At 42.1% G+C, this 62,535-nt stretch overlaps 1 protein-coding gene across 1 annotated transcript; it reads right to left on the bottom strand.

Moving 5' to 3' along the window:
* Window positions 1–8,525: 8,525 nt before the first annotated feature.
* On the bottom strand, window positions 8,526–59,725 carry htr7c (5-hydroxytryptamine (serotonin) receptor 7c). Its single transcript, XM_068311200.1, has 2 exons — window positions 59,259–59,725; window positions 8,526–9,966 (listed from the first exon to the last, which is right to left on the bottom strand). Exons 1-2 carry the CDS (start codon window positions 59,723–59,725, stop codon window positions 9,228–9,230), a joined length of 1,206 nt encoding a protein of 401 aa, XP_068167301.1. The 3' UTR covers window positions 8,526–9,227.
* Between the last annotated feature and the right edge of the window lie 2,810 nt (window positions 59,726–62,535).

Here is a 62,535-nt window from a genome sequence, read left to right on the forward strand (position 1 = left end):
TACAGGTATATCATCAGGACAGACTGCCTTTCCACTCTTCATCCTCTTCAATGCCCTCCTCACTTCATCCTGACTAATCTTTGCTACATCCTGGTCCACAACAGTCACCTCTTCTAGTCTTTGTTCCCTCTCATTTTCCACGTTCATCAACTCTTCAAAGTACTCTTTCCATCTTCCCATCACACTACTGGCACCTGTCAATAGACTTCCATCCCTATCCTTAATCACCCTAACCTGCTGCACGTCCTTCCCATCTCTATCTCTCTGTCTTGCCAACCGGTATAGATCAGTCTCTCCCTCCTTACTGTCCAACCTAGCATACAAGTCATCATAAGCTTCTTGTTTGGCCTTTGCTACCTCTACCTTCACCTTACGCTGCATCTCCCTGTACTCCTGTCTACTCTCCTCAGTCCTCTCAGTGTCCCACTTCCTCTTGGCTAACCTCTTTCTCTGTATACACTCCTGTACCTCCTCATTCCACCACCAAGTCTCCTTATCTACTTTCCTTCCAGATGACACACCAAGTACTCTCCTACCTGTCCCCTGATCACATTAGCTGTAGTTGTCCAGTCATCTGGAAGCACCTCCTGACCACCCAGAGCCTGTCTTAACTCCTTCCTAAAAGTCATGCAACACTCTTCCTTTTTCAGCTTCCACCATTTTGTCTTCTGCTCTGCCTTTGCCCTCTTCATCTTCCTCACCACCAGAGTCATCCTACACACCACCATCCTATGCTGTTTGGCTACACTCTCACCTACCACTACTTTACAGTCACTGATCTCTTTCAGGTTACACCGTCTACACAAGATGTAGTCTACCTGTGTGCTCCTACCGCCACTCTTATAGGTCACTCTATGTTCCTGCCTCTTCTGGAAGAAAGTATTCACTACAGCCATTTCCATCCTTTTTGCAAAGTCAACTATCATCTGTCCTTCTGCGTTCCTCTCCTGGATACCAAACCTGCCCATCACCTCCTCATCACCTCTGTTTCCTGCACCAACATGTCCATTGAAGTCTGCTCCAATGACAACTCTCTCACTTCTAGGCATGCTCTGCATCACTTCATCAGGGTCTGACCAGAATTTCTCCTTCTCCTCCAGCTCACATCCTACCTGTGGAGCATACCCGCTAACAACATTGAACATCACACCTTCTATTTCTAGCTTCAGACTCATCACTCTATCTGACACTCTTTTTACCTCCAGGACATTCCTAACAAACTCCTCCTTCAAGATAACTCCTACTCCATTTCTCTTCCCATCTACACCATGATAGAACAACTTGAACCCTGCTCCTAAACTTCTAGCCTTGCTACCTTTCCACCTGGTCTCCTGGACACACAGTATGTCTACCTTCCTTCTCTGCATCATGTCAACCAACTCTCTACCTTTTCCTGTCATAGTTCCAACATTCAACGTCCCTACTCTCAGTCCTATACTCTTGGTGTTCCTCTTCTCTTTCTTCGTGCGAACGCACTTTCCTCCTCTCCTTCTTCGACCAACAGTAATCCAATTTCCACCGGCGCCCTGTAGGTCAACAGCGCCGATGGCGGTCGTTGTTAACCCGGGCCTCGACCAATCCGGTATGGAAGTCATAGGTTTGATTCGCATCTTTGATTTGGCAAAAGTTTTACGCCGGATGCCCTTCCTGACGCAACCCTCTGTATTTATCCAGGCTTGGGACCGGCACAATAAGACACTGGCTTGTGTCCTCTTGCGGCTACATTTGATTGGGAGGGCTATAGTCCTGAGGAATGCTCCTGGATCCCGTCCTGGTTCGTCATGGACCCCTCCCCCATCCAGGATTTTCATGCCGCCCACCCTGACGCTCCTCGGCCTTCAGGGACCAGCCCTTGAGGGGGGTACTGTCATGATCCTGTTTGTTTAGTGTATTATTTGCTTCCTCATGTTTCATGTCTCTCCCTGTTTTATTTTGTCATCACTCACCCCTGTCTCTGTTCCAGGTGCCTGTATAACCTGCCCCCTCCCTGTCTGCGTGCACCTGATCCCTGATTGTGTTTCCCGCACCTGTCTCCTATCACCCCCATCAGTCCTGCATATATTCCCCCTTTGTGTTCGTTGTAGTTCATAGCTTTCGTCCCAGCCTTTGTCATAGTCATAGCTTATTGTGTCAGTGTCTTGCACTTGAGTCCTGCCTTCTTGAGCCACGTTCATGACAGATAGGCTCCAGCAACCCCGCGACCCACAACAGCGGAAGTATTGCAGGTATTGCAGATGAATGAATGAATATTGTGCCCATTCTTCTGAATGTAACACAACTAAAATTTATGCTATGACTGACACAAACAGTCATAGCCAAACTGACTGTGATTTGGCAAGTTTTAAAACAAATTTTTTCAGGTCTCTGCCTACTGTATACATAGTGGTCCTCCCTAACCCTACCAACTCCTGTAATCTGGAAAACAAACGGGCCCTGTATCAACTGTAATGTCTAGAAAAATGTCCAGGACTCTAAAAATCTCCCAATTATTTCTTCCCCTTCGTGACGTAGCAACAGGAGTGATTGACAGGAGTGACTGATATATCCCAAGCCCGTCTGTGAGAACCCCCCACCCCCCCCACACAGACACACACACAACATTTAAAGGTGTGTACAACCCCGAGATGAAGTTCATGTTCAGGCTAAGCAGTGTGTGGCAACGTTCTGGCTGAGAGCTATTCAAGTTCCTCACAAGCTCTTGAAGTCAGCTCGCATTTGGCTACCTAGTTACTTATGAGTATGAGTAACTATATTGATACATACCTTATTGATCCCTAAGGAGAAATTGCTTTTGGTTATAGTTGTACTGCTCCAGAAAAAAAACATGGACAACGTCAGAATTAGCAGAATATATGAATGAATAGATTAAAAAATCCCATAATAAATAGAGAATAGATGAGAGAATAAAATGTATTCACAGGCATGTACTTTTTTTTATTTCCCTAGCTTCCACCTGCCCTCTTCCTCACTGAGATGTAGGATTAGGGGACGGAGGTAATATAGGGACAGCGCCCATCAGCCATCAATTCAATGTAGTTCACAAGAACAAAACAAGCCTTCCACGTTTTGTGTTACCACTCTGATACCATCCTCGCCATTAAAAACAGTCTGGAAGCCCCCAATGAAAACTCATTTACTGGTATGGTAACCATGTTTCACTGAAGCACATCAAACTGCGTCCTGTTAGCCTCCATCTTGTTAGCTAGCCATCACTGTGATGATTGTTGGGACACACAGCTTTTATACTCTAATGTCTATACTCATTTGTTGTCTCCTCCACTGTTTTTTTTCCCATTTGCAAACGCTGTGTTTTTCTCCACAAATCCTCCTTGATGTTTACCAATCGGTCTCACTTCGACTAGCTGATCTCAGTGTCTTTTTTCAATAGAAGAAATAAAGGAGCTGTGTGAAATCAACTAAAAAGAGTATAATATGGGACCTTTAATTCACTTTTATCTTAAAGACATGGTTGTAGCCATTGTTCAAGAATTACAGTAATTAACAAATTACATAAAACATTAACACAAATGTCAAACAGGACAAAGGGAAGAGGTTAGAGATCGGTGTTATTCTGTACTGCTAGCTTAAAGATGTGTGTGGAGCAGCTACAAATTTAGAATGTGTGGCCTCTTCATCTTCCATGAGAATCATTGTAGCGGCGAACAGCTGTCTCGTCAGCTGATGCGCGTGCGCGTAACCATGGCGGTATTGCAGCGCTTACGATCAACCAAACCTTAGCTGTAAATACTGTATTTTCATTATAGTGTACCCGGCAGAGCACGTCTGCACCCGTGTTCACCTAGGTAGTCTCGGATAAAGTTAGTGTGTAATTCAGGAGAGTTCGGCAATTCATTTTGCACATTTAAAGTAGTTTACGTGTAGGTGTGTATGATTGCAGCGATGAGTGCTCCCGGCTCATCAGCTGGGGTGTGAGCATGTTGATTGCTCACCTGTGTCAAATCAAGCAGAGAGAAGAGACGCCACTACGGAGCAGAAAAGTTAAGTTTCCCCACAGAGCGCGAAAAACGTACTAACAAAGAGCTGAACGGACCGCCAGTAAGAATACTTTATAGTAATTTTATAGTGGATATGGGATTTAAATGTGTGTCTAAACCTGGTGGGAAATTGTGTGTTGATTAGTTATTAATTTATATGTTGGTTTAGTAAAATGCTTAATTCATTGGTTTTATAGGTTAAAAGAAAAAACAAAAATGTATTTTATCTATTTTGATGAATTTACATTGAAATTACTTACATCTGTTTTAACTTAAAGGGAAAAAAATAAATCTATTTTCATGCACTTGGTTAATGGTTAATGTGAAAGGGTTTGATAATTGATCAATATTAATTTGTCAGTCATTTCTGTCAGTCAGTCATTTTCTAACCCGCTTAATCCGCTAATGTGAGGCAGCAGCGCTAACCACTGCGCCACCGTGCCGCAATATTAATTTGTATTTACTATAATTATTGATTATGGGTCTGATAATTTTTTGATTTCTTAGAACCTGTTTTTCATAATGATAATATTTTGATGTTTAAGGTTTTTCACCTACTACTACTTTTGAAGACTATTGGAGAAAAAGGTTGAAAAAGAAGCAACGACCTGGTCTTTGAGTGAATTCCAGCCTTTTGATGTTCGGCGTTGGTACACCCCTTCAAGTGTGGGGTTAGCAAAGAAAGCAAAACACTTGACAGTGAATAACCGCATCCAGCTGTTGGAAAAGCCCCAATCGAACCCAACTGAAATTCCTGCGTCCTAGTTCACCCGACGCCCCCTCCAAGTCCAGCTCCCAGCGGCCTCCAAGTCCACTGCCCCAAAAGTTCTCAGTAAAACCCAATAAGTCCCTGCAGCAGATGAAGAGGGAGAGAACAACTGCCAAACAGCGGTTTACCCAAAAGGCAAACTTACTGTTGAAGTCATGCAAGAAAATGTCGGAAGAAGAGCTGGTGGAAGCTTTCAGCAAGGTCAAACTTGAAGCCAAGAAGGTACTGGAGGCAAATGAGGAGGTGGAAACCTTGACTGCGGAGGCGGAGTTTGAGCCTACTGCTAAAGAGGACTTGAATGCAGATGCGAGGAAAACAGCAGAGGACTGCGAACAGAAGCTTGAGGAAGTGGAGGATACTGTCCAGAAGGTTCTATGGCAAAACTTTGGCTGCCCTGAACTCTCCCTTGCAGTGGAGACAGCTGAAAAAGAGTGCAAGTGGTTGGTAGCAAGCGGACCTAGCCTGAAGCTGGAAGTATACAAACTCATGCTCAGCAACCTTTATGGGCTGGTGAAGATGGCAAAAGAAACCCTGCGCCAATGGACTCGGTGGGTCCCAGAAGGAGAGCGGCCTGACTTCCGGCAGCACGTCAGGTGTATGGAGAGTTCTCTGCAAGAGTTAATTCCAGATAAGGCTAACCTACTGCAGGTGAAGCTGGAAAACAAGGAGCCCTCTAAGGAGACGCCAAACCAGACACCTACTGTCAAACTGAAACCAACGGCACTCCCTCAGTTCGATGGTAACAAGCGGAACTTCTACCTCTGGAGGAAAGAGTGGGAAGCACTACAAAAGCAAGGAGAACCAACCGGCTTCAAGGACGTCAGGAAAATCCAGCTGTTAGGCAGCCTAGAGGATAAAGTAGTGAGGGACCGTCGCCTGTCAACATATGGGACGGCAGTTGAAATCTTTCGTGTGCTGGAAAATCGATTTGGAAACAAAACAGCAATTGCCCCTGGAAATAATTGAGGAGCTGCAGGCACTGGCACCAGTAAGAAGTCACCAACCAAGGAAGATTGTCGACTTGATACAGACTGTGGAAAAGGCCCAGTATGACCTCAGTGAACTGGGAAACACCGGCGCCCTTAAAAATCCACTCGTTACCAAGTCCCTGGAGAGTAAACTGCCAGAAGGCTTAAAGAAGGAGTGGCTGGTCCGTGTGTCAGAAGAAGAGGAAACCTCATCACCTGAGGGCAGGTTTGATATGCTCCTCAAGTTTCTGAGAAGGCAGGAAAAGATTTATGAGCAACTGGACCAGCTCAGGGACGATGACCCCAGCAGGAGGGAGACAAGAGTCCCACTAAAACACGCCCGAACAAAAACCACCAACTCCTCAAACCCTAAAGTATCCTGTGTTGTCTGTGGAGAAAGGGGCCGCAGAAAGAGACTCAATTACTGCAAGAAGTTCAAAGCTCTCAAAGTAGCGGAGAAGAAGGAGGCAGTTAAAAAAATTGCTGCTTGTGGGAGGTGCCTGGAAGTCCATGACGTTGATGTAGAGTGCAAGACCACCTTTGGTTAATGGTTAATTTGAAAGGGTTTGATAATTGATCAATATTAATTTGTATTTATTATAATTATTGATTATGGGTCTGATAATTTTTTGATTTCTTAGAACCTGAATTCCAGCCTTTTGATGTTCGGCGTTGGTACACCCCTTCAAGTGTGGGGTTAGCAAAGAAAGCAAAACACTTGACAATCAGATTACATATGAGGAATGAGTCAGCTTGCTCAGCTTGTCCCATTTTCCACTACTGGGACAGGCTGAGCAAGCTAACTCAAGCATTTCTACTAAACTCTACCCCGTAATTTTCTGCCTGTTTTCCATCCATCTCTTTAGGGTAAGTGGAATGTCCCACAAAATTGTTGTAGTGTAGTCTCGAACTCAACACACACCTCTCAACCACCTCTCATGATCCTCTCATCAGCTGTTTCACACCACCTCTTCAACTCAAAAAGTAGTTTGGTTTCAAGGTTGCAGCTCTTAATTTCAGCTGTACATGTCAAACATTGATCAGTCAGTGGTCTGTAACATTTCACCTCATTTAGTGCTTACTGGTTCAAAAACAGTTAAACCGGGTATTTTCCCCCTAATGTAGAGTGGAATCGAGTCATTTTAAGTCGCGTTAGGTCAAATTGTGTTCAGACAAGTTTAGACCCAGGACCAGCTGGAGGAATTATATCTCAACACTGGCCTGGGAATGCCTTGGGATCCCCCAGTCAGAGCTGGTGGATGTGGCTGGGGATAGGGAAGTTTGGGGCTCCCTGTTGAAGCTGCTGCCCCCGCGACCCGACTACGGATAAGCGGTGGAAGATGGATGGATGACAAGTTCTCTCGCACAGTGAAAGTGGAAATAAAACATGTAGTTCTCTCTTGGCTAATATATCATTCACCAATTTGTGAGGAAATCTACTTAGTAGCTTTTGCAGAATCCTGCTTACAAACAAATCAATGAACAACCAAATAATAGGAATGAAAACAAGTGCTTTGGAAAAGTGTAATAATATACATTGAGAAGATATGCACATTATCACTCTACTATTTACTTCAAACACCAGCTGTATCCCATATTGTTTCGAACATTTGAACACCGTAACTTTTGACCACAAGACACGACACACATGTCAGAGTCAATTGCTCCTGCATGTCTGCAGGACAGTTCATCTTCTGAAGGCAAGCAGAGAGCTGTCACCTGGACTCTGAATAAAAGATGTAGCTCCAAGCAGAGGAAAAATAAAAGTGTCCTTTTTAGGTCCATTCCCAAAAAATGTCTCCAGATTTCTTACAGTAGTTTTATGAACTTCGAGCTAATTCTGAAGAATGGGTTGAATCTATCAAATGCTTCTTGTAACCCTATAGGTTTGTGTTTTTTCCCCCTGATACATCTATTGCTCTAGTCATCAAGTATAAAGAATTTTGTATAAGCTGCGCACATCTGGCTTTTCATGAGAATATGTTCTACAGGGCTGGAAATCAAAGTCTGTCTGCATTTTTCCCATAGTTGGAAAGACAAAGAAAAACAATCAATCCTGTCTCAAGCTCAAGAGGTCCACCACTGAGACAGTTATGTGTGCATGAATATTGAACGCCACTGTGACATTTTACTCAAGTGCATCTTTATTTACAAAGTGATGAAATGCTTTGCCATTCTCCGAGCTTTCTTACGGTAATAACAAAGATATTAGACAGAGCAACCACAGAGCAATTGCAGACAGACTGATCTTGAACAATATAAACTAACAGCTACTTACGAAATGATACAAGACAGCAATACATCTGTTCTGATCAATGTACAGTATTTTCAAAAGTCGAGGTAGAGAAAGTACACACTGCTCAAATGATTACTGATTTGACATGGGACACTGCTCAACAAATAGTTCTAACTGGAGTCTAATCATAAGGGAGGTGATGATGTCCTGGTCAATAAGGGAGATAGCGACAGTGTACGCAACTCATGGAGCAAAAGTCTCAAGAACATGTGGATTCTTATGTGATTGCAGAGTTCGACAGGTTTAGATACTGTAGAAAACCAAGGCCAGAAGCCAAATGTGGAACACAACCAATTGAAACAAAGCAACAATTGGGACAGAAGTCCACGGCATTATGTATTCTGATTAATCTGAGTTCATTCTGAATTCAAGTGTGCTTTAAATGGTAAAAAATTCTGCCAAACGGTTATTCACGATAATTTATTATTTGTATGTATACAGTTGTATGTAAGACAAACGTGGTTCATGCAGACATGATTTCTATTTCATTTCTTTCTATAGCTACAAACACTGAGAATTAATGAATGAAAAATGCATTTTAACTCAATTTTCCACCCACCTCCGTTCTCTTGGCAACACCACAATTTGTAAACATGTCTAAATTATTTTTGGTGCTTCTGTTAAATTTAGTGAGAGACCCAATTTTGGCACAAAGTACAATGCACATTTAAGTGTTGTACCTACTCTTTGAAAATAGGGGATGTGTTCAAGTGCTTGTAAAAGTATACGCTGTTCAGAAAAACACTGCAAAAAAAAGAAAATATTTTTCCTAAACAGTCAGTTATTATACATAAATCTGTTTTCTGTTACTCACAAAAGCCCGAGGACAACTGATTGTGTTTATGTGTCATTTTCATTGTGATTGTATTATCCTGCCATAAATCCAGAGTTGACATGGAATATTTTCTCATATGCAAAAAACAAATCATCAACTTAAGTGTCAACTTGTTTTACCCAATAAATGTGCTCTATGGTTTTATTTCCAAAAATAGAATGAGTCACACAGGGATACACTGACGTGTTTGTGCTGCCTCTCTGCCTCTGCAAACAGGCTATTGATCCAACAACATTGATTCCTATTCTGTCAGTTTTGGTCTTATCTACAGGCCCGCTGTGTACAGATCACCCTTTAAGCACCAAGTGTACGAGCTCAAGGCCACCACAAACCACTTTTAGAAAGTCAATACAAACTACATGCTTCAAACCTTCAGAGCCTCATGCACGCCCACGGCAGACAGTCTGCGGTTGATGTTGCGATAACGACAGCGCATGAGGTCGCGATATGTGGATCTCAGGTCTCGGTTGAAGAAGGCGTAGATGAACGGGTTCATTAGAGAGTTAGCGTAGCCTAGCCAGAGCAGCGTGCGCTCTAGCCATATGGGCACACAGCTACACTCCACACCACAGATGAAGGGTCTGGCCGTAGAAAGGATAAAGAATGGTAGCCAGCAAACAGCGAAGACCCCAACAATCACCCCCAGTGTTGTTGCTGCTTTCTGCTCCCTCTTGAAGATGGAGATATTTTTGCGTTCCCGGTTCAGCAGGCGGGACAAGGAGGCACACTCCTCTGCTACACCCGATGGCTTTAGGCCCTGCATTCGCAGTGCTTCATTAGCCACTGTTTCAAGCCTTTCCCGGCGAGAAATGTCGGTGAAGCGGTGCTTGGCGCCGCTCTTCCGAGCTGCCCTGAATATTTTGTAGTACATGACCAGCATGACCAGCATTGGGATGTAGAAGGCTACAGCTGTAGAATAGATGGTGTAGCCAAAGTCTTGGCTGATGAGGCACACGCCGGCTGCGTGGACATTTTTGGCCCAGCCGCAGAAGGGTGGCAGGGTGATGGAAGCTGACACCAGCCAAACTCCCAGTATCATCTTTGCCATCAGCTGACCATTCTGCCGTGCAGGGTAGGTGAGTGGTCGTGTGATCCCCAGATATCTGAAAGGAAGGGACAAAAAACAAGCAGAGGTTGTAACTTCCAAGCAGCATTTGACCTGGGATTAGAGACAATTAAAGATACAGTGGTACCTCTACTTACGAATGTCTCTACTTACGAAATTTCTCAGCAAGAAAATATTACCTCTAGTTACGAAAGAAATTTTGAGTTACGAAAGGTAAAAATACAGTATGGGCTGATACTCGCAGCTCCCACAGGTTCCTGAATGCAACATTCTCATAGCTGCTCTGCCATTGGCTATTATCTAGTATTTTCCTGGCATCCCATTGGCTAAGAGGGACCTCTGTGTGGAGCTAGATCGGTGTTTATGCAGAGTCCTCGTCATTCAGCCCTCGACCCATGACATGTTCTGATAGTTTTATGTAAATATATTAACTTATTGAGTATCCGCTATGGACCCCAAGAAAGTGACGGAGAAAAGAGGAAAAGAAAAGACGAAGGAAAGACTTTTTTTATCCTTACAAACAAAGCAAAAGATAATAGAAAAGCATGAAAAGGGACACGTTTGGTTGATCTCGCCAAAGAATATGGCCATAATGCATCTACAATCGCCACGTTATTAAAACAATTGGAAGTTTAAGGGGTTTAAGGCATCGTGTGGGTGGTTGGAGAAGTTCAAAAGGAGGACTGGAATTCACTCTGTTGTTCGGCATCGTTAGGCTAGAGCACATGAACCAAAGAGGGCAAAAAACAATGAGGACAGCAGTTAAAAAATAATGACCATCAATTTTAATCTTTATTCTTTGTTTTTTAAATTATGCACAACTCTCATTTATTGTATAATTGTCTAATTATAATGTGTATTTGTCAAATGTTTTGATGCATTTTTATGCTTTATAAAACATTTATGTCTGAATTTTTGGGGGCTTGGAACGGATTAGGGCATTTTCATGGAAAACGTGTCTCTACTTATGTAATTTTCTACTTACGTAATTTCTTCTGGAACCAATTGATTTCGTAAGTAGAGGTACAACTGTACCTTCATATTTTAGACTTTGAAATACTGTGTAACACCAGGGACAGTAATTCAGTTGTCTCTTTAGTACCTGTAATGCATTTATTGAGATTAAAATGTAGTGTATTTTAATCAAATACATGTAGATGCATTTAAAAGACAAGCATTTTAATGAAAGGTCATAAGATTGTTGGGCCTTCAGCTGCTTTCCTTTGTTTTTTGTAGGAGCTTAGTAGGCAGAAAAAATCTATCAATTAAATAAGCTGCCTGTTGATTTTTCAGCTGTAGGTGTTAGAAAAAATAAAGATAATGTGAGGTAAGAAATGGAAAGATTTTTACAAAACGGAAAACAGACCTCACTTTCAAAAGAAGATAAATCTCATGGAACATCTAACATGTACTGGCTTTTTCTTTTTTTATGTTAATCTAGATATATAGCTTCAGGGAACATTGTCCAATTCACCTTACCATCCTAGCAATGCTATCAGCATTATGGAAATCAAATTCAACTCTAACGGCCTGTGTGAGATTTGTCACTTTATCAACAGCTTTAAAAACTCTGTTTATATAAGTAAGATCAGATTTGAAGGTGTGAATTCAGTCTTTAACCTCATGTTAATCACATGGCTCACTATATGTAATGTAAGTTTGTGACTTAGAAATTCCAGATTATTTTCAACATGACTAAAATATATTCCACTGCTTTTCAAAAAATAAGTGGCAAATAGGGCATCAATAAAATATCTTTTGGAAAAGCAACGTATAACTAATCCAAGTGTTCGATATCCTACCAGCTAATTGTCTAAAAAATGTCTTGCAGCATCTGCACATTGTTAAAAATGGACATCATACAGTCAAGAGGTATTGATCCAGATCAGAATCACTTGAAAGGATAATAAGGTTTCAACCACAACTGGAACGTCTGAGTTATGGCCCACACATTAGCTTCTTCAAAGTCATTGTGTGTGTAATTCAGTCAGTCAGTCATCTTCAGATTACCACCGCTATATCCGCCGCAGCGGGTCACAGGGAGCCAGAGCCCATCTCGGCGGCATAGGGCGTGAGGCGGGGAACACTCTGGGCATGACGCCAGTGCACCGTGGAGCCACACACAAAGACACACAACCATGCTCACACACACTCATTCCTATGGGCATTTTGGAACAGCCAATCAACCTGCAGCGCATGCTTTTGGAGGTGGGAGGAAGCCGGAGAACCCAGAGAGAACCCACGCAGACACGGGGAGAGCATGCAAACTCCACACAGAGCGGGACTCGAACCCGGGTCCGCCGTGTTGTGAGGCGGCAAGGCTAACCACTGCACCACCGTGCCTCCGTGTGTAATTCAATGGGTACATAATGCAACATAACTTATATACATGCACCTGATATCAGTACTTGTCACCAGTGCCATGACACCAAGGTAAACATCTCTCAATTTTCTGAGAGCTGTCATTACTTTCTTGCCAGTGGCAGTTCAGGTGGCATCCTACTGGCATGGACGACTGTAAGGTACTAGAACAAAATACAAATACACCTCAATTAACACTGTAACACCACATTGCTTTGTTGTTATCGTCTAAATTAATTTTTTAGTATTGCCCACAGGTAAATTGGACTAATTACTCATGAAATAATCAAAAGAAACTACATATCAGAAGATATGCTGTGATACTCTGTGGATAATCTGTGGTTCCTATTTATATTCTTCAACACAGTGCTACAGTGTGCCACTTAAATACCCGTTGGCTCAGGTTACTTGGGCTCAGTGAATATTGTGTAACACCTGCTGTTTATTCAACTATTAATCCTGCCAACCACTACTCTGCTGCGCAAACAACCTTCCCCTAAAAAAAGATACTTGAGCTTTACAAGGGGGATGGCACACCTCCTGCTGAGTGATGTCAAACAGCATAAGATAAATCCAGAGATGAGTAAACTCCCTGCTATGGGAATTCCCAGGAATACATAATGGGAACCAAGTAATGCAACACTGTTCTCTGAATGCATTATACACTAATGAGGAAGGTGGCTATAATTCTTTTTTTTTGAGTGGGTATTGGTGTGTCTGTAGGGGGTGGAGGGTAGTTCTCTGTAAAACTATGACTCATCTTTGGCCCTTTTAGAGGGGTGAGCTGTTTCAGATAGTACAAAATCCTTTTACCGACCTTGTGTATACACACAAATCAAGTTAGATAAGATAACATGTATTTTAATACCTCACTTCTTGCTCGTGTTTTAGCAGGAGAAACAATGCAAACATCTGTGGGACCTCTGCTTTGTTTTATCTATTGTGTTTGAATATAAATTCAGGAACCTTTAGGTTTAGGTGGTGTAGGTGGAATTAAGAATAATCAGACATCAATCATGACAGTAACAAATTTGGTACACGCAAATATGCACAATATATACACAGTGCAATATTGATATTAATGTTGCACATTATCTAAAAATTACTCTGTTTTCATAACTATGTACTCTACTAACTCTCAAATAAATGCACCAGACCTTTAAGGTACTGGAGGGAGTTTAACAAAATTTGGTCATGAATATTGCATCACAGTTTCCTACTGTCTTGCCACTCCGTCCCACTGATGTCTGTGTAGGTTCTCAGTCATCCAGGTCGAGGTGAATCAAGAAGAGCAAAAAAGAATCAACCGAACTTGCTTTAGAGTGGACGTTTCGCCTCTCACCTCTCCGAGGCTTCTTCAGTTCTGTCACTTCAGAGAACAGAGAATAGAAAAAGCCTCTTTGATGAGAGGTGGATTGTCAACCAACATTGAACCGACCTAAAGGACTTTTAGTTGATTCTTGCTTGCTCTTCATGATTCTCCCACTGATTCTATTCAGCTTTCATTTCTGGACTGTGAATATTTGCGACACAACAGCTCAATGTCTTGTCATCGAAATCTCCAATCAAAAGTTCTCCTCATTGGATATCATCCAGACATAAAGCCTAAATTCTTCATTGCCACCACATTTGAAGACTTCAATTTGTTGGACAGATTTTTGATTATCTATTTTCTGTAAGGGTAAGAGCAGAAAATTCCCTTCCTTCTGTTTACAACAACTTTAGTCTTGTTCTTTCTTATTAGTCTCACTCATTAACCCCATTGTTGAAATACCCCATTAAGTAGTTAGCTTGGTACTCAGCTCAATTAATTACAGTGAGCCCATTTACCATTTAATCAGTAGCACTAATAGCAGGTGCAGATATCAGCAACCACTTTTTGATTACTCAGACGTCCAAGACCACATCCATAATGTCATTTTGACTCATATTGATTCTAATGAAAGATATTGATAATTAATTACTCACTAATATCAATTATTTCGATACTCTGCAATTATAAGTGACAATATCATATGTAGACAAATGCATCTCAAGTATAACTAGGCAGCTCTTATGATTGATTACTGTTCAAATAAAGCAGTATTGTATCTCAGCCCACAAAGACTTGGCTTGGGGACAGGAAGGTGGCCACTATAAGAGCACCATGGACCAAAAAGAGTTTGAACTGGCACCTGGAGAGGTGTCATGTCACCTCCTGAGCACTGCTGAGGTGCCCTTGAGCAAGCACCGAACCCCACGAGCTGCTTTGCTTCACTCCACTTTTCTAATTGCATGTTGTTCAGGCCCTGTGTGTGTGTGTGTGTGTGTGTGTGTGTGTGTGTGTGTGTGTGTGTGTGTGTGTGTGTGTGTGTGTGTGTGTGTGTGCACGTGACAGTCTATTTGTGTGAAATATATCAAGTGTAAACAAAAAATTTCCTCATGTAAGGAATTCATTTCCCCATTGGCAACCTGTAACTCAAAATATTATGTAATATTTTCTATGTACAACTGCAATGAAGGCTCTACAACTTGATTTGTTCAAATCATCAAGTTCATAAATTCAGTGGCATGTTTATTTGAGATTGACAACTGTGTCATGAATGTAATTCTACAGTAGATATGCAGTACAGATATCTGAATTCCTGTTGGTGTTCAATCACAACTACCAAGAAATTAACATTATACTTTTCAAAGCTGTTTTAAGGCAATCCACAATGGACTTCAAGAAAGGTCTTGAAGACGTTTCATCTCTCATCCAAGAGACTTCTTCAGTTCTGAAAGTGGCTGGTCTTGTCCCAGCTTATTAACCCTGAGGGGTGCTATTCACATTCCAACTACCGTTGTTGAAACCCTTCTGGCTCCTCAACGATTGTTGATGGGTGTCTCAAAGGGGGGTTGTTGAAATGCGAATTTTACTTTTGTATACTAATGAGGGTCATTAGTATGAGACACATCACCTGGGTTAATCTGCTGAGACAATCTTTTTGGGAGTTTCAAAAGGAACATGATTGTAAATGGGTGAGGGGCGATGTTGCAGCCCACCCCCCCGTTCAGAGATAGCTTCTCCACTTTGACATGGATGGCTTCTTTCACTCCTCTCTCAAACCATCTGTCTTCCCTGTCCAAGACCTGAACATTGGTATCCTGAAATGAGTGTCACTCTCCCCTGAGGTGAAGGAAGACTGCTGAGTCCTGTCCTCATGAGTTGGCTCTTCTGTGTTGAGCCATGCGCCTGTGTAGTGGTTGTTTGGTTTCCCCTGTGTAGACATCTGAGCATTCAATTGCATTTAACTACATACACCAGATTGTTCTTCTGATTGTGTGGCGTGGGGTCTTTTGGGTGGACCAGTCTTTATCGGAGGGTGTTAAAATAAACAGGAACCTTATTTTTATTGAAGATCCTCCTCAGCATTTCAGACACTCCAGACACATATGGGATCTCTATACCATTTGCTTGCTCTCCTCTTTCATCCTCACTGGGTTGTTCTCCTTTCTGTATCTTGTGTGAGCTTTCACAAAGGTCCAGTCAGGATATCCACAGGTTTTCAGTGTCTCTTTCAGGTGTTGGTATTCTTTTAGCTGGTCTTGGGTACTATTTGGTAGCTTATCATCCCTGTTTTGCAGGGTCCTGATGACGCCAAGCTTGTGCTCCAGTGGCCGGTGAGAGTCAAAAAGGAGGAACTGGTCCATGTGTGTTGGTTTCCTATATACCCCAGCATACAGACTTCTGTCTTCTATCTTTTATGCAGACCTCGCAATCCAAAATGGGCAAAGTGTTGTGCTTTACATCCTCTCTGGTGAACTCAATGTTGCTGTCCACCGAGTTGATGTGTTCAATGAAAGGTTGCACCTCGTGGATTTTGATCTTGACCAATGTGTCGTCCACATACCGGAACCAGTGGCTTGGTGTTGATCCATTGAACGAGAGTTGGAAACATCCTGTTGTGAGCATTGGACACCAGGAACCAAAACCAGCAGGACGTCCATTTCGGTGCCGATGCCATCCTAACTTCCATTGTGTCTGTAATCTGGTGGAGAGACTTTTCAAAATCTTCCGTATAGAATGAGATCTCAGTAAGGATTTAGCTGTCTTCATTGGAGGAGCATTAATGATCTCAACAGAGTCTGCAGCAGAAACACAACTGGACGGTCTGATGATGTTTGCTTGTTTTGGCCATAGATTGGTTGTTGATTGAGTACATGAGCAAGGCTTCGAAGGAAACTTAATAAACGTGCAAAGCAAAGCTTTGATTTCATCCTTTTTAGTTGAATTTTGCCCATATTTTTGACGACAGTATAATGGCATTTAGAAAAGTTTTCACCCCCTGCTGTTTGCAAAGAGACAAACGTCGCAAACATATGAGTTTCCATATTGGCCGAAGCAGTCATTGTGTAAATGACCATACTTTTTGTACACCCCACAGTAATTGGCTATAGCTAAATAGTACTTCTCTTTTTGTAATGCAACCCTTTCCTCTCTTTCAGTCGGAGTTTCACTCAGAATGTGTTGCCGTTTTCTGTCTCATTCCTACTTATTGGACTCTCTGCTCAAAAATATGAAAATTGTTGGAACAGTTATGACACTGTAAAATAATGTTAACTGGGAAGTCCATGTATAGTTATTTCTTTTCTTAACATTGAAGATGCCTCAAGCCATATTGTCCATGATTCCTTCTGGCAGATGCACTGTGATTGGTTGGGTGCTGTGATTGGTTGGGCGCTTAATTGACAGGTAGTGGGTGGAGTTGGTGACAGCGTGACAGAGTTAGACTTTCAAGTGAGCTTATTCAAATATATAGGTAGGGATATAATAATAATAATAATAATAATAATAATAATTCAACTTTATTGATCCCCAGAGGGGAAATTCTTTTTACACTCTTTAGAACATGCATTTCTTGTTAGTTTTACAGCACATCACACACAGTGTTGTGAACAAGGCCCCTGAAACACACAGCACACTAGGGGCCTGTAACCATGCAGTTAGTCCAGAGAGGAAGAGTGACGGGTCGCACTCGGAGGTCGCGTCCCAATAAGCAGCTTGTGGTGGGGACGGCGCCTTGCTCAAGGGCGCCTCGGCAGTGGTTCGGAGGTGAGCTGACACCTCCCATTGTCAGCTCACACTACAAGGGATGTCATGGGGGGAGCGGGAATCGATCCACCGATGGCCGGGCGATCCGTCTTCAAGACATCTGCTCTACTGCTGAGCCACTGCCGCCCCGGATGTACTGTATAGGCGGCACAGTGGCGCAATGGGTAGCAGGGCTCAAAATTACTTTTTTTCTTGTTAGCACTGGTGCTCCCAAATTTAGAATTTAGTAGCACCAGCAAAGACTTTAGGAGCACCTACCCAAAAGCAAGGCAGTGACGGAGCGATAGAAACTGCTCCGTCCATCCCCGTTCCACGGGCCTCTCTCCCTCGCCCAGGAGAGCAGCCGCAGCTGCGCTATCATTGTTTCCTGACAGATCTATGGTCCTGTTCAGACTGTTTCGGGCACATTCTCCGGCAGGTCCACACTCACTTGTCCGTATCAAACAAACTGTCGCGGTAGTGCGAGGGTGCACACTACGCGTTAATACGTATTTTCCCCACATCCACACAAAACTGTATGAGAGACGCTCACCTGAGGATGCTGCGTTGGTCTGCCTCCAGGTCAGGAGCCAAACCAAGGCACTACCTGGGTGTGGCTTAAATAGGGCATCGTGGTGTGCTGTCAGGCTAGCCCGGTACCTGGACTGAACCATTTTGGTTATGGTTGGATTGTTCTGTATTTTAAAACATCACTAAAAGATGTTTTATGTTGCCCCAAACTCCACCATGCCTTTAGTAAACATTCGTTTGCATTTTTCTCGGTCATTTTGCCCTCAGCTCGGACTTCAGGGGATAATCCTGCATAAAATATCTGTGCTTTGTTTCATAGTGGCGCTTCATGTCATTCATTCATTCATTCATTCATTTCCCACCGCTTCATCCGCCATAGCAGGTCACGGGGAGCTGGAGCCTAACTCAGCTGACATACGGCGTGAGGCGGGGGACACTCCGGGCACGATGCCAGTGCACCGCGAAACCACACAAAGACAGACAACCAGGCACACACACACTCACTCCTACGGGCAATTTGGGACCGGCCAATCAACCTGAAGCGCATGCTTTTGGAGGTGGGAGGAAGCCGGAGAACCCAGGGAGAACCCACGCAGACACGGGGAGAGCATGCAAACTCCGCACAGACCGGGACTCGAACCCGGACCCGTCGTGTTATGAGGTGACAGCGCTGACAGAGGAATAAACATAAATTTCATCCACTCATTGTTAACCAGCGGTTTTCCTCGTTACCCTCCCTTCGTTTGGAGCTATGCTGTCTCCCTTCTTTTGTGCTCCGCTGTAGCGGTAAACTCACAGCGGTAGTGGCAGCGAGCTGTCTCACTTCCTGGTGCACTGACAGCACAGGGTAGAAAAACGATCTGATTGGCTGAACTGAGTGGCGCTATTAACCAGAGGAGTAGTGCTCGCCGTCCGTAGCCGTGAACTGCAAGTAAAAATGCGCCAAGAAAATCTACTCTTGTGAATTTATCATGGAGTGGTCAGGGATCCGGACAGAACCATCACACGGTCCAGATCCGGACCGCAGTCCGCCATTTGGTGACACCTGCTCTATGGAGAGAGAGAAACAACGAGAGAAAATAGGAAAAAAAGGCGCACCAGATTTTTTTCCCTAGTGCTCCCAAATATATTTAATAGTCGCACTGATAAAAATTTGGGCGCATATGCAACCAAAATGGTCGCAATTTCGAGTGATTGGTTGATTGACAGTTAGTGGGTCGAGTTGGTGACAGTGTTACAGCATGAGACTTTTCAAGTGAGTTTATTCAAATATATAGGTGGTGAGATATTAATAGTCATACTATCAGAGCTTCTAGGCTTCTGCAGCTGCCCTTAGGGATCATGCAGCCACAGGCAGACACTGTGCTTGAGTTAATGGAGAACGCCATTACTTGCTCTAGGCTACCAGTTAAGTCACTATGAAGTGAACTACTTCCTGAGTTGAAACACTGTAATCTTCTCTGGTGAGCCACAGTCAGTCATCTCCAGGAGCACTTTCAAAGCTTTTATATCTGAAAGAGGATACATAGTGAAATGTTTACCAAGCTGTAGGCATATGAGTGGTAAATGCAGAGAAGATTCTTCTAAAAAAAACTTGCCAGACAGAATGGAAGTCTGTCAATTTTTTCTTGAAACCTTCAAATAGAAATCTTCACTCAATCATCTCACTGAGGCATCCAAAATTCTTATGCCATTGCACTTGAGGGCAGTCTAAAATAAGCCGGTGGATAAGTGAACACTTGGCCATTTTAGAGAGACTTTCATTGTTACAGGGTGAGTAAACAAGCACGGAGATGCTGAAGTCCCTTGAAATCACATCATTTTTGCCAAAGAACTGTCTCGTTCAAAATAGAGCATCTTGCCTGTTTTTTATATAAGAGTTAGCTGTCTGTATTTTACTGCTTTCATGCTTAATTTGCTTAACATGAAGTGAATGAACGTGATGAAAAAGGACTTCCTTTCTTAATTCTGCGCTCAGTGTTTTTTTTGGGGTTTCTTTATTTGCCTGCTGTTCCTGATAAAAGTTCTTTAATAATAACAAAAATTGAAAGTAGATTATTTGATATAATATGAACGAGACAGAAGATGACCAAATCTACGAGAGCTGGGATTTTTCTGACAGACAGTCCTAGAGAATGTTTCATCTCTCCTATTCTATTTGAGGAACCTCCATGTGACAGAAATTGTGCTACTTATCACACAGAACATAGTGCACAACATGAGTGGAGCAATAATTGCCTCCACAACAAGGAAGCAAAGAGGAATCTCATTTGTTTTATTTTTACACAGACATCAACCTCTTTATAATACAAAGGAACTTGCACCTGTTAATTTCAGGCTCTGATTCATTCCTGGGCAGTTAGGATGAATGAGTAAAATAGTAGCAGTATTTTTCTCTTCACTTTCTTTACACAATTACATAATCAAACTGAGTCATTGAACAGGTGTTTCTTCCCTTACATTTGCTGTAACCTCATCAGCCATCATCTGTGATCAGGAGTAATGTGGGTGACTGTTGGGATGTATTTTAAACTACATGTAGGAAAATATGCTTCAGAATTACAATTTAAAGGTCCCATATTATGCTTTTTTAATTCATGTCATTCAGCTGCCAGATGTCCACCTACACTGAAATGTCTGGCCCCAAAGTGATCCATGGTGCTCAATATCTTTGATTGAATATTGATACATTTTTTTCTGCTGTCAAAGGTCTGTTTTAATCTCCATCCCCTCCCCCCTCTGAGCCTTCCCTATCTCCACCCCCATCCCCCCTCTGAGCTGCCTTGATCAACACTGCGCTCCCCCTCACGTTCACATGCGTTTGTGTATTTGCACCACTCGAACATGCCTGCATTACAGATCGACCGATCAATCGCCATAGTCTGGAACTTTTTTAACTTTCAGTAACTTCGCTGCTATGTATTTTGCTCTAATTCTTCTTGTGTTTTCCAATCTTGTGTTTTGTGATATAACGGTTGATTTTTCAGCGCTAAGCGTGGACCTGCTTCCTCATGCTCCCCAGTCTTTGCTGAACAGACTTGTGGCACATTGTGTAAACATGATCAGACTGGCCGGTGAGATAATTAAAGCTGTTTTTTCTGAAAATTGTCATGGACAATGAGAGTTTGTGGAAAACAAGGGAGCTAAGGTAACGCAAACTAATGAAACATGGGACTTTACCAGTAAGACCAAGTTTTTCTCTTGTATTCTCACGTGCATGTGTGTATGTGTGTGTGAGAATACACGCAGCTCTCCAGTCACTTAGAAGAACTAAAGCTGCTTTCATTCACCAAAAAACAGACAAATATTCTGAATTAGTATTTAATGTGCAACTGGTTATGTGTTCACTGTGATGCAGGGGATAGCCTCGGGCAGACACACACACACACACACACACACACACACACACACACACACACACACACACACACACACACACACACACACACCTGACTGCTAACTAGTTAGCCTAATGCTAGCTGAATTCAACAGTTTGTGAGGAACTTTCAGTGTGTAGCTCTGATCCAGGTCGCTATCACACACTGATACCGTAGCATAATCACGAACTACACATGCACACGTGCGCGCGCACACACACACACACACACACACACACACACACACACACACACATACACTCACACACATGACTTAAGTGTACCTATCTAGTTAGCTAAATGCTAACTGAGTTCAACAGTTTGTGAGGAACTTTCAGTGTGTAGCTCTGAGGTTCGACATTAACGCACAATGCCACCATAGCCTGAACAAACTCCCCCCCTCGGGCATGGCCACGCCCTTGGGCATGTTAACCAATCAATATCGTCAATTCCTCTGTCCAGTCACAGGGCACCTCTTGTGACCTAATTTCCTAATTTATTTCACAAAGGGCCATTCTAAGCCCATAATCTGATCGTTTTGTTTCGGTTCGGTCCATGAATTCCTAACACTCCAAATATCTATCGATGCAGGAAGCGTTTGTTAATCAGATTCTAGGAGTTGGTCGGGTTAGGAAGGACTACAATGTATATATACAGACCTGAAAAAGTGTGATTTTCATAAGCGGACCCCTTTAACTGACATGTTGTCATTCAAAACATAAATCTTCTAAAAATAAGTCATCCATAAAAAAATAAAACCTCAACTATTAGCTTAAATTATGATGTTCGGGTTAGTCACTCAACCCACTCCATTTTCCACTCTGCTCATTCTAATTTATTTTGTTGGTTGGACAGGTACGGTTGACAGTGAAACCTCTCACTCCTTTAAAGCATAAAACTTCAGTTTGTCTAAATTAGGAAACCAAACCTTTTCCCACAATTATATTTCCACACATGTTTACTCATGGGGACAACTTCTAATTTATTACTGTTATTTGGTCATTTTTAATTACATTGGTAGCTGGGAAACAGGAACTTATGAGGGAAACTAATTGTAGTACTAACTCAACTTCTACATGGATTTTGCACTTCCATATTCATATTATACTGTTGGCATAATGGAAAAATAGTTAATATATTTATCTCTGTCTATCTATCTATCTATCTATCTATCTATACACACACACACGCACGCACACACGCACGCACGCACGCACGCACGCACGCACACACACACACACACACACAAAATTCATTTTACAAAATACAATGTGAACTTTTAAAAAAAAAATCCATTCTACTTTTTATATTCATTTTACAGAATACATTGTGAACCTTTCAGCATGTTAGTTTTTCAATCAAACCACTATCATGCCCAAGAGCAACCCTCCAGAACTAAGCATGGCTGGAGGCTGTTCGTCTAGGGCAGGCATCACCAAATGGCGGACCACGTTCCAGATCCGAGTGATGGTTCTCTCCGGACCCTTGACCTCTCCATGATAAATTCACAAGAGTAGATTTTCGTGGAGCATTTTTTCTGACAGTCACAGCCATAGACGGTGGGCACTGCTACTCGAGTTAATACAGTAATAGCTCCACTCAGTTCAGTCAATCAGAATGTTTGTTTACCCTGCGCTGCCAGCGAACCTGGAAGTGAGACAGCTCACTGCCGCTACCACTGTGAGCTGACCGTAACTGACAGGGCTTTGAACCAGAATTTTTTGCCAGTGGGTTTGTTCTGAACAGAAACAGTTTTATAACTGTTTTACAGTCCACCCATGAACTGACGTTCCTGAGCCAATTGGAACAAAAAAATAAAGTTCCCAAACTGGTTAATGACGTTTATTGTAAATATAAATAGGTAGGTTGCTTTAGGACTTTTAAATTGGCAATTAAATCAATTAGTTTACATACTATAGATACGTCCCTACAGTAAACAGAACAACAGGACTGATCCAGTTACGGAACAGAGGATGGAGAATCAGAAGACGAAAGAGAATTTACGGCAGTTTATGATGCCACAAAGTTTGCGTATGTCAGAGTGCCAGAGCTCAACGGGGAGCGAACATGTGAACTTCTGAACGAAGCATTTTGTGATCAGTCAAGAACATAAAGAAAACACCAATAAATGTCTGGAGTGTCGGGGGAAGTCCACCGATGTAGATTAAATGCTACAAAGCGCTGGCAGTACGGGGGATACATTGCACTGAAAATAACTGGCAGCCAATGAGTTAATGTCTAAATCAAACATGTTTTCAGATTGACAGACTGCAGTGTTTACCTGTTATGAATATAATCTAGATTAGGAGACTGCTTTTTTCTTGACTGCTGGTGATATGCCTCAACTTCTCTCCGCTGTCCTCACGCATTGAGTGAATGACAGGAAGGGAAATATGAGGTCAGGTATTTTTTTAGAGAACAAAAAAAACCCCGCTATTGACTGGTTATAATTATTTTCTGTTCCCATTCTGTTCTGGAACATTAAAAAATATAAAGTTTTTGTTTTCGTTTTCATTCCTGGCAAAATACCAAAAGTTTCTGCTTTTTGTTTTTGTTCCATGAACCGGTTCAAAGCCCTGGTTACAGCAGAGCACAGAGGAAGAGAGACAGTAGGACGTCAGGAAAACCACTGGTTAACAATAAGTGAATTGATAAATTTATGTTCATTCTTCCATCAGGCAGTTCAAAACCATTGTGCCTCATATGCTCAGAACATGTGGCATTAATTAAACGCGGTAATGTGAAACACGCTACAAAACAAAGCACACAGCTTTTGACCAGTCTCTGAAGTCCGAGCTGAAGTCCAGTATGAGATATCTAGTCATCACGCATACATTTACAGCCCCGTAAACGATAGCTTTAGTGAACGAATGTTCCAAGAAGGTGACACAGACATTGAAGTGGACACATGCAGGATCTTTATAGCTTCACCTCATTGATCTGTAAGGAAATGCTGCATTAAGAGAGTATTGGGATCTATCATGAGGCCTTGAAGAGGTAGGAGTGTGTTAGCACCTCTGCGCATCTTTTCACTTTTTTTGCTTTTTCATATATATGTACACTCTTTTGTGTCCCATAAGTTAACCACAGTTATGTTTTGGGAGTTTGTGAGAGTGTGGCGTCTTTACGTGTATATTCACTGCCTTTTTTTTTCTTTTTTATATACGTGCGTCTTCACTTCAGTTACATCGCAGTTGCGTTTGGTAGTTTGTAGGGCTTTTGCAGAGATTAGGAGGCACCATGGTAGCCCTGAGATGGGCAACCGCAGAGGAAAAAGCCAAATGGCACTGAGTCCATTCCAACCAAGATTTAAATTACTGGCAGGCCAGTCACACACAGTACCCATTTCTTTAATTAAGAAAGCTCTGTTTGCATTTTTCCCTTGAAAGAGTCCCATTCATCCAGTTTTTGCCAGGGAGCTGGAGCCTATCCCAGCTGTCATACGGTATGAAGCGGGGGACACTCCGGGCACGACGCCAGTGTGCCGCGGAGCCACACACAAAGACAGACAACCATGCACACACTCCTACGGGCAATTTTGGGATCGGCCAATCAACCTGAAGCGCATGCTTTTGGAGGTGGGAGGAGGCCGGCGAACCTGGAGAGAGCCCACGCAGACACGGGGAGAGCATGCAAACTCCGCACAGACAGGGACTCGAATAGGCGCCATAGGCAAAGTAAATTCCAGAGTGGCTACAAGGTTTTTAGCCTGTGTAGCCACAGTGGCGTTCTTATTTTTCGGGAAAAAAAGGTGAAAACTTACAACTTTTTTGGACTTGCGAAAATCCCTGAGTGATATCAGAAGAAAACAAACTTTTTCTCGGCGTGCTGCGCTACTGTCTTGGACACAGAATGTGGCTTTTTGTGGCGTACTCAATTCTTTTACACTGAGCCACGGTGGCTTGGTCATACTACCTCCTAGTGCAAGCCCAGTGGTGTGTCTACTACAAGCATAGATTTGGTATTCAATTCTGGATTAAATGTTTAATCTTGGTTTAATTGCAAAATACTGCTTGAGATTAATGCCTATAGAAACATGACTGAGTGATTGCAGTAGACACTTTAATACTTGTGAAGGACTTCTAACAGAATTTATAATGAAGAAGAAGTATACTTTATTGATCCCCACAAGGGGAAATTACATGGTCACTCAGGCTAGTTGACAGTATACAAGGCCCCTGAAGACAGCACACAAGGGGGCCTGTAAGCAAGCAGTTAATACATTCACATCAAACTACACACACATTGGGAGGCAGAGTGACGGGCAGCGGCTTTGGAACTTTCCCCAAATTGAGCAGCTTGTAGGGGGGACGGCGCCTTGCTGGGAGGAGTGGCTGGGAGGTGAGCTGACACCTCCCACCATCAGCTCACACTCCTGGTGACATCATGGCGGGAGCGGGATTCGATCCACCGATGGCTGGGGCGATCTGTCTACGAGACATCTGCTCTACCGCTGAGCAACTGCCGCCCCTAATGAGATGCCTAATGAGGGGTCTAAAGTGCTTTGCTTGACTCTAACCAACTGTGACCTCCATGAATACTTTTGGTTTTCTATTCCTCAACACAAAGCTTTTCTCATATCATGCTTGACAGCTTGTTTTTATTTAACTTGCAGTTGTAATCTTTTTAAATGGTGAGTTATTTACAGGACCATTGAAAGAAATACATTTTGATGACATACTTCCCTGACTTTAATCGCAGTCTTTATGATGTCCATATTTGGATAATTTATGGCCCTTGCTACACAGGACACCACCTGTTCCTGTTAGTTGTAGAGGTTAATTAACCTCAATAGAGGTTAATTTTTTTGAATAAATTAAAAGATATTGTGTTACCTGAATATTATTAAGGGGTATAGAACACATTTCTGAAATGAATTTGCTAGATTTATTTTTTTATTTTAAAATTAAGTCACAGAGACTATCACAGGCCTCATTCAAAGATCTGTACACTCCAGCAAGAAGAAGTACACCAAGAAAAGCAACAAATGATTCCTCATCAGTGTCTTTCTAGATCTCACCATGGAAGTTTTTTCCCCTCCAGGTTTGTGATGGGAATGATGACTCTTTTTATTGACATTATCATAAATAGCTCAAAACATGTTTTTATGTCAATGACTCTGCTCACAGTAAACCTTGTAATTTTCAGCAGCTGCCCTGTCATGTGCATGTTGACGTACTAAACTCAAAAAGATCCAACCATTTTTTGACTTGAAACCTGACAACAGGAGCAGCCTCAGCACCAGTGACCTTTTCATCAGACTCAGATGCGTCTGTGTCTCCTGGCTGGTACTCTTCTTCCTCACTCCATCCAAGAAAGTAATCTGGAGCTTCCCTCACCGTAAATCTTCTATTCATTTTGCATGCTGCAAATTGGAAATGTCCCTCTGCAAGTCAAATGAGTGAAGTGACCTGACATGTCTCGACATGTTAATCTTTGTTTGTTGTTGTGTTTTTGCAGCAGTACTGCACAAATGAGCATCCCCTGAAGCTCACATGTTTGGGGGAGGAAGTGGCTGTCCGTGTGTTGGCTGACAGTGCACTTATGATTTCAATTTTGGCTCTAATTATTGCTTTATTACCTTTTTTTTTATATAACCGGGTCGAAATCGATCGTAACACTACAAATAACATCTTTCCAACCACAGCATTTTACAATGTTGTGAATATCTTTGTTGAATTTTGTTGAAATCAAGGTTCCTGACAAAGCCAAAAAGCCTTGATGTAATAAATGATTCTTTTATGCATTTAAAAGAATCATTTTAAGACGGGTCGGTGGTGACCCTAACACAAAAGGAAGGTTTTAATGATAGCTGAAATAGTCATACATTGTTTATCCTGGGAGGCAATGTAGTGCACTGCATTCACCAAATGTAAAAATAATATGATCTCTCATACAGTGGAAGAAGCGAGTACTGATGAATGAATGATCTCATAATCATAAGGGGAAAAAATGTCAAAGTTATGAGAAAAGTGATGGATTTCTTTTCTTTCCTCAGTTGATAGGGATTTCTGGTTCAGGACCTTTTGGTTTCAAAATTGAACACAGCTCATAAAGTACAACCATCTTTTTTTTTATTTTTTTTTACTGCTTATCTTTTGGAGAGTTGCAGGGTGGAAGGAAACAGTGTATATCAGCTGAAAAGAGGTGAAGGGGCAGATTGCCAATTTGACACACAACGATTAAAAGACGGTTCACTCACATCCACACAACTCGCAAGTCATCAATACATTCAGTCAGTCATCTTCAGATTACCACCGCTATATCCGCCGCAGCGAGTCACGGGGAGCCGGAGCCTATCTCGGTGGTATAGGGCGTGAGGCGGGGAACACTCCAGGCATGACGCCAGTGCACCACGGAGCCACACACAAAGACACACAACCATGCACACACACACTCATTCCTACGGGCAATTTGGAACGGCCAAACAACCTGAAGCGCATGCTTTTGGAGGTGGGAGGAAGCCGAAGAAGTCAGAGAATCAATACATACAGCAATACATAATATTTTTTTTATTATCGGAGAAAGCCAAAGCACCTGCAACAGTGGTTCTTAACCTTGTTGGAGGTATCGAACCCTGCCGGTTTCATATGCTCACTCACCAAACCTTTCTTTGGTAAAAAATAAAATTTAAAAAAATTTAAATTTAAGACATAAGTATATGTTTTACTGGTATATTTAATGATTGTGCATTAATGTCACCTTTTTCAAAGAACAAAACCAAGACAGTGCATGACCTCACATGAAATGACCTACCTGCAAATCTATGTGACTTCTGCTGTTGTTATTGGCAGACCAGTTCAGATATGCGTGGCTTCACCTTGGCAAGTGCTACTCTTATGTCATTTTCACAGCAAAGTCTGTTTCTTTTGTTTTCCATGCAGCTTAAGGAAGTGTTCCTTTATTTTTGCCAGTGTGAGACTACAGTTGCTCAACTTGACATTGCAAATCATGCAGAACACTGACTCCCATCACGTTGCACATATTCGTCCGACCACTTTTTTTTGCTCAACATAGTTACTGTGAATTAAAATATTAAGAAAGCGATCAGATGATGTACCATCATGACAGGCATAAATCAACTACTGAGTGCGCAAAATCCCATGACGCACAGGTAGGCTAATCGATGTAGCATGATCACCTGCAACCAAGCGATGGCTAAGGGGGGCGTGTCATCACGAATTGACACGATGTGTCAAACGTACAGTGATTCGTGTATGTTCGGCAAAAACACCCGACACATCATGTCAGCTGTTTTGTCTTGACCCCCGTCTCCGCCCGAACCCCTGAGACCGACTCATTGAGCCCCTGGGGTTCGATCGAACCCAGGTTAGGAACCACTGACGTACAAGGGAGTAGTAAAAAGCCCAGAAAATATAAAGGCCCGAGGTCTGATTGTAAACTAAAAAAAAAATGAAATAATTGGTGCACAATGGTTCTAGGTCTTTCAATCATCCATAGTCATACACTCATATCTAAATTTTGCACTGTTCCACAATTGGGGCAGCAGTGGCTCAGTGGTAGAGCAGGCCGCTCCCGCCCAAAAAAAACACCTGGAGGTGAGCTGACAGTGGGAAGTTTCAGCTCACCTCCGGAGCTCTGCCGAGGCACCCTTGAGCAAGGCTCCATCCACTCTCACAAGCTGCTCATTTTGGTGGTCCACAAAGGGGCTACCCGCCACTCTACCTCCCATTACATACTTACAGGCCCCCTTGTGTGTGGTTGTGTGTATTACAGGGACCTGTAAAAAATAATAGGCATGTATGTGATTGACTAACAAAAACTAGAGTGTGAGTTCTTAATTTCCCTTTGGGGATTATAACAGTGTATAAAAATAAAAATTTTAAAATTGCACATGAATTGGAGATTTAAATATATAGGTGTTATTCATATTTCTTACCCATATCCCATTGTAGTTTCCTGCCATAGCACAATAACCCACCTTCATTTTTAGCCTAACATTTTGCCAAATCAAACATGCAAATCAAACCTATGACTTCCATACCAGATCGGTCGAGGCCCGGGTTAAAAACGACCGCAATCGGCGCTGTTGACCTACAGGGCACCGGTGGAAATTGGACTACTGTTGGTCGAAGAAGGAGAGGAGGAAAGTGTGCCTGTAAGAACAGAGAGAAGAGGAACGCCAAGAGTATAGGACTGAGAGTAGGGATGTTGAATGTTGGGTCTATGACAGAGAAAGGTAGAGAGTTGCTTGACATGATGCAGAGGAGGAAGTTACACATACTGTGTGTCCAGGAGACCAGGTGGAAAGGTAGCAAGACTCAAAGTTTAGGAGCAGGGTTCAAGTTGTTATATCATGGTGTAGATAGGAAGACAAATGGAGTAGGAGTTATCTTGAAGGAGGAGTTTGTTAGGAATGTCCTGGAAGTAAAAGAGTGTCAGATAGAGTCATGAGTCTGAAGCTAGAAATCGAAGGTGTGATGTTCAATGTTGTTAGTGGGTATGCCCCACAGGCAGGATGTGAGCTGCAGGAGAAGGAAAAATTGTGGGTGGACTTAATAAGGAGATAAGGAGACTTGGTGGTGGAATGAGGAGGTACAGGAGCGTATACAGAGCGTATACAGAGAAAGAGGTTAACTAAGAAGAAGTGGGAAACTGAGAGGACTGAGGAGAGTAGACAGGAGTACAGGGAGATGCAGCGTAAGGTGAAAGTAGAGGTAGCAAAGGCAAAACAAGGGGCTTATGATGACTTGTGTGCTAGGTTGGACAGTAAGGAGGGAGAGACTGATCTATACAGGTTAGAAAGATAGAGAGACAGAGATAGGAAGGACATGCAGCAGGTTAGGGTGATTAAGGATATGGATGGACGTGTACTGACATGTGCCAGTTGTGTGATGGGAAGATGGAAAGAGTACTTTGAAAAGTTGATGAATGAGGAACATGAAAGAAAACAAAGACTAGAAGAGGTGGCTTTTGTGGACCAGGAAGTAGCAAAGATTAGTCACGATGAGGTGAGGAGGGCATTGGAAGTTGAAGAGTGGCAAGGCAGTCGGTCCTGATGATATACCTGTGGAGGTATGGAAGTGTCTAGGAGAGGTGGCAGCAGAGTTTCTGACTGGGTTGTTCAACAGGATCTTAGATAGCGGGAACATGCCTGAGGAATGCAGAAGAATTGTACTGGTGCCCATTTTTAAGAACAAGGGAGATGTGCAGAGTTGTGGCAACTACAAAGGAAAAAAGCTGATGAGCCATACGATGAAGTTATGGGAGAGAGTAGTTGAAGCTAGACTAAGGACAGAAGTGAACATTTGTTAGCAGGAGTATGGTTTCATGCCAAAAAAGAGTACTACAGATGCAATATTTGTTTTGAAGATGTTGATAGAGAAGTCCACAAGGAGCTGTATTGTGTTTTTGTAGATCTGGAGAAAGCTTATGACAGGGTACCCAGAGAGTAACTGTGGTATTGTATGAGAAAGTTCGAGTGGCAGAGAAGTATGTTAGAGTGGTGCAGGACATGTATGAGGACTGTAAGACAGTGGTGAGGTGTGCTGTAGGTGTGACAGAGGAGTTCAAGGTGGAGGTGGGACTGCATCAGGGATCAGCTCTGAGCCCCTTTTTGTTCGCTGTGGTGATGGACAGGCTGACAGACAAGGTTAGAAAGGAATATCCATGAACTATGATGTTTGCAGATGACATTGTGATCTGCAGTGAGAGCAGGGAACAGGTGGAGGAGAAGCTAGAGAGGTGGAGGTTTGTCCTGGAAAGGAGAGGAATGAAGGTTAGCTGCAGTAAAACAGAGTACATGTGTGTGAATGAGAGGGATCCAAGTGAAAGAGTGAAGTTACAGGGAGAAGAGATCAAGAAGATGGAGGATTTTAATTTTAAGTACTTAGGGTCAACAGTCCAGACCAATGGAGAGTGTGGAAAAGAGGTGAAGAAGCATGTACAGGCAGGATGGTACAGGTGGAGAACAGTGTCAGGTGTGATGTGTGATTGAAGCATTTCAGCTAAAATGAAAGGAAAGGTGTACAGAGCTGGAGGTAGCAGAGATGAAGATGATGAGGTTCTCTTTGGGAGTGACCAGGAAGGATAGGATCAGGAATGAGTACATCAGAGAGACAGCACATGTTAGAGGTTTTGGGGATAAAGTCAGAGAGGCCAGACTGAGATGGTTTGGACATGTCCAGGGGAGAGATAGTGAATATATTGGTAGAAGGATGCTGAGTTTTGAACTGCCAGGCAGGAGGCCTAGAGGAAGACCAAAGAGGAGGTTTATGGATGTAGTGAAAGAGGACATGAAGGTAGTTGATGTGAGAGAAGAGGATGCAGAAGACAAGGTTAGATGGAGGCAACTGATTTGCTGTGGCGACCCCTGAAGGGAAAAGTCGAAAGGAAAAGATGTTTTTTTTATTTTTGCGAAAACACTTTAATCACATTCAAACATTTTACAATTTTACATTAGATGAAAGAACTAAAGTGCTTCAAAAACACTAAAAACCAATAAATGAAAGGAAATACAATTAAAAAATTAATGCATTATATCAGGAAGTTTGCAAAAGTGAGTTGATCATCAACTAAAGTGCATAAGACATTTTTGTGACACCAGATGGTCCTAAAGTTATTTAGGTCTTTTGTCATTTTATAGAAACCAAATTATGGTTTTAAGCGACATCTGATGTTACAGCAAAAAACAGTAGCTGCTTCTTGAACAGTATTGCTTTCAATTCTCCTCTTCCTGGTCACATAAATTGTGAGTTTTGCCTCTCCAGAGATAAAATTTAAAAGCTGCCACTTTCTTTGATTCGATTTATTGTGCCCAGCACCGTAGATAGTTTCCTGATACTAAAATTTTCACTGAACAGATTAAAAACATTCGTTAGAAGAGTGAAGAGCACTGCAAGTCTCCCACACTCACTAAAACATGAAAGACTATCTCTTGAAGGGGACAGAAGGGACACTGGCTGGACACAGCAGGGTTAAAAACAGAGATAAAAGCATTGGAACCGATGGCACCATGTAAAATTCTCCACTGGAGGTCGGCTGTTTTTTTCTTGAGGGGAGGTTTGTATAGAAGTCTCCACTGTGGATCAGGTCCATTTCCCGTCATCCTGTTGGCCCAGGTAGTGGGTGCTCTGTCACACAGGCCTTTCTTGTTGCTTACTTTTACACATTGTCTGTACAGTATTTTTTTGTTGGACGTGTGCAGGCTGACTTCTTGTTCATCTCCGAGGAGAGGACCCTCCAGTTCTCCAAACAGGGGACTGATGTGGACCTCAGGGAAAGGATCTTTGCTGTCCGGCACAGTCCCTGTACCATAGTCCAGGAGGAGGCTTCTCTCCTTCCTGCCAACACTGGCCCGTTGTTGTCCAACAGCTGCTGGAGGGTCATGGTCCTGGTTCTGCAAAGCGCTGCTCCACTGCAGACATCCAACCTGGCTCCATGCACTAGTGGTTCCTTCAGTAACCAGAACAGAGAGTCAGAGTTTTTTCCTGGGCTGCTTTTAAATAGGGCCCATGACTTAAAAACACCATGATAAAACGGAGGCAAACCATTTAATTTTAGAAACTTAGAGTCCATTAAAAACAGTGCAGCATCCAGGTCCAAGTTACTCACACGTTTGAATATGCAGCTGGCCACCTCTCTCCACGTCAGATCTGCTGGTCCGATCAGAAACCACTGGATGAACTGTAATCTGAACGTGGCTGTTCTACTAGCCAGGTGGATGAGGCCCTGTCCCCCCTCCTCTCTTGATAAAAACAACACTCCTTGAGGCACCCAATGCAGCCCATGCCAGAAAAAGTTAACAAGTTTGGTCTGGATTTGGACTAGAAACCCTGATGGAGGGTCCATACAGGCCAAGCGGTGCCACAGCTGCGAGGCCACCAGGTTGTTTATCACTAAAACTCGACCTCTGTATGACATTCTAGGGAGCAACCATTTCCATTTTTTAAGTTTCCCTTCTATTTTGTCAATGACGCCCTCCCAGTTCTTCCTGGTTGTTGTCTCATTTCCCAGGTACACACCGAGATATTTGAGACCATCAGTCTTGCAGCAGTTAAAACATTAAATGAGTTTGTCAAACCCACCAAAACATCAACATCCCTTTGGTTTTTGATAAGAACAACAACATCATCAGTATAGGCAGATAAAAGAATGCTCTCTCTAACACCAGGTAAAATCAATTTTTTTACTTTTACAGTGGAGGGGTTCCATAGAGAGTGCATAGAGCATCCCAGACAGCCAAGCCCTGCCGGATGCCCCGGTGCACCCTGAAGGGGGCACACAAACTGCCGTTAAACTTCAGTATTCTCTCAATGTCACTGTACATCACCTGGATGTTGGAAATAAACTCGGTGCTGAAACCAAACCCATAGTTTTCCAGAGGAAGCTGTGCACAACACGGTCAAATGCCTTTTCCTGATCCAATGAAACGAGACCAGCATTTATACCCAATGATCTGGAAACCTCCAAAACATCTCAAATTAGGTAGACATCGTCTGCCATGGACCTGCCGGGCACACAGTAGGTTTTATCCCGGTGGATGTCCTGCTCCACAGCTTCCCTCAGCCTGGTAGCCAAAGCCTTGGACATAATCTTGTAATCCGTGCAGAGCAGTGACACAGGGCGCCAGTTCTTGATGTCCTGCAGATTGCCTTTTTTAGGCAGGAGGGCAACGACCGCCCTCCGGCAGGACAGTGGCAAAGAGCCTGAGGCAGGACTATCGTTAAACACTTCTAGCATATCACGTGCTAGAATGTCCCAGAAGGATTTATAAAATTCGACCGTCAGACCATCGATGCCCGGAGATCGTCATCCCTGCATGTTCTGCAGGCCAGTGTGGAGTTCCTCTAACTCCAGTGGCCGGTCGAGTTGTGAATTTGTCTCCGTGGAGACTTGAGGTAGCTCTGCACAGAACTCCTCTAACAGTGGCTGGTTTTCTCGGTATTCACTGTTATACAAAAATACAAAGATCTTGCTGCTGGTACTCTTTAAAATGTGATTCTCCCTATACCACTCCTTCATTCACGCTGTTCTGATGTGCACCTTCCGCATATCCATCAACTATCAGTCTTCATCTTAATCAGGCTCAGCAGTGTCATCAGCCACCACCACAATATCTGCTCTCCACTGGGGGAGTTTGTCACTGCTCTTCAGGGCAGTTGTCTATAAATCACCATCTCCCTGGAAAGTTTTAACACCCAACACTTTCTAAAAGACTAATCATCACACATCATCATCTGCTATTCTAAACAATATCTTCACTTCATTTACTTGGCCATTCTGATTGCAACAATAAAGGATCCTGATCAAGTTGAGTCAAGTTAAGTTCAAAAACAAAGTCATATTTCATTGTTATTTTTATATCCTATTTCATGTTTGACAATAATTTGCCGGCTTTTCAAAGTGAGTGACAGAACATTCTTTCTTCATTACCGCTGTTTTGAATTTGCTATTTTTTTTAAAGTAAATTGATTGAGCCTAGGGCATACATTGATTGAATTTCTCTTACAAGAACAGAGTGACTTCCAGGTCAGACATTATTATCCCTTGATTTGAAATGCTTCCATAATGTTTTCATACGGATGTCATACATATAAAGAAATGTTTCTCCAAACAAAGGCAGTCATTATTCTTAAATCTTTTATGGTTTAGTTCTGTTTCATCTTCCCGCACAGTGACTATATCAAATGAAAATGCTAGGTAATGTATAATTTTAATATATCCAATGCATATAACAAGTTTTATTCAAAGAAAAGGGATAGAAGTATCATCCCATTGGTGTCAGTGTCTTTTTAACTACCTCCTATATGAAAACTCATGTTTGTTAGAACAATTATGAGTATGATTTTGCGACGTAACAATGAATTAAGAGGAATGGACCCTAATGTGGAACAGAGGCCAAAGAAAGGTGCAACAATAATTTTATTGTGAACTAAAAGAGGAAGCTTATGATGGGAAACGTATGAAAAACACAGGAAGAACAAATTCTAGGGTCTGGGATCAGACGTTCTGGAATGCAACAAAAAAGCAAGGCTGGGTGCTAAAGCAAGAGAAAGCAACAAGGAGGCACGCATGAGCTGCATAGCAATCAACTTGCAAAGACTAAGAGATTTGGAGGAGAATAATAGAGGGAGTTGATTGCTGATTAACCGCAGGTGTGAAGGTAGGTTTGGTGCCAACCATCGACTCCACAGTTATGCCTAGCCTGCAACAAAAAGCAGAAAACAACTCCAAAGGATGGTCTCCTGGTTATTGCCGGACAGGATGAACAAGAGAGGTGTGGTGAATGACCTTGAAGAGTAGTCCACCAAGGTTGAAGTTAGCTTGAGTGGCAAAATTAAGATCAATGAAATTATCATCTGCACCAGAGTTAATAAGGACCTGAAGGTGCATGACAAAGGAGTGACCAGGAAGACTCCTCTTCTTCTTCTTTTCTTTTCGGCTTTTCCCTTCAGGGGTCGCTACAGCGAATCAATTGCCTCCATCTAACCCTGTCTTCTGCATCTTCTTCTCTCACACTGACTACCTTTATGTCCTCTTTCACTACATCCATAAACCTCCTCTTTGGTCTTCCTCTCGGCCTCTTGCCTGGCAGTGACTAGAAAGACTAGCGACAAGGAAAAAACAAAGAGAGCGGGGAAAGGAGGAATTTTGTTTCAACAACATGCTCTCTTTCCTGATTAGCCTGGTCTTTTGGCTAAACGGGGTATGAGGCTACAAAGTGGACAGCTAATCCACACTAGGCAGAGCTTGCTCCATGCAGTGTTGGTGTTCACTAGGGGATAACTTAGTGTGACCTAGCTGCATAGGCTCCGAAGGGATAGGGAAGGTAAGGTTGAGTTAACAAACTAGGAGGCAGAGAGTGTAGAAGAGGACTCAGGGCTAGTGGATGATCTATGGGACCTAGCTGCTCTTTGTCATACGTTGACTTAGATGTTGCCTTTTCCATGTCAGTCTTCATGGAAAAGGATATTAGTTCTACGGAAGAAGGGTCATCTTACTCAAAGAGCCCTGATTATGTGTGAAAAGACAATTCAGGGCCTCCTGTCCCCTAACTGGATGATCAAGCACTCTCTGAAGCTCGACAGAAAGTGAAGGAAAAGAACTCAAAGTAAAATATTTTTTTCTCCCAAAGGGCGGTCGCCCATTAATCCGCTTTTCCATGTACCAAATGAACACAAAATGCAATCTTCACAATCTTCACAGACTGACAAATCAACCACAAGAACCTAATTCTTGTGGGAGCAACAGGTTCCCAGACTGGATGCGAGGGAATAGTGCAGATTACTCATGAGGTATGAGCAGGAGTGTAGCTGGTGGAGGGTGACTGGGTAGGCTGGACACCTATCCACTGAACATTATGAGAAAAGAACTGCAGGCTCCCTTAAAGTGTCCCTTAAATTGTTCAGAAGCTGGTCATGTCTTCTAAAAAGAATATCTTGAGCACCAAGAGCTTCCTTGACTCAATCGTAGTCTACTGAGTTTGTTCATTTTTCTTTTTCTTTCATAGAGCCAGAGCCAGACCAGGTCATAGTTTAGCATCTAGAGATTGTGTCATTCTTCTAATGGAGACACAGAGAAGTGACTGATGTATTGGTGGGGGTTGTGGTCAGGGTTCGGTTGAAGTAATTCAAAACAGCTATCTTCTATCTATCTCTTCTGATCTATTGCTTAAAAAAAACTGTTGATGTTAGAAACAGTTTAGAACCATTTTAAAAGAAAGAATTGCTTGAAAATGTCATTAAAGTGATTATTTGACACTGCTTTCCTCTCTGTTCACTGTACACCCTTTAGATTCCTGCCCCAGTGGATTCTGACCTCTGCGACAGGAATCTAATCTCTTAATGGTGTTTTGGCGTCTTAATTCTGATAATGCTCAAGCTCTCTCAATCCTGAAGATACACACATAAACACATCTCGACATAATGCATTACCTTTCTTTTTTATGGATAAAGATAGACAAGTGTGTGTGTGTGTGTGTGTGTGTGTGTGTGTGTGTGTGTGTGTGTGTATATATATATATATATATATTTACACACACACACACACACACACACACACACACACATATATAAATTAATCTTATTCAGTTGTGACACATTTAGCCATTTAGCTATTTTTTTGGTTAGTTCTTTAATTGACTAATTGCCACTATGATAGCAGCCTTGATTGTGCAAAGCATATGTAGACCAGGAAATAAAATAACTATGTGTAGACAATAGAATAGTCCTAGAGAGACTCTTATTTGTGTGTAATATGGTTAATTAACTGCTATTACTGCCCACAAAAGTGTACATTAACTCTGGTCAACATCTTAGTAAAAGTCCCTCTCAAATATTAAGGAACATGCTCTCATGACTGAATTCTGTTAGTCGCACGTGAAGCGCCAGAAAGTCCATCTTCCTCTCTTTTTCCTTTCATGATAACGTGAGAGAGAGAGAGCATGAAGAGTCCCTCCATCAGTCACCTTCCCCTTGGTTCTGTTATTAGTGCTGTTGCTCTCTCAAAGGACACCACCAAAACCAAATAAGCTTAAAGGAAGTCTCAGATGTGGAAGATGAATCAAATTCTCCACTTCCTCCCATTTTGCTTTACTTCTGACCTTTAAAAAAACTGTTGAACAATTTTAGTTACCAAGGATACCACAGGCAGCTCCTCTTTTCAAATTACTACATTCTTCCAATTCGGACTCTAGCCAACAGTTAGCACAGTTGAAATAGTTGTAAAGCCTATTACATGTCATCACTGCATGGCTCTGTAGATGAAAAAGGATAGCAAGGAGGAGTCATCTCCAATTTGTTCCAGACTCACTCATACTACCATGCAAAATAATAGCAAAATTTGAGAGATTTTCTGTTTTCATTTTGCATTGTTTTGCTGACTTTTTATATATGTGCACTGAAATATCACAATTTAGAGCAAGGAAATACAGCTCATACCAGTGCTACTGACTGAATTCTGGCTAATTACTACAATTAATTGCTGTGATAGAGATGTGTTACATTCATTATAGTATTTCATTTACATATGTCCATTCATATTATTTGTCATTTCATCCAAAAGGCTTATTTTTATCTTTATTTCTAGCACAGGTCACAATTGAAACATGCACTCATTAACGTAATGTTAAGCTGGCTAGGGTTCAATGCTTCCAGTGGTTCAACCAATTTTCATCAAAATCTGTCAGTATGGGCAATCTGTAGAACTGGTGAAAAATCCCTTTTGAATTCCTGTATTCACGTGACGTGCGGTCAGGGAAGGCAGGTGAGGCACGGCCTCACCTGCCATCATGAAAGAAAAAAATGGAAAATCGAATAAATAAATTAAATGCTAATATTTATCCAACGGTGTGTATTATAAACTTATTTTCTGTTTAACGTCACCAATTTTAGGTTATTTTTACTCAAAATCGCTGAATTTTCACATTTACCGCTGCAATACGGAGCAGAGACCTGCGGTGAGGCACCAGCCAGCCGTGCCTCACCATGGATTACGCAATAGCTCAGATAGCTGTGCTGGTGGCTATACAGTGTATACTATCTCTCTATATGTTGTTATTAAAATGTTCAAACACGTTTGCTCTATAAACTAAATCCCCGTAATTTAGCTAATGTATATAATGTACAGAGTTTTTGTGTCAACAGCTGCATGTGTGTAATGTCTTTTTTGAGTTGAGCGGTCCTGAAACCGCTGTGAAAAGGCACTAGGTGAGGCACAAAAATATCCGGCCTCATGGATAGGGGGCGCTGGTGATCCCAGGGATTCGTCTTGGGACTCCTCAGCCGAAAAATAACTGAATGCAGTCTACGATCTACATTAAGTCAAGTGCAGCAATTTATTTTTTTCCGCTCGCCTATTCCAATGGAGGATTAAATATTACAAACTGAAGGAAGATACAGATAATTTCTACAAATAAGTTATTGATGCGTTTGTTCAGAGGGAGCAGCGCATGGACTTCATTTACAAGTAAACCCGACATATTAATAGGCAGGTAACAACATTACATTTTTTTAATCAAATATGCTTATTTGTGTGTTACAGTTTGTATGTGTAAATAATTCTGCAATGAGACTTTAACATAACCCACTCACTGTTGCTAATTAAATGGTGAATAAGCTGCACTGCAGGTTCATATTTTTGTAAATCTGATCACATGACTATGATGACGTCGGTGCCTCACCAGCCATGAACCTCACCGCACGTCACTGTTCCTTATGATTTACCAGTCTTCTTCTTTTCCTTTCGACTTTTCCCTTCAGGGGTCGCCACAGCGAATCAATTTCCTCCATCTAGCCCTGTCCTTTGAATCCTCTTCTCTCACACCAACTACCTTCATGTCTTCCCTCATTACATCCATAAACCTCCTCTTTGGTCTTCCTCTAGGCCTCCTGCCTGGTAGTTCAAAACTCAGCATCCTTCTACCAATATATTCACTATCTCTCCTCTGGACATGTCCAAACCATCTCAGTCTGGCCTCTCTGACTTTATCTCCAAAACCTCTAACATGTGCTGTCCCTCTGATGTACTCATTCCTGATCCTATCCTTCCTGGTCACTCCCAGAGAGAATCTCAGCATCTTCATCTCTGCTACCTCTAGCTCTGTCTCCTGTCTTTTCCTCAGTGACACTGTTTCTAGGCCAAACAACATCACTGGTCTCACCACAGTTTTGTACACCTTTCCCTTCATTTTAGCTGAAACTCTTCTATCACACATCACACCTGACACTTTCCTCCATCCGTTCCATCCTGCCTGTACACGCTTCTTCACCTCTTTTCCACACTCTCCATTGCTCTGGACTGTTGAGCATAAGTACTTAAAATCCTCCACCTTCTTGATCTCTTCTCCCTGTAACCTCACTATTCCACTTGGGTCCCTCTCATTCATAGACATGTACTCTGTCTTACTGCGGCTAACCTTCATTCCTCTCCTTTCCAGGACAAACCTCCACCTCTCTAGCTTCTCCTCCACCTGTTCCCTGCTCTCACTACAGATCACAATGTCATCTGCAAACATCATAGTCCATGGAGATTCCTGTCTAACCTTGTCTGTCAGCCTGTCCATCACCATAGCGAACAAGAAGGGGCTCAGAGCTGATCCCTGATGCAGTCCCACCTCCACCTTGAACTCCTCTGTCACACCTACAGCACACCTCACCACTGTCTTACAGTCCTCATACATGTCCTGCACTGCTCTAACATACTTCTCTGCCACTCCAGACTTCCTCATACAATACCACAGTTCCTCTCTGGGCACCCTGTCATAAGCTTTCTCCAGATCTACAAAAACACAATGCAGCTCCGTTTGGCCTTCTCTGTACTTCTCTATCAACATCCTCAAAGCAAATACTGCATCTGTAGTACTCTTTTTTGGCATGAAACCATACTGCTGCTCACAAATGTTCACTTCTGCCCTTAGTCTAGCTTCCACTACTCTCTCCCATAACTTCATTGTATGGCTCATCAGCTTTATTCCTCTGTAGTTGCCACAACTCTGCACATCTCCCTTGTTCTTAAAAATTGGCAACAGCACACTTCTCCTCCATTCCTCAGTCATCTTCTCACTATCTAAGATCCTGTTGAACAACCCAGTCAGAAACTGTACTGCCACTTTTCCTAGACACTTCCATATCTCTACAGGTATATCATCAGGACCGACTGCCTTTCCACTCTTCATCCTCTTCAATGCCCTCTTCACTTCATCCTGACTAATCTTTGCTACATCCTGGTCCACAACAGTCACCTCTTCTAGTCTTTGTTCTCTCTCATTTTCCACGTTCATCAACTCTTCAAAGTACTCTTTCCATCTTCCCATCACACTACTGGCACCTGTCAATAGACTTCCATCCCTATCCTTAATCACCCTAACCTGCTGCGCGTCCTTCCCATCTCTATCTCTCTGTCTTGCCAACCTGTGTAGATCAGTCTCTCCCTCCTTACTGTCCAACCTAGCATACAAGTCATCATAAGCTTCTTGTTTGGCCTTTGCTACCTCTACCTTCACCTTACGCTGCATCTCCCTGTACTCCTGTCTACTCTCCTCAGTCCTCTCAGTGTCCCACTTCCTCTTGGCTAACCTCTTTCTCTGTATACACTCCTGTACCTCCTCATTCCACCACCAAGTCTCCTTATCTACTTTCCTTCCAGATGACACACCAAGTACTCTCCTACCTGTCTCCCTGATCACATTAGCTGTAGTTGTCCAGTCATCTGGAAGCACCTCCTGACCACCCAGAGCCTGTCTTAACTCCTTCCTTAAAGTCATGCAACACTTCCTTTTTCAGCTTCCACCATTTCGTCTTCTGCTCTGCCTTTGCCCTCTTCATCTTCCTCACCACAAGAGTCATCCTACACACCACCATCCTATGCTGTTTGGCTACACTCTCACCTACCACTACTTTACAGTCACTGATCTCTTTCAGGTTACACCGTCTACACAAGATGTAGTCTACCTGTGTGCTCCTACCGCCACTCTTATAGGTCACTCTACGTTCCTGCCTCTTCTGGAAGAAAGTATGCGCTACCACCATTTCCATCCTTTTTGCAAAGTCAACTACCATCTGTCCTTCTGCGTTCCTCTCCTGGATACCAAACCTGCCCATCACATCCTCATCACCTCTGTTTCCTACACCAACATGTCCATTGAAGTCTGCTCCAATGACAACTCTCTCACTTCTAGGCATGCTCTGCATCACTTCATCAAAGTCCGACCAGAATTTGTCCTTCTCCTCCAGTTCACATCCTACCTGTGGAGCATACCCGCTAACAACATTGAACATCACACCTTCTATTTCTAGCTTCAGACTCATCACTCTATCTGACGCTTTTTTCCTCCAGGACATTCCTAACAAACTCCTCCTTCAAGATAACTCCTACTCCATTTGTCTTCCCATCTACACCATGATAGAACAACTTGAACCCTGCTCCTAAACTTTTAGCCTTGCTACCTTTCCACCTGGTCTCCTGTACACACAGTATGTCTACCTTCCTTCTCTGCATCATGTCAACCAACTCTCTAACTTTTCCTGTCATAGTTCCAACATTCAACGTCCCTACTCTTAGTCCTATACTCTAGGTGTTTCTCTTCTCTTTCTTCGAGCGAACGCACTTTCCTCCTCTCCTTCTTTGACCAACAGTAATCCAATTTCCACCGGCGCCCTGTAGGTCAACAGCGCCGATGGCGGTCGTTGTTAAACCGGGCCTCAACCGATCCGGTATGGAAGTCATAGGTTTGATTCGCATCTTTGATTTGGCAAAAGTTTTACGCCGGATGCCCTTCCTGACGCAACCCTCTGTATTTATCCGGGCTTGGGAGCGGCACAATAAGACACTGGCTTGTGTCTTCTTGCGGCTACATTTCCTTATGATTTACCAGTAATCAATAAATATCCCACAAAATTAGAAATTTGCCTGAGTTTTTATTTTATGGCAGAAATATTCCCCCTGTGGCCAAGGTAATGAGGTCAAATGTGGTAAAAATCAATACAGTACTGCAAACAATGCAATGATAACATGGTATAATAACTGCCAATTAAATCCTACAGGATACAGTGCAATGTAAAGACCATAAGTCCTTATTATGAGGTAAACAACAAAAAATAACAAAAACAACAAAAACACAACAGTAAAACAAAAAAAATTGACGCAGAAACATTCATTCAAATGTTTGTTCATTTTCTTGATGACAAGACAATCAGTGAATTCTCTCGTCTTTAGCTGGCTGTCCAGATCCTTTTCGCAGGTTTAAGCCGGAGCCTTTCCAGGCTGACTACAGGCGTAGGTCGGGTACACCCTACATAAATCTTCACTTGGTAACAGGGTAAAGTACCTACCTACCTACCTACCTCCCTACCTACCTACCTACCCACCTACCTACCTACCTATCAGTTAGCTATCAGGTAAAGTAAATTATATTTTACAATAGGTGCTGTCACTATTAAAGAATAATTTAATTCAAACTACAATGACATTAAAGGAATTCCCCCTGGAGGTCCAGATACTCAAGCTTCTTATAGTAAACTAACATAGTGACACATTTAATTACAGGACATTTGTTTTTGCCAGCCTTTCTCATCAAAAGGCATCATTTTAACTTCACATGCCATGGTATGAAAAGCCATATGTCAATCTTAATAATGTCCAAAACATTTCTAAAAAATATTAAAACTTTAACTCTTTTAATTTCATTTCTAATGCTATCAAAATGCCTTTTGTTGGTCAGTTATTTCATCATTGTGTTGAATGATGAACTAGGACTTGCATGTTTCATTTTTTAAAATTGATGATAGATATTTCTTTTCTCCCCAGTATTCTTGGTCTTAGACAGTTAAACAAAGGATCTCTGAGGGTTTTGGATTCTTCAAAATAATAAAATGAAATATTTTATTTCTTTAATTAATAAACTGGATGTAGAGCATGGCCGCAGTCTTCTGAGAGACTTTGATTAATATGCAACCTAAACATTAAGCAGGTCAGTAGAATTCTACAACCAAATATGGACATAAAACAAATTAATATACACATGGAATACTGTATGTCAGACTTAATCTTTGAAGCAAAAAGGGTTGATAACGGGTTTAATGCTTTTATCAGCAAGACATATTAAGGTATTTCAGACGAAGGTAAATTGCATGTAAATGGATTTTGCAGAGATGACAAGATCAGAACAGGATATGGAGATGTAATCTATGTTCCTGTGGGCTCTAACCGGACAACACTATGAATTATAACGGGAATATTCATTACGTGAGCAATTTACTGCTGTTTATCTTGCTTATCAAGCACTGAGAGTCAAGCCGTAATTTTAAGTACCTGTGTTTCTGGCAAAGAATATTTAAATATACAATATCACATTTGCGCATTTGAGTAGTTTCCAAGAAAGCTAATTTGAAAATCAGACAAACAAAATTCCATTATAGATGACCAAACACAGCTGTGATAACAAAGTAATAATACTGATAATGCTGCTCGAGGGAAATAAAGGTCGCTTTTGTGTTGCCACCCCGGTGCACATAATGATGGGAAACTAAGTCCATCCAGTAATAAAACTAAAAATCATAATGATCTTGGTATAAATAAAATGAATATAGATGAATGATTCAACAGGGCGGCACGGTGGCGCAGTGGTTAGCGCTGCCACCTAATAACACACCGGACCCAGGTTCGAGTCCTGCTCTGTGTGGAGTTTGCATGCTCTCCCTGTGTCTGTGTGGGTTCTCTCGGGTTCTCCGGCTTCCTCCCACCTCCAAAAGCATGCGCTTCAGGTTGATTGGCCGTTACAAATTGCCCGTAGGAATGAGTGTGTGTGTGCATGGTTGTATGTCTTTGTGTGTGGCTCCGCGGTGCACTGGCGTCGTGCCAGGAGTGTCCCCCGCCTAACGCCCTATGCCACCGAGATAGGCTCTGGCTTCCCCGTGACCCGCTGCGGCGGATATAGCGGTGGTAATCTGAAGATGACTGACTGACTGACTGATTCAACAGTTATAATAATAATAATAATGGATTACATTTATATAGCGCTTTCTTGTCTGGACACTCAAAGTCGCTTACATTGGATCCATTATTCATTCACACCTCATTCATACTTGGTGGTGGTAAACTACGTACATAGCCACAGCTGCCCTGGGGCAGACTGACGGAGGTGTGGCTGCCAATCTGCGCCTACGGCCCCTCCGACCACCACCAGAACAATCACACACATTCGCACACCAGCGAGTGCCTCACTGGAGGCAAGGAGGGTAAGTGTCTTGCCCAAGGACACAACGACAAATGACTCGGCGGGAGCGGGAATTGAACCGCCGATCTTGAATCATTGGATGACCCGCTCTACCACTGAGCCACGGTCGCCTCAGTTAGAGTCTATTTCATCTACTATGTACTAAATATCAGCCAATATCAAGTCAGTTGGCTTAAAATCACAAATCGTTCATCTGAGAATCCATGCACCAGACTCAAAAGAGATTAAGTGACACAAAATCACCCATCTGTGCCTTCCAGATCATTGCCTTTCTATTCATATGCACTACAGAGCAGTTTATTAAGCATTATTGTTATTTTAAACATCCACAAACTCCCATTTTCACATTGTAGTGTCATGCAGTCTTATCTGACTGAGCAAAACATTTAAAATGTATTATTCCAAAGCAATATATCCCAAATGTCTTTGGTGACTGTTTGCCACCCGTTATCATGACTCACACCTTTCTGGTTTTAAATGTAAGGTCTCAAAATCAAATGAATTGATTACAATGAAATTGGTACGGCTCTATCTAATTGGCTTTAACAAGGATTGTCCATTCTCTTAGTGTTCATCTAGAGCCATTAAAAGTTCCGAACGTAAATTTGCTATTTTGGTTTATATGAACCTCCAAAGTTATTGAAATCAACCCATTGGACTTTTAGAAAGTTCCTAGAAGTCTCACCTCCCATCCAAGAGATTCTACAAGGAACCTTCTAAAAGTCCAGTAGATGATTTCAACAACTTTGGATAACCATGACCTGGATGAATAAGAACCTTCACAGACATGTTTATATGAACAGATACCCGCATATAATTTTCTCAGCCTCAGCATTTAGAGGTAATTATCAGATTTTAACATGTTAGAAGTCAAGGAAAGTTTCTGTTAAATAGGAGTGTTTGTAGCATTCTGTAGGGTTTTTTTGTAAGAGGTCACTGAAATGTACACAGATTCCACAAGGTTGAATTTTGGAGTCATACATAAACAGGAACTCTGGCTGCTGTGCGCTCTCCAATATCACTGGGGCTATTTCTGTGTTAACTTCCTCTTATGACAAGACATAAACAACTTCTGAGCACTGACAAGTTAAAGACATATTCTTGTTTTACATGAGTCCTTGTACTTTGGAAAGCTGAGCTTCCTACTTGATTGTTAATGTTATTTCACAATAAAATACACAAAACGCCTTTCTGCTGAAGACATCACTGATTTACTGATCAGATGTCTGAATAATGAAGCAAATTCAACATACCCAACAAATGTTTATGTAGCCTAGTAAATGTAATTGTGCTGTCGTGTGATGTTGGTTAAAGACTCACTTCAGGTTTTCCTGGCATTTGCAGCAGAAGATGAAATGCAAACACCAGTGAGTCCATGGACAGCAGAGTGCCATTCAGTGCACCTTCGCACATTCGCACATTGTGTGGTTATGTGTGTGTTACTGGCCTGTACCCACTATATACTGTATATGCATGTGACAAACCACCAATGTGTGCTAGAGTGGACTAACAATTTCCTACAGGATTAATAAAGTTGATTACATTTACATAGTACATAACCCTTTCTCTTTATCAATGAACTGTGATGGCCTTTAAAACAAAAATGTAGTCAGCTGTATCACCTTTCTTTGTGCTTTTATAACTTAACAGGTAAAATGATGTGCATGACAGTGTCTGTAAATGTATTTGTAAATTGTTAAAGGATGCTACTAAAATCAACTATCCGAAGGTTCATAGGGAGCTTTTCTTTAGCTTCCTAAGCAAGTTTAATCAAAAGCTCAGTAATAGACTTGTTAATGAGATTGCTTTGTTACATCCCACTTCAAAGCGGCAATGTATTGTGATTGTCATTGTTCGTGTGTTCATCCGTTCGTTCATTTGTCCGTTAGTATGTCCACCAAATATCTTCACAACTGTTGCAGATAGAAAGATGAAACAAAAAGGACATTACTCGAGCAGCAAAGGGGATGAAAATGAGATGATGACCTTGACCTTGAGATATCTGTGGGGGCCTATCTACCACCACAGATATCTACATAAAAAGGAGTAGAATGAAGGCCACCCACATCATGGCAGACTCCACCCACCCAGCACACAGTCTTTTCCAACCCTTCCCCAGGAGGGAGACTACGGAGCATCCAGAGCAGGACCACCAGGCTGAAAAACAGCCTCTTTCCAGAGGCTGTTGGACAGCTGAACTCCAGTGGTGCTTCACTTGCACTTTTGGTTATTCACTTGCATTTTTTATTTTTATCTTATTTGATTTTATTCTATTTTATACTGTTTATATTTTAGTTTTAGTTTAGTATATGTCCTGTTAGTGCTGCATGTGTCTGTTAGTGTAGTGTATGTCTTGTGGTATGTCAACCTCACGACGCTAGTGATGTCTGAATGGCGCCCCATGGGGTTTCGAACTGTTCGCGACATTTTTGCTGAAAACTGTTAAACTACTTGGCGCCCCATTCATTCTCATATCTGGATCGGTAACGTCTCATTATTGATGACGTGTTGTTACTGTACGTCAGGTGCTGGGAACAAGGCAAACACTTCACCTGCAAACTAAAAATGACACATGTGGTTTATTCTTCTCTAATATGTAAGCAACAGAACCTTGAAAATAAGTTTCTTAGAAATTAAAATCTACTTTGTTCGGCTGCACTAGTTCTAATTGTTCCCAGACTTGGGATCTCTTTCTGGTTGGATCCATTGTGAAGTAATTATGATGCAAACCGTCAGCAATCGGAACGCAGTCTCTGACTGCTTTGGTTCTAGTTTAACTGCAGTTTTCGTTTTGCCGGGAAGAAACTTTCATTATCAAATGTTAATGCACTTGGTAATTCTTGTGACTGGAGTCTTCTCATTCCCATATATTCTCACAGGCATTTTAAGACATGCCAGGCTTTCTACAATTGAGTGACCCAGTTAGTGGTCAGTTGTAAAGCTCAGTGTCTTCCCTGACGGCAGTGATGGGTTGCCAACACATAGTTTTCTATTTCACAGCTGAAATAAAATCTCCATTCAGCACCAAATATCAAATCACTAAGAATCTACCTGACCCAGCTGAGTAAAATGAAGATTTTCAGTGGTAATGTCAAATCAATGGCATCCAATTCAAGTTCACATCATATGATCCATTCAACCATCCATGCTTCAGCAGACATTATAATATACTCTTGAACAATGGGATTAGTGTTAACTGACAAAAATGCTTAGCAGTGAGTACATGAAGACACAATTGCACCAGATTGTTCATTGTTTCAAAAAGTTAACTTGTGAGTTCAGTGTTGCAGCAATGTGTAAAATATTCACTTCATTATGTGTTTACGTGTTTCAGTCCATTCAACAGCAATCCTTTATGTCACTGCTTGGTAAATACTCGCTGGGCCTCTGTTTAATCCAAATGGATAATGGACACCACCTTCTTTATGCCAAACACAAAGCATGATTTATTCCACATTAAAGTCACTCAGCACTTTGCCCTTTTATTTTCTGTGCCTGGAGAGTGCTGGGTAAATAGTGTGACAAGTTGGGGAGAGCAAGATAAAAATAAAACCTCTCTCAGTGCACTGGTTACACATTTATCATTTTCTGTTTCAGATTGCTTCAGAAATTAAAAACCTACCAATATCTACAATATCTCAAGAAATTAAGGATTTCTAATAAGGTTTAACTGTTAACTGTAAGTTAGAAAATCCCTCAAAAAATCAATAGCTGCAATTTTTTTCAGTTCAAGTAGATCAAACAGAAACATAGACATGCTAATTATTCAAAACAAGGCAGAACAAGACAATCCCCTTCATAACATTGATTGGTGAAAGCATTTTAGATACGTTTGGTTCTGTTTTTGCCTGTGATTCATCGATTCACTATGCCACTGTTCATTTATGATGCAGTGCTGGATGCTGTCCAAGAGCTGAACTTATGAGTTAAGTGGGACTATAACATTTAAATGGCTCATTACAGATTATAGACAACCAACACATCAGCAAAATAAATTCATTCAGATATAGGGATTCAAGTGTAGTGATAGACAAAAGGCTTTGTCTGAGTTCATCCGTCCATCCATTTTCTGCCGCTTTATCCGCCACAGCGGGTCACGAGGAGCTGGAGCATATCCCAGCTGGCATTGGGCGTGAGGCGGAGCCACACACAAAGACAGACAACCATGCACACACACACACACACACTCCAACGGGCAATTTAGGACTGGCTAATTAACCTGAAGCGCGTGCTTTTGGAGGTGGGAGGAAACCAGAGACCCCTAAGAGAACCAACGCAGACACGGGGAGAACATGCAAACTCCGAACAGAGTGGGACTCGAACCCGGACCTGCCATGTTGTGCGGCGACAGCGCTACCCACTGCACCACAGTGCCACCCCTTTGTCTGAGTTGTCCCTCTTATTTAAGTTTCTTCAAAGCCCTCCACAGCAGTTAAGAAAAATAAAAATTTGAATGCAACACTGAATATGATTTGAGGCCAACTGTAATGTAAAGGCAACCACTGGGATGGCAATGCTGTCCAATATCGAGCATATCAAGTTTGACATGCTAACACACTAAAGGTAAGTCCCATTTCCACTTGATAGTGCCAGCTCTACAGATATTCCAGTACACACTTGAAATACTATCAAAGCCAACTTTGCTAAAGATGTCTTCGCCACCAAGGAACCGTGCTTACACCTTAGTCTGTCTGATGTTTTGTCATCACGTTACACAGGACCCAAATACGTTTTGGAATAAATCTACAGACAGACAAATCCAGGATTGTTTTTCTTTACTTTACGGAACAGTAACAGTTAACTTCTCAGGGTAAAATACAAAGATCTTGATGAGAAAATATGGTGTCTTTAGAAGGTCTTTAGAGAAGTACAGAGAAGGCCAAATGGAGCTGCATTGTGTTTTAGTAGATCTGTAGAAAGGTTATGACAGGGTGCCCAGAGAGGAACTGTAGTATTGTATGAGGAAGTCGGGAGTGGCAGAGAAGTATGTTAGAGCGGTGCAGGACATGTATAAAAACTGTAATACAGTGGTGAGGTGTGCTGTAGGTGTGAAAGAGGAGTTCAAGGTGGAGGTGGGACTGCATCAGCGATCAGCTCTGAGCCCCTTCTTGTTTGCTATGGTGATGGACAGGCTGACAGACGAGGTTAGACAGGAATATCCATGGACTATGATGTTTGCAGATGACATTGTGATATGCAGTGAGAGCAGAGAACAGGTGGAGGAGAAGCTAGAGAGGTGGAGGTTTGTCCTGGAAAGGAGAGGAATGAAGGTTAGCCGCAGTAAGACAGAATCAGAGATGGACAGAGTACTGGACCCCAGTACTTGAGTAACAGTACAAATACTTCTGGTCAAAATGTACTCCGCTACAAGTAAGAGTAGCCCAGTCAATACATTACTTGAGTAAGAGTAAAAATGTACTTGCTTTTAAATGTACTGAAGTGTTCAAGAGTAAATGCTTTTAAATGTACTTAAAGTTAAAGTAAGAGTAAGAGTCTTCTTCTTTTCCTTTCGGCTTTTCCCTTCAGGGGTCGCCACAGCGAATCAATTGCCTCCATCTAGCCCTGTCCTTTGAATCCTCTTCTCTCACACCAACTACCTTCATGTCTTCCCTCATTACATCCATAAATCTCCTCTTTGGTCTTCCTCTAGGCCTCCTGCCTGGCAGTTCAAAACTCAGCATCCTTCTACCAAGATATTCACTATCTCTCCTCTGAACATGTCCAAACCATCTCAGTCTGGCCTCTCTGACTTTATCTGCAAAATCTCTAACATGTGATGTCCCTCTGATGTACTCATTCCTGATCCTATCCTTCCTGGTCACTCCCAAAGAGAACCTCAGCATCTTCATCTCTGCTGCCTCCAGCTCTGCCTCCTGTCTTTTCTTCAGTGACACTGTCTCTAGACCAAACAACATTGCTGGTCTCACCACAGTTTTGTACACCTTTCCTTTCATTTTAGCTGAAACTCTTCTATCACACATCACACCCGACACATTCCTCCACCCGTTCCATCCTGCCTGTACACACTTCTTCACCTCTTTTCCACACTCTCCATTGTTCTGGACTGTGGACCCTAAGTACTTAAAATCCTCCACCTTCTTTATCTCTTCTCCCTGTAACCTCACTCTTCCACTTGGGTCCCTCTCATTCACACACATGTACTCTGTCTTACTGCAGCTAACCTTCATTCCTCTCCTTTCCAGGACAAACCACCACCTCTCTAGCTTCTCCTCCACCTGTTCCCTGCTCTCACTACAGATCACAATGTCATCTGCAAACATCATAGTCCATGGAGATTCCTGTCTAACCTCGTCTGTCAGCCTGTCCTATTTTTTTTTAATCTTTGATGAGAATGGACCTGACTGAATTACTGTCATTTTACAATTTTATATATAGTACCTTGTATCTCGTTTCAGAGAAAACTCTTTGAAACCACCTGCGCTGATGTGCTTGCCTGTAGAACCATTATGTTATACTGTACCAAGCCTTCCCCAACATCTATAAAAATGGAAATAATTAATGGAATCATCAAAGAGGACAATTATGTCATTTTCTCATTTTATTAAACAATTCCCCCTTCCATACACACACAAGACCAAATGGAGCCATACAGGCCCAACCAACTTGTTTAACTGGGGACCAACTGGAACCCCTAAAGGACACACTGGTGGACTACAGGTTGAGAACCACTGCTTTACAGCAAACTAAATCTGTGCTTTCAACAACTCAATGTTTACAGGAAGGACATATCCCAGTACCACAATATTTGTCTCCCCTTTACTGTCTGTCTCCCCCAACCTGTCTGTCTGTCTGTCTGTCTCCGCCCCTAATCTGTGTCTCCCCATGCCCCCCAGTCTGTGTGTCTCTGTGGCCCTATGTCCGCCAGTCAGTCTGTAGTACTGTAAAATTAAGTGACAAGAGGTCTCTAGGTGTGACTTTTGTCAGTTTTTCTTCGGTAAACACAATAATATGCTTTTGACAATGTACTTTTTCTTGTCTGAGTCCGCGTTGTCCTTTTTCACTTCTACAAACTCGAACATATCTTTAAGATAAGGCCATGGGTTTTCTTCCTCCGCCTCATAAAACTCCGGCTCATCATGTTCATCAGATTCAACAAAGGCTTCTTCGGCAGTCGCCATTGCCACCGCAGTCTTGTTTTGAGCTGATTGGGTAGGGGATGACGTATTTCCGCTTCTACGTAAATCCCAGTTGAGAATGTGTACTGTGATAGGTTTCCTTCTTTGACAAACACTGCGTGTGGCCAATTGCATTTTAGGGGGGTGCGGGGGGGGGGCAAAAAAACAAAAACAGGCAAACCTAAAAGTAACAAGTATTCATGAGCCTTCTCAGAAATTAACTTGAGTAAGAGTAAAAATCTTTGACTTGGAAATGTATTTGAGTAAGAGTAATAAGTATGGAAGAATTCTAGTATTTGAGTAAAGTAAAAATCCTCAGAATCTGTACTTAAGTACAGTACTTAAGTAAATTTACTCCGTTACTGTCCACCCCTGGACAGAATACATGTGTGTGAATGAGAGGGACCCAAGTGGAAGAGTGAGGTTACAGGGAGAAGAGATCAAGAAGGTGGAGGATTGTAAGTACTTAGGTGTCAACAGTCCAGAGCAATGGAGAGTCTGGAAAAGAAGTGAAGAAGCGTGTACAGGCAGGATGGAACGGGTGGAGGAAAGTGTCAGGTGTGATGTGTGATAGAAGAGTTTCAGCTAAAATGAAAGGAAAGGTGTACAAAACTGTGGTGAGACCAGCGATGTTGTTTGGTCTACAGACAGTGTCACTGAGGAAAAGACAGGAGACAGAGCTGGAGGTACTAGAGATGAAGATGCTGAGGTTCTCTTTGGGAGTGACCAGAAAGGGTAGGATCAGGAATGAGTACATCAGAGGGACAGCACATGTTAGATGTTTCGGAGATAAAGTCAGAGGCCAGACTGAGATGGTTTGGACATGTCCAGGGGAGAGATAGTGAATAGAAGGATGCTGAGTTCTGAACTGCCAGGCAGGAGGCCTAGAGGAAGACCAATGAGGAGGTTTATGGATGTAATGAGGGAAGACATGAAGGTAGTTGGTGTGAGAGAAGAGGATTCAAAGGACAGGGCTAGATGGAGGCAATTGATTCGCTGTGGCGACACCTGAAGGGAAAAGCCAAAAGGAAAAGATTTTTTTTTTTTTTTTTTGTAAAAACACTTTAATCACATTCAAACATTTTACTATTTTACATACAACGAAGGCACTAAAGTGCTTCAGAAGAAGATTTTCTTTGAAAAAAACTTCAATCACATTCAGAACATTTTACAATTTTTCATTAGATGAAAGTACTAAAGTGCTTCAAAAACACTAAAAACCAATAAATGAAAGGAAATACAATTAAAAAATTACTGCATTATATAAGGAAGTTTGCAAAAGTGAGTTGATCATCAACTAAAGTGCATAGGACATTTTTGTGATACCAGATGGTCCTAAAGTTATTTAGGTGTTTTGTCATTTTATAGAAACCAAATTCTAGTTTTAAGCGACATCTGATGTTACAGCAAAAGACAGTAGCTGCTTCTTGAACAGTATTGTTTTCAATGCGAGTTTTTCCTCTCCAGAAATAAAATTTAAAAGCTGCCACTTTCTCTGATTCGATTTATTGTACTCAGCACCGTAGATGAATTTCCTGATACTAAAATTTTCACTGAACAGATTAAAAACATTCGTTAGAAGAGTGAAGAGCACTGCAAGTCTCCCACACTCACTAAAACATGAAAGACTGTCTCACGAAGGGGACAGAAGGGACACTGGCTGGACACGCAGTGGTAAAAACAGAGATAAAAGCATTGGAACCGATGGCACCATGTAAAATCCTCCACTGGAGGTCGGCTGTTTTTTTCTTGAGGTGAGGTTTGTATAGAAGTCTCCACTGTGGGTCAGGTCCATTTCCCGTCATCCTGTTGGCCCAGGTAGTGGGTGCTCTGTCACACAGGCCTTTCTTGTTGCTTACTTTTACACATTGTCTGTACAGTATTTTTTTGTTGGACGTGTGCAGGCTGACTTCTTGTTCATCTCCGAGGAGAGGACCCTCCAGTTCTCCAAACAGGGGACTGATGTGTACCTCAGGGAAAGGATCTTTGCTGTCCGGCACATTCCCTGTAGTATAGTCCAGGAGGAGGCTTCTCTCCTTCCCGGAGAGTCTTTACCTCGGCAGTTGTAGCACCCTCTGAGCCACCCTGGTGGACTGGATGTTCAGCAGGGAGCTCACAGCCTGGGCATCTGCCAACACTGGCCCGGCGTTGTCCACCAGCTGCTGGAGGGTCATGGTCCCGGTTCTGCAAAGCACTGCAGACAGCCCAGGTGTGGCTCCACTGCAGACATCCAACCTGGCTCCATGCGCTAGTGGTTCCTTCAGTAACCAGAACAGAGAGTCAGAGCTTTTTCCTGGGCTGCTTTTAAATAGGGCCCATGACTTAAAAACACCATGATAAAACGGAGGCAAACCATTTAACTTTAGAAACTTAGAGTCCATTAAAAACAGTGCAGCATCCAGGTCCAAGTTACTCACACTTTTGAATATGCAGCTGACCACCTCTCTCCACGTCAGATCTGCTGGTCCGGTCAGAAACCGCTGGATGAAATGTAATCTGAACGTGGCTGTTCTACTAGCCAGGTGGATGAGGCCATGTCCCCCCTCTTCTCTTGATCAAAACAACACTCCTTGAGGCACCCAATGCAACCCATCACAGAAAAAGTTAACAAGTTTGGTCTTGCAGCAGTTAAAACATTGAATGAGTTTGTCAAACCCACCAAAACATCAACTTCCCTTTGGTTTTTGATAAGAACAACAACATCATCAGCATAGCCAGATAAAAGAATGCTCTCTCTAACACCAGGTAAAATCAAACCGTCGATGCTTTTGCGGAATTTACAGAAGAGTTCCAGAGAGAGTGCATAGACAAATTTAAATGGTGTCTGTTTCTTGCTATAGCATCCCTCCTTCTTTCCATCAGCACTGTTTTTTTCATAGACGTCTGAGGAACTACATAAAAGGACAACCATCACTTCCTGCTGTTGTGAATGAATCATTCATGTTTGGCATTTGAATTATTGAACGTAAAACATATTACTCTCAGTGTAGGTAAAAACTGACTGGAGCCAAAAGAGATACTAACTTTTTAGAGATGTGGGCACAAAAGCCTTCTAAGCCTGTGCTGAGAGTGCATGCCGAGATATGTTGTGTTAATGCAGACCTACTTACACGATGGTACTATTGGTCCATAAATTCTTCTTGTTGTTTTTTTTTTAAAACTTTGCAATAATCATATTTGACTCCTCTGGTGCGACACACATACGGAAGGTGTACATACACACACACACACACACACACACACACACACACACACACACACACACACACACGCACATTCTTCAAGTCTTCAATTCTACCATGAACAAGTACAAAATTAATTTTTTTGGTTGCTGTTATTACTGAAGGAGATGATTTTCATATAATGGGGGTGCATCAGTTTGTAATATTGTAGAAAATGTGCTAAACCTCTTTTTTTGACAGCACTGAATTTAAAGGGATCAGCTCTGAGCCCCTTCTTGTTTGCCATGGTGATGGACAGGCTGACAGACGAGGTTAGACAGGAATCTCCATGGACTATGATGTTTCCAGATGACATTGTGATCTGTAGTGAGAGCAGGGAACAGGTGGAGGAGAAGCTAGAGAAGTGGAGGTTTGTCCTGGAAAGGAGAGGAATGAAGGTTAGCCGCAGTAAGACAGAGTACATGTGTGTGAATGAGAGGGACCCAAGTGGAATAGTGAGGTTAGAGGGAGAAGAGATCAAGAAGGTGGAGGATTTTAAGTACTTAGGCTCAACAGTCCAGAGCAATGGAGAGTGTGGAAAAGAGGTGAAGAAGCGTGTCCAGGCAGGATGGAACGGGTGGAGGAAAGTGTCAGGTGTGATGTGTGATAGAAGAGTTTCAGCTAAAATGAAGGGAAAGGTGTACAAAACTGTGGTGAGACCAGCGATGTTGTTTAGTCTAGAGACAGTGTCACTGAAGAAAAGACAGGAGACAGAGCTAGAGGTAGCAGAGATGAAGATGCTGAGGTTCTCTCTGGGAGTGACCAGGAAGGATAGGATCAGGAATGAGTACATCAGAGGGACAGCACATGTCAGAGGTTTTGGAGATAAAGTCAGAGAGGCCAGACTGAGATGGTTTGGACATGTCCAGAGGAGAGATAGTGAATATATTGGTAGAAGGATGCTGAGTTTTGAACTGCCAGGCAGGAGGCCTAGAGGAAGACCAAAGAGGAGGTTTATGGATGTAATGAGGGAAGACATGAAGGTAGTTGGTGTGAGAGAAGAGGATTCAAAGGACAGGGCTAGATGGAGGAAATTGATTCGCTGTGGCGACCCCTGAAGGGAAAAGCCGAAAGGAAAAGAAGAAGAAGACTGAATTTAAAGGTTTAATTTTTATTTCAATTTTGCATTCCTATGATAAAACATGTTCACTTGCTCAATGTTTAATTTTCTTGTTAAGCTAATAAGACATTCGTAGAGGATGTTCTGTTACAGTCACATCATCGATTAAAAAATGTTCAACTGATTTTCTTTACAGTAAACTGTACGTTTATTATAAAATACACATTTATTTCCATCACCAATCTTTAAGATTAAATTGCAGATCATTTTCTGTCTCCTAATTTAAATGAAACAATGTTAATGAGAAATTAAGGTCGCTTCAGGGCCCTAAACCACAAAGAGGATGTTGTCTTTCTCAGTTAACAGTTGTCACATATTTATATTGTTAATACATTCAAAGGCTTTTAAAACTAAGATATACGCACTCACACACACTTGTTTAACTAACCATTCAGACAAAAAAAGATTGTGTGTTTAAAAGAAGCAATAGATGGAGACAGTAGAATTAGACCAAGGCTGGACTTAATTACAATCCTAATTACAAACCAGTTTGTACTGATGATGTTCATTTCTTCATGGACATGCACCACTAAAATTCAACAGCAACTTAAATCATATGCCCGCACATTATTGAAGGTCCAAATGTGACATAGTGAGCTTAATTTAGTCAGCATAAATGGAACCTGGCCTGTAAAAAAAAAGTCCTCTTTAGTCAAAAAAAAGAGGCTCCCTCCATAGGTAGTGAGGAAGACCTTCACCAGGCAGGGAGGCTCTGACAGGTTATGATGTTGAATTATAGGATAAATTTATCCTTCATAAATTTCATTAATTCCATTGAAAATACTTTATAACTACTATGCCCTAATGTCATGGCAGAACAATAAGCATGGTGTTGAATCTTTTTCAATTCAATTCCACCAGATCTCCATCTGATCAACACTGGTTAGCTTCATGTTTGAGTGAATGGTGAATGTCACCAGCATGTCAGGAGTTGCCCTGAGAGCATGCATCAAGGCCTGCCAAGTCCCTGCAGGATCAAATTTTTACATTTACTGGCTGCTTCTCCGGCGACACATTGTCTGTATTGGCATCTATGCTAAAGCATTTCCCCAGCAGCCCCAGAGACCCCTTGAAGGTGATCAGTATGGACCTGTGCTTTGGAAAACCTAATCTTTAGGGACTGCAGAAGCCCCACAAGCAACCTGTTCAAGCGTGTCTTGCAACACATAGCCTCACCTCAGCTTCATTTTACAATTCACATCCACACACAGAAATTTTGATTGATAGAGCTCCTTAATCAAGGCTAATAATCTGACTAATTGACAATTTTCATGATAATGAATTAACTGAATGATCCTCAATCATATGCCAACCACACTGAACTCTTAGGTGACAATTTTGTTTTCATGGGAATAGCAGAAACAGCTTGTGGAACTCTTTTCTACAGGAATGACAATACTAGTCATCCACTGATAATTCTAAAATCAAACAAACTACAAAATCCTGAGATAATCTGTAGAAAGAGAGATCATCAAATGTATCTTCTCATTTCATTAAAACAGATTAAATCACTTATCTTTTTTGGCTCACAGGTCAGACTATTCGTACTTTCGGATTTTATTCATTCACAATAATTGCCCCGAGATCCAACAGTGGCAGTTTCCCACACTCCCACTCATCTTCCACCGTAGGACAAAGAAGTGTTTGATGTCACAGAAATGTATTTATATAGGGAAATCTTATTGATTCCATACTGACTATAAAGGTCAGATTATGGTCTGACTGGGAGGTCAGTCGACACAGATGATTTAGGACTCACACCTTGCCCATCAATCTTCACTAATAATTGTAACCTCTGTGACCTCCATCCTTCCCCTGAAGAGCTTGTCAGTTCCTAACAAACTAATCTAATTAAACTACCCTCTGTCCAGCAAGCCAAAACCACATTCATCCATCTTTCAGCTTCCATGGAAGACTGGAGCAATCAAACTGCATTGCAGCATGATACCGTTGAGCCAGGAGTTTGCTAATATCATTATCTCTTTAAATGAGCTCTGTGTTAAAATTCCTTGTGCCCAGTACATCCACAAGAGGGAAACACGTATAATTATGTGTGTAAAGCACTGAGGTAATGATGCTTGATATGCAAGCAGTAGGAAATAATCAGATCTTGAATACTACCTGAGCTTCTGTCTTCATTATGGCTTCTGAGGCACAACAGTGGCCTTTCTTTCACCGTCAATTATAAAGGGAACAGTGGCCAAGTCTTAGTTGTTACACCCTAAAGGGTTCTACTCTGGCATTATAAGCAGTGACTCCATCTGGTTAACTGGGGATGGGTGAGGTACTATGGAAAAAACTTTCATAATTACAGATCAATGGGCTGATGCAGAAGAGCACAAGTGGTAAACCTCATATTAACAGAGACGGAAAATCCAAGTTTGTTCAAAAAGGAACTTTTTAATTGTCTGGAATAGCAGTGATGAAGAGCAAAGTCACAGCAACTGTATCCTGTCCTGATCTTTATTGTCTGCTGGCTTGAAAAAAATGCATATATATCGGCCAAGCAAATGAATTACGCAGTCTTTAAATTAATCACAATCCTCCTGTTCATTGTCGATTCAAGAGCACAGAAAAAGAGAGGAATTGCTCATCTGGAGTGAGTCATTTAGGTGCGAACAAATAAATGCAAATGCTACCAGATGTTTAATACGTCCATCACTTATTTTGGCACTTCATGTTTTCCTGCCTTCGGTGTAATTAGGTCCTAATGTAACGACATTTACGCGTCTTTTACGTGTCGTTTTCACCGGATGACGCATGGCGCAGAGAATTTTTCGGGATATTCAAAATTTAGGGGCTTCCATATCAAAACAGGTAACTTTGGAAACTTACCTGTCGACGCTGATTACACACAGGGTCATGATAGAGGCAGTGCAGCACATTACATCCATGCCAATGAAGATGTTGCAGAACACCTCTCCAAAAAGCCACTTGCCCCCGGTGAGGTCTGTCACTATTACAAACGGCATCACAACTATGGCCACTGACAGGTCCGCCACCGCCAGGGATACGAGTAAATAGTTTGACGGTTGCCTCAGTTTCTTCACTACGCACACCGCGATCACCACCAGCGTGTTTCCCATTACGGTGACCGCCGTGATGATCGCCAGCATCACACCGATAATGATCTTCTCCGGGCGCCCAAAATCCAGCAGCTGCTCCCCACACGATTCGTTCCACATTGTTGTGGGACTGACGGTGACGAGGACGTTGTACAGATGCTGCACAGTGCCATTGGTGACTTCGGGAATATCCTCTTTCTTGATAAAAGTGAGCTCAATCCCCGAAGTATTGAACATCACGACAACGTTATCTCGTTGGGGATGTGAGGGACGCCTCTTCGGTGCCAATTACGCACATATTTGGAGGAGTGTAAACCTGCACACGGATCCTGTCCAGAGGTTTTACGTCGAGGCTGTTGCAGCTGCACCACATCAAACTGGTTCCTGTTTAAGAGCGATCCTTTGAAGCGTCACGGGTTTGTGCTCCATCCTCAATTAGATGGAGAAACTCTAATCCATGCATACATGGATTAGAAACTCTAATCCCACACGGTAAAAATAAAATAAGTTACAGATTCTTAATGGAATACTCCAGAACGAGCATCGACTATGTGCGGAGTGGAGCTGTTCAAACCGCAACTGTTTGCGTGACGCACAATATAAGGCGCAAAGACAGCCGTAACGGGAGTTCAGGGATTCACAGAATACAAAGTGGATTCGTGGAGCTCTAAGCGTCCAAAACCATGACTAGTATAACTGAGTATATGCGCATGTGGGCTATGTTCCCCCTCCAAACGGCCCTAACCACATCTGCGGTGCATCCAGATATGTGATCCTCAAATAAAAAATATTAATGCAATTGGCCTTTTGTCACTTTTAAATCTGGCTCTGATTTAATATCAAAAGCATCCCATATAAAATTACACAGAGGCTAAAATATCTTCCACTCTACTTATATATGTACTGTTGGTACATCCCAGTGACGGATGTTTGTTCAAATCTCTGAAAAGAGAAGTGAAGCCTTTTTTGGTGAACAAAAAAAAATCAGCAAAGTTTCCCACATGCCACTTGAATTTAAAGAAGTGGTAGGAAAAGTTCCTCAGGAGATTTTGCCAGTGCCCTCAACAAGCATAAATCTTTTTGTCTTTTAAGTCAATATCTCAAACTCTTTAACATTTTGTTTATAGCCTGTTGATGCTTCTCTTGTTTACTTTGGCTTTTTAATTTCAAGCCGTAAAGACTAATTAAAGGAGAAAGTCTAGCATTGCTGAAGCTGGAAGACAGTGAGGTCATGTGGGAAAGTTTCCCAGAATCTTGGCTGTTTGTAACATCTTTTAAGTAGCTGTGTGTTTGTCCCTCCTGGCTTTGGAGGAAACTGTGTTCTCTTCCAGAATCCCCTAGCCTGTCATCACAGCCCCATCACATTCAAGCCACTACATCCATGAACCTTTACTCACTATAACCTATTACTCTGGCCAAGAGACAGGTCAGTAATGATTGTCACATGAGATTAATGCCAGTGACTGTAGCCACTTTCTGCTTGACTTCCTGCTGTCAGGGAACTTTGCCCTATTTATGCCAAGGATAATACATATGAGTGGATGTGAAGGGAGACTGGTCATGTTTTCAGGGTGGAAAGCCTCTGAAGTGAGCACTCGTGGCTTATGCAAAGCAACACACCAGTAAGTTCTTGATTCTGTCTAACATGACTGCAGAAATTAAAATCAAACAAGTTCAAATACTCAGCCGGTAATGGAGCTGCTTCTCCCTGGTGGAACCACAATGAGAGACATTCAAGGATCATTAACTTGTGTCTCTGTTGTTGTTCTGTACCTCTGTGGTTGTTTTTTGTATTGTTCCTGTCATTTTATTTGTGTCTTTTTGAGGCTATTTTGCACTTGCAGACTTGTGCTGTCTCAGTGTAGCCACTGATCATGTCCTTATTATTGTTCTTTTATCTTGTCATATTCAACTTGTTATTATATATATATATATACTTCGGAGTTCTCTGTGTCTCTACATCTCTTTATGTTCACTGTGTGTCTCTTTGCAGGTGTTTTGTATGTCATCATGGTCATTTGTCTTTGTTGTTGGTTCTCTTTGACTTTGCTTTGGGATTTGTTGTTGTTTTCTATTGCTTTATGTTCATATTGTGTCTCAATGTTTCATTTCTGTTAATTTGTCTTTTTTTAGTTATCTGCCTTCTCAAAGTCAGCAGTGGCTCCAGAGGCTCAGGCCTTTGGCCAGCACTCGGTGGGCCCCTGCAGTAATCCATACAAATTTCCTGCACTTCCAGGCATCAGTCATGTATGGAGACTTTTCTACTTTTTGGGTATTTTATTTCTTTACAGCTTGACTTTAGTGTGAGCAAGTTGTATTTTTCCTTCTCAATGTAGTATGGTTTGACCAAAGTAAATGTGTAGAAACAACAGATTACTTCAAAATTACTTCTCCCTCGTCTGACTGTCTTATCCGGTTCCTGAGTGTACAAAAGTTGATATTTGACCTTCACCTAGTTTTCTCAAGGTCAAGATCTTCATCTCATTTCCCCTTTGCCGCCCGAGTAATGTGCTTCTTGTGTCATCGTTCTATCTGCAACGGTTGCGAAGATATTTGGTGGACATACGAACATACGAACAAACGAACGAACAAACGAATGAACAAACAAACAAACGAACGGACAAACACACGAACACTGACAATTGCAATACATTACAGCTTTGAAGCAGGGATGAAATGAAACTAAGATATATTAAAAAGAGGTTTCAATTTTTGGCCTGTAACTACACCAATATGTCAATCATTGTCTGTTATTTAAATGCCAGAGTACACCGCCCAAAGCAACCCCCTGGTCTAGCCCCAAATTGCTGTAGTACACATGGTAATGTTATTTACCCTGTCAGCTTGGAGCTCATCTGACATGAACTAGTGTGAAATTTTCAGTTAGTCATTTGGAGGCGAATGTTCTAGATGTAGACTCGTGTTGAATATTTACAGGTGGAGACTGCAAGCTCAGGTGAGATTAGCATTGTTGATTTTAGTTTTCTTGGCAGCTAATTGAGGGTTTGCAAACATGACCTCAGTAAAGTAAACACAATCATGCATGG

Source organism: Antennarius striatus, chromosome 3, assembly GCF_040054535.1.
Source record: "Antennarius striatus isolate MH-2024 chromosome 3, ASM4005453v1, whole genome shotgun sequence".
NCBI lineage: Eukaryota > Metazoa > Chordata > Actinopteri > Lophiiformes > Antennariidae > Antennarius > Antennarius striatus.

What these genes read in the sequence shown, in the direction of transcription:
- htr7c (XM_068311200.1), bottom strand. Translation starts at nt 59,725, where the DNA reads ATGTTCAATACTTCGGGGATTGAGCTCACTTTTATCAAGAAAGAGGAT. An exon ending in TGTGTAATCAGCGTCGACAG is followed by an intron (nt 9,967 to 59,258) that starts GTAAGTTTCCAA and finishes CCTTCCTTTCAG; the next exon opens with ATATCTGGGGATCACACGAC.